Source organism: Stegostoma tigrinum, chromosome 1 (assembly GCF_030684315.1).
Source record: "Stegostoma tigrinum isolate sSteTig4 chromosome 1, sSteTig4.hap1, whole genome shotgun sequence".
In the NCBI taxonomy this organism is placed as follows: Eukaryota; Metazoa; Chordata; class Chondrichthyes; order Orectolobiformes; family Stegostomatidae; genus Stegostoma; species Stegostoma tigrinum.
Window position 1 is genome coordinate 3,095,439 of NC_081354.1, and position 72,089 is coordinate 3,167,527.

At 44.9% G+C, this 72,089-nt stretch overlaps 1 protein-coding gene across 5 annotated transcripts; it reads left to right on the forward strand.

Annotated features, from left to right (window-relative positions):
- The first annotated feature begins 6,579 nt into the window (after positions 1-6,579).
- Positions 6,580-52,902, forward strand: LOC125455437 (probetacellulin-like). Of its 5 annotated transcripts, none has more exons than XR_007248250.2 (6): positions 6,580-6,889; positions 24,445-24,546; positions 39,657-39,774; positions 43,141-43,292; positions 47,909-48,038; positions 52,792-52,902. XR_007248250.2 is itself a non-coding variant. In XM_048537430.2 (6 exons), exons 1-5 carry the CDS (start codon positions 6,850-6,852, stop codon positions 48,036-48,038), a joined length of 537 nt encoding a protein of 178 aa, XP_048393387.1. In that variant the 5' UTR covers positions 6,583-6,849; the 3' UTR covers positions 52,792-52,902. The 5 variants fall into 5 exon arrangements, 3 of the variants coding, with proteins under 3 accessions (XP_048393387.1, XP_048393404.1, XP_048393376.1); XR_007248248.2 differs by lacking the exon at positions 52,792-52,902 and adding an exon at positions 51,005-51,957 and having other exon boundaries at positions 6,583-6,889; XM_048537430.2 differs by having other exon boundaries at positions 6,583-6,889; positions 43,141-43,287.
- Positions 52,903-72,089: the final 19,187 nt, after the last annotated feature.

A 72,089-nucleotide genomic window follows, 5' to 3' on the forward strand; every position in this document is an offset into this window, starting at 1 on the left:
TCTCTCCGGAAAGCAGACAAGGGTGGGGATGGAAAAATGTCTTGGATGGTGGGGTCGGATTGTAGATGGCGGAAGTGTCGGAGGATGATGTGTTGTATCCGGAGGTTGGTGGGGTGGTGTGTGAGAACAAGGGGGATCCTCTTTGGGCCGTTGTGGTGGGGGCGGGGTGTGAGGGATGTGTAGCGGGAAATGTGGGAGACGCAGTCAAGGGTGTTCTCGACCACTGTGGGGGGAAAGTTGCGGTCCTTGAAGAACTTGGACATCTGGGATGTGCGGGAGTGGAATGTCTTATTGTGGGAGCAGATGTGGCGGAGGCGGAGGAATTAGGAATAGGGGATGGAATTTTTACAGGAGGGTAGGTGGGAGGAGGTGTATTCTAGGTAGCTGTGGGAGTCGGTGGGCTTGAAATAGATATCAGTTACAAGCTGGTTGCCTGAGATGGAGACTGAGAGGTCCAGGATGGTGAGGGATGTGCTGGACATGGCCCAGGTGAACTGAAGGTTGGGATGGAAGGTGTTGGTGAAGTGGATGAACTGTTCGAGCTCCTCTGAGGAGCAAGAGGCGGCGCCGATACAGTCATCAATGCAACGGAGGAAGAGGTGGGGTTGACTGCACCTCCCAGTCGCGAACCATTTTAACTCCCCCTCCCATTCTTTAGATGACATGTCCATCATGGGCCTCCTGCAGTGCCACAATGATGCCACCCGAAGAATGCAGGAACAGCAACTCATATTCCGCTTGGGAACCCTGCAGCCCAATGGTATCAATGTGGACTTCACCAGTTTCAAAATCTCCCCTTCCCCCACTGCATCCCAAAACCAGCCCAGCTCTTCCCCTCCCCCCACTGCACCACACAACCAGCCCAGCTCTTCCCCTCCCCCCACTGCATCCCAAAACCAGTCCAGCCTGTCTCTGCTTCCCTAACCTGCTCTTACTCTCACCCATCCCTTCCTCCCACCCCAAGCTGCACCTCCATTTCCTACCTACTAACCTCATCCCACCTCCTTGACCTGTCCGTCTTCCCTGGACTGACCTATCCCCTCCCTACCTCTCCACCTATCTTCTTTTCTCTCCATCTTCGGTCCGCCTCCCCCTCTCTCCCTATTTATTCCAGACCCCTCACCCCATCCGCCTCTCTGATGAAGGGGTTTATTATCTTGGATTCTCCAGCATCTGCAGTTCCCATTATCACTCACCCAGGACCTCCATAGCTTTGGTCCAGGGTAAGTCATGGCAGATGCAGCCCTGCAATGCCACCACCTGGCAGACAAGTGCAAATACAGCAGGACATGTTTACATAGCCAGGAACAATGAGGCATGATATAAATTTATTACACTGAAATGTGACAATAGGAAACAAGGCTTCAAACACAAGAAATGTGAACAAAGGCATGAATTTTAATATGTTAGCTAGGCTGATGGAGTTAGATAGATACAATTCAATAGGAAGAGAACTAGGTAGATGAAGTAGAAACAAAAAATAAATAACAACTTTCACTCTAATGCCGCGAAGCATTCAAAGGCACTTCACAGGGACTGTTATCAGAAAAATGCACTGATTGAGACATAGAATGAAAGTATTTTTACAACAGTTATAGAAACCTGATAAAGAGGAGAATTGTCTTTATTCTATCAAACTTTAAGACTGTAATTAAACTTTAGACAAGTACTAAAGTATCAAACTTCTACCTGCTGGAAATTGTCAAGATTTATTGTCAGTGGAACAGCGATGTCTGTTTAGAATTAAACTGTAAGATTAAACAGCTGGAGTTCTGTGCCGTTTCCTGCTGAAGCACAATATGACAATAGCAATTGTCTGTGCCCTTATTTGGGAGAGTCTTTTTGGTGTTGACCCATCACACTGATGGGAGTCTTGGCTTCCCAAACTCATTACAGCTCCAGCTTCCAGAAAGTTTGTTTTCCTCCTGTGAGAGTGGGTATATATGACAGCCTGCTGGTGAATTCGTCCCATCCAGAGAATCAAAATCTTTTATTGTGACCCCCTGGCTCTTCAATGAAGTTGCAAGATACACCCCTTGTTAGAAGAAACTGAACATTTCAGATTACGTACAGGGCCACATTATGTTGGTGGTAACATGGTACAAAACATTTGACAGTAGCATCAGTAAACAACCTTATTGACAATCCCTTGGCAAGAGATAGTTGGCCAGGAGGCCAAAAGCTTGGTCAAAGAGGTAGGCTTGCATAAGGACATCTCAAAACACCTTAACTCGGGTCTCAATCTAAAATATTGGGGTCATGATCCCAAGGCAGCTCTGACTGAATTATGACAACAGCATCCCACACTGACAAAGAAACCCACCCTCACACAGGAATACCCTCGTGCCCATGGACCTCCCTGTAATCACCCATCTCCCCCAACCCTTCACACTTCCCACTCAGCACCATTACAATTTCCATGACTCAAACTGGGCACACTTTGAGAAAAGGTTTTAGGAAACACTAGTTTAAGGACTATGTTCCAGCAGAGGGGGGACAGAGAGAGAGATATGGGAGAGGTTTAGGGAGGGAATTCTGTCCCTTAGGCTGCTGGAGCCAAGGCCGCTATGGAGTGCAGGGAGACAGACTGGGGGAGCACAGAGATCTTGGAGGGTCACTGGGCTGGGCTGGTGGAGGTTAGAGAAATAGAGAAGCTGGAATATCAACAGAGACTTAGTAAGAAGCAATAAAGTACAGAGAAACCCTCCAGCCCCTCTCCGATTTGGGACTATCCTTGGGATTTTTGATGTAAACTGCAACATAAGACCTGGATAAATGTGTAAGTTAAGCTTGTGCTGATTTTTTTGCTGTGGTTATGGTGCTGATGGACAGTAAGCCTGGTGTGTGAACAATCTAGGACATACCTAATTAATGCATTTGGGAGAAAAATATGCTTTTACATAACTCTTCCTCAACCCTCAGAAATAACAAAACTCATTTAATCATAGTCCATATTTTATCATATCATGACAATCAATTTTTTGCTTCATCATCTGATTTTAATACCCAGGGCCTTCATGAACTGAACTGGTTTCAAAGAGGAAGAAGAAATCACAGAGTGAAAAATGCTGCAGGTGATCTCTTGACCACAGATTGAGCCAAGTCACATGAAACCGTCAATGACCAAGATCCAGGCTGAAACAAAAGAAAGATTTTTTATCTGTTATCAGAAAAGGCTGAAAACAGTCAACCAGATGTGTACCTCCTGCTTGATTTACACTTTACTGGAAGAGCACATGTTGGAGATTTTAAAAATCACCCATGATTAACCAGATTGAAGACCAATAAACCGAGAATCCATGAATAAGCAGTATTTTAGGCAATTGCTTTTGGCAGAAACAGAAGAGATAGATTTATACATGGAACTGGAGAGGTTTCTCTTTCTCTGACTGCAGTCCCTCAGCTTCTACTCACTCACATCACCAGCTCTCCTGCTTCTTCATTGCCCACTAACTGCTCTGCTATCCACTTCCAGCAAAATCAATCCCCCTCTCTGCAAGATTGCAAGAAAATTTGGCCCATTCCCCAGACTAGTGCCTCAACAGCACCTCAACTGACCTACCTGAAATCCCTGGGCTGACCTGATCAGGCCCAATCCCTAGGCTGCAAGGACACATACCCTGGATTCTGGTAGGACCAAGCAGCTGATTGACCATGGTCATCTACTGGACTGGAATGGAACCGAGTCCTGGGACTGACCGGTGGTGCCCTCTGACTGACTGTATTCACCCTTGGCCCCACTAAGGAGTGTGTTTGCTTTGCAAGTCAGTGGTACATCGTGTTGGTGTGAAACTGACAGCACAGTGCCGTGCAAGCATGTACAAGTACTGATCCCTGTGGTTCCCTACTCATCACCACCTTCCACTCTGAAAATGACCCATTTATTTGTACCCTCTGTTTCCTGCCCACCAACTGATTCTCAGCCTACACCTCTGGGCTTTGGTGTTCCACTTCTTCCGTAAGACTTTAGCAAAAGTTTTCTGAAAATCTTAATACACCACATCCACTGGTTCTCCCTTGTCTGTTTCATGGTTCTACAACATTATAGCCTTCTGGAACATTGCTATGAGCCTTGAACTTGGGAACAAACATTCCCGCAGTAAAAAAGAAGTTAACTTTGGAAAGAACAAAAAAATTGCCTTTCTAAAGCATTTTTCACAACCACTGGATGAACCAAATCCTGCAGAGTAAGTTTTGAAATATAGTCACAGATATGATTCAGTAACAATTCTGTGGTTCTTTGTGCAGCAAATACAGCAGCTGGTTTGCACACAGCAAGCTTCCACATACAGTGAGATGGTAACCAACTGATAATGTGCAACAGAAACAGGAATTGCTGGAGAAACTCAGCAGATCTGATGTATCTGTGGAGAGAGAAACAGAGTTAACATTTGAGCCCAGTGACCCTTTATCAAAACTGCAATATAATCCGTTTTTGGTGAGGTTGTTTGGAGGATGCCAGGGAGAAATGTCCAAACTTCCCTTAGGGACAAGGTAGATAATGGAACATGAGATAACAAGACGTACAGCTGGATGAACTTGGCAGGCCAAGCAGCACCAGAGGAGCAGGAAGGGTCTAGGCCCGAAACGTTAGCTTACCTGCTCCTCTGATGCTGCTTGGCCTGCTGTGTTCATCCAGCTCTACACCTTGTTATCTCAGATTCTCCAGCATCGACAGTTCCTACTATCTCAGATAATGGAACAATTTGTCTTTGTTATTCAGTGGAATCAGAGAAGCAAGCAAGAGAGAGAGAGAGAGAGTGTGTGTGTGGGAGTGGCAGAATCTAAGTGAAAACATTCCAATGTTGGTACACTGTCTTCATTCTCATGCAAGCCAGGGACTTTCAAATCTTTGACTTTGCTTTATTTGGCTACACAGAACATCACATATTGCCAACATTTTGAGTGATTGAGTGTCTTGTGAAAATGTCAAGGTGGATGTGACCTTAACTCAGCACATACAAATAACCAAGTACTTCTAGGCTTGTTTTGGTGTGATCAATGACAGGCCCCTCTTCAGGATTCTTTCTGCGCCCAGTAACAGCAGTCATCGAAATACGAACCCAAAGCTTACACAGCCCACCATCACTGTGAGCAGTTCCCTGTTTTAGAGCAAACAGGAAGTTGTTCAGTCCTGTGAACCTTCCTAGCTGGACTGACATAGGTCAAACATTGTTTCAGAGATAGTAGGAACTGCGGATGCTGGAGAATCCGAGATAACAAGGTACAGAGCTGGATGAACACAGCAGGCCAAGCAGCATTTTAGGAGCAGGAAGGCTGACCTTTCGAGCTTAGACCCTTCCCGAAACGTTAGCTTTCCTGCTCCTATGATGCTACTTGGCCTGCCGTGTTCATCCAGCTCCACACCATGTTATCTTAGGTCGAACATCACCAATTTTTTTCTGGTTGGCTGGGATAGATATAATGGATGTGCCAGGAGAACAATGGTGAGAGGGAGGACCGGCAAATGTCATGTGATGAGACCTCAATATTGGCCAATCAGAGCCATTGGTAACAATTTTGAGATGAGTTGGAATTTGTCCCTGTGGATTACACAGAGTCGGCGTAATGGTGTAAGTGAAGGAACTGAGGGGAATGTTAATCCAAGTGGCAAAATCCCCAGGATTGCTGGGACACCAGTCTTATGTCATGGAGAAAATGACTCAGGGAGCTGGTGATAGAAACGTGCACTCACCCCCTCCTCCAGCTGGTTCGATCTATGATGACGCCAATACCCCTAACATACCACTTCCCCCTCTACCATTCTTCCCAGCACAACAGCTATGAGGATAGATTGAAGAAACTGGGATTGCTTTCTTCAGAGAGGATGCTGAGAGGTGATTTCACAGGAGGCTTCAAAATCATGTGTGGCCTGAGCAGAGTAGACAGGGAGAAGCTGTTCCTGCTCGTAAAAGATTTAAAGTGGTGTGCAAATGAAGCAAGGTTGAAGTGAGGAAAAACTTTATTCTGCATTGCGTGCTTAGGGCCTGTTAATGTACTGCCTGGAAATATTTTGGAGGCAGATTCGATTGAGGCATTCAAGAGAAGATTGGGTAGTTATTTTGATAGAAATGATGTGCAGGGAAGAGGCAGGAGACTGGCACTCGGGGATAGTGGGCCGAATGACCTTCCTGTAATTCTGATGCTGTGAAACCTAATGTCGCTGAACTTCGACCCCACATCAACCTGTGCTGTCAGCTCGGTGTTTGTACTTCTCCCAGCCCAACTAACCCTGAAAATCCTTCACAAACACCACGGTTTGAGAAACAATGCAACAAGAATTCACTAAGTCAACAACTGGAAGAAGCTGTGTTTAACACGAGACAGAAAACATTGATTTAAATAGCCTGCCATTCCAGTGGGAGCTCAAACTCTCCGGGGTGCAGCAGCTATTCTACTAAGGGGCGAAATCCCCTTCACTGTGTTCGCGAAAGTGACAAAAGACCTTCCTGCGGGGCTGGAACTGTGTTAACCCCAGTACCTGATCCTTTAATGGGGCAGCTTTCTGGCAAGATTGCTACCTCATGCTGAGCAATGTCACCTCCCCTCGCTGTGCCATTACACAGTAACACTGCGTTGCTGGGAGCAGACTGATTTATTGATTTATTTATAAACTCTGTGAGATAACCCAGCTCCGTCTCCCTGGTTTAAAAAAAAAGCACGGAGGGACGCATGCGCCCAGCCTGTTTGTTTGGGAATGAAATGGTGTGAGTGAGAAGTAGGGAGCTGCAGTGGGATCTTGCTGTGCGGAGGGAGGCCGGCGGCTCGCACTCGCACGGAGCCAGAGGGAGAGCTGGTCAGGGACTCCGCGCTGCCGATCCAACTCAGTCCCGTCTCCAGGCTGACAGCATGCGGCTGTGCTCCCTGAGTGCTCTCCTGCTGGCTACAGGTAGGGGAGGGAATGCTGTAACTGAGTGAGGAAGGGAAGGAGTGAATGAGGGAAGGACTGCTGTGACGGACGGACGGACGGGAGTGAGGGAATGCTGTAACTGAGTGAGGAAGGGAAGGAGTGAGGGAATGCTGTAACTGAGTGAGGAAGGGAAGGAGTGAGGGAATGCTGTAACTGAGTGAGGAAGGGAAGGAGTGAATGAGGGAGTGAGGGAAGGAGTGCTGTGACACAGTGAGAAAGGAAGGAAGGAAGGGAGGGAGGGAGGGAGAGAGTGAGGGAGGGAATATTGTAACTGAGTGAGGAAGGAATGGAGAGAGAGGGTGAGGGAAGGAGTGCTGTAACAGTGAGGAAGGAAGAGAGAGAGAGTGTTAATGTTAGTGAGGCAGAGAGTGAGGGAATGCTGTAACTGAGTGAGGAAGGGAAGGAGTGAATGAGGGAGTGCAGGAGGGAGGTGAGGGAAGGAGTGCTGTGACACTGAGGAAGGGAGGTAAAGAGTGAGGGAGGGAATATTGTGACAGGAAGGAATGGAGAGAGGGTGAGGGGAGGAGTGCTGTAACACAGTGAGGAAGGAAAGGAGGGTGAGAGTGAGTGAGGGAGGGAGGGAATATTGTAACTGAGTGAGGAAGGGAAGGGGTGAGGAAAGGAGTGCTGTGACACAGTGAGGAAGGAAGAGAGAGTTAGTGTTAGTGAGGGAGAGAGACAGTGAGAGAATGCTGTAACTGAATGAGGAAGGGAAGGAGTGAATGGAGGAGGGAGGGAGTTGAGGAAAGGAGTGCTGTAACACAGTGAGGAAGGAAGGAAGGGAGGGTGAGAGTGCGGGAGGGAGGGAATATTGTAACTGAGTGAAAAAGGGAAGGAGAGAGGGAGAGAGGGAATGAGGGAGGTGAGGGAAGGTGTGCTGTGACACAGGAAGGAAGGGAGACAGTGTGTGAGGGAATACTGTAACTGGGTGAGGGAGGGAGAGAGTGAGTGAGGGAGGCAATGCTGTAATTGAGTGAGGAGGGAGGCAGTGAGGGAGGGATGGAGGGAGGGAATGCTGTGACACTGAGGGAGGGATGGGGGTGACAGAGGGAGGGAATGCTGTGACACAGTGAGGGAGGGATGGGGGTGACAGAGGGAGGGAATGCTGTGACACAGTGAGGGAGGGATGGGGGTGACAGAGGGAGGGAATGCTGTGACACAGTGAGGGAGGGATGGGGGTGACAGAGGGAGGGAATGCTGTGACACAGTGAGGGAGGGATGGGGGTGACAGAGGGAGGGAATGCTGTGACACAGTGAGGGAGGGATGGGGGTGACAGAGGGAGGGAATGCTGTGACACAGTGAGGGAGGGATGGGGGTGACAGAGGGAGGGAATGCTGTGACACAGTGAGGGAGGGATGGGGGTGACAGAGGGAGGGAATGCTGTGACACAGTGAGGGAGGGATGGGGGTGACAGAGGGAGGGAATGCTGTGACACGGAAATACTGTTTAAATATACGCTGGTGGGGTGGGCGTTCAAGTCAGCTCAGGCTCTAAGCTGCTCCATCACTGTTATTCCAGTGAAATTCAGCATCGAAGACATTGTAGGGCAAATTACTGGATGTCGTTTTTGTTTATTAGAACAGTACAACACAGGAACAGGCCCATCAGCCCACCAATTCTGTGCCGACTATGATGCCATTCTAAATTAATCCTATCTGCCTGCACATAGTCCATATCCCTCTGTTCTGTGCCTGTCCATGTGTCTGTTTAAATGCCTCTTATACGTCGCAATTATATCTGCTTCCACCCCCTCCCCTGGCAGCACATTCCAAGCACCTACCACCATCTGTGTTTAAAAACACGCGAGGCTCACACATCTCCTTTAAACTTTCCCCCCTCACCTTAAATCTATGCCCCCTAGTGTAATCCAATAATCTGAACTAAGCAAAATAGTGGCAGTAAAATGAGAATGTGATGTGTTTTGTGTGTACTATGGACTCTCTTAATTCAGCAAATTTGACTTCAAATGAATTGTATAATTTTTTGGAACATAGGACGACTCGATCTAGCCAACTGATGAAACTGGAGTAATTTTCAAACGCTCTGTTTGCAACAAACAACTACACCTCCCGGTCGCGAACCATTTCAATTCCCACCACCCCCCCAACTCCTCAGACGACATCCTGGGCCTCCTGCAGTGCCACATTGACGTCACCCGAAAGATGCAGGAACAGCGTCTCATATTTTGCTTGGGAACTCTGCACCCCTCAGTGTGGACTTCACAAGCTTCAGAATCTGCCCACCCCGACCACATGCCAAACCCAGCCCAGCTAGTCCCCACCTCCCTAACTATGCCTCCCACCTCAAACCCCACCCCCACCCCCTACCCACTTCCCTCCTCCCGCACCCCCCCGACATGCCCATCCTCCCTGGACCTATTCCACCCCCCCCAACTCCCCACTTACGTTCACCTTCACTGGCTCTAACCCCGTCTCTTTGACCTGTCTGTCTCTTCTCCACCTATCTTCTCCTCTACCCATCTTCTATCCACCTCCCCCTCTCTCCCTATTTATTTCAGAATGCCCTTCCCCTCCCCCATTTCTGAATAAGGGTCCAGACCCGAAACGTCAAGCTTTCCTGCTCCTCTGATGCTGCTTGGCCCGCTGTGTTCATCCAGCTTCACACCGTGTTATCTCTAATTTTCAAATGAGTAGCATAAATGAGTTTGCATAAATTTTTAAAGAAGTATTTTTAATACTTAGAGAGTGGTTAGTCGGCAGCCCCTTGGGGGACTTGCTGTTGGTATGGGGAGAAAGAATGAAGTATTCTGTGATCAGTGTTTCACCTGTTTCTGTGCTTCTGTTTGATTTAGCAAGGTTCTGAAATGTAACATTAACCTCCGAGGCAAATACTCTGACACAGCTCCTTACAGGCCCAGGCAGGAGCCATTGATGGATTATGAAGAAAGATAATGCTGTGTACTCAGCGACTGCAATGTTTCCACATCGCAGATGACCATTTGTTAGTGATGTACATTTCTAACCTATTTGTGGGTCAGCTATACTTCAATGGGTAGCACTTGACTCGGAATTGCAAGGTTCTGCATTTGATTCTGGTCTGATGCTGCAGGCCTGAGGGAGTGCTACCCTGTTGGAGGTACCGTCTTAAAGATGAAACATTAGCCAGAGGCTCACTCAGGTGGGTGTCGGTGATCCTATGGCGCGGTGTCGTTGAGGAGAAGGTCAGTTCCCCCAGCGACTGGGCTACACTTTGTTTATCCATCAGTTAGCATCACAGGAGCAAATCATCAGCTCATGTTCACATTGCTATTTGTAGGAGCTAGCTCTGCCCTTCCTGTCTTACTTCCAAAAATACTTCATTGGCTGTAAACTGCTGAATCATGTCATGATTGTGACAGGCACTGAATAATTACAAGGTTCTGCTGGTATTTGTAAAAAACATGTGGATTTCAGTTTGTGTTTTAAAAGCATCAATGGTGGGTAAGTTGTTTGAGGTGATTGTGAAAGACAGGATTTACGTGCGTTTTGAGAAGCAAGGATTGTTTAGGGATAGTCAGCGTGGTTTTGTGCAAGGGAAATTGTGTCTCACAAACTTGTTTGATGTTTTAATGAAGTTGCCAGAAAGATTGATGAGGGGAGACCAGTTGACATTGATTACTTGGACTTCAGTAATGCCTTTGAGAAGGTTCCATAGTGTAGACTAATTAGTAAAGTTAGATCACGTGGGATTTAGGATGAGCTTGCCAGTTGGATATAAAATTGGTTTGATGGTAGGAATGATGGTAGAGCATTGTTTTTCACACTGGAGGACTGAGATCAACAGTGTTCTATAGGGATCAGTTCCAGGTCCACTTTGGGTTAGAATGTCGGAGGCATTTGAAACTCTTCAGACAACACCAAAGTTGATGCAATAGCGGACAATGAAGAAGGTTATGTAAGATTACAAGATCTTGATCAATTGTGTCAATGGGCTGAGGAATGGCAGCTGGAGTTTAATTTGGATAAATGTGAGGTATTGCATTTTGGTAACACAACAAGAGCAGGACTTATACAATTCATGGTAGATCCTGGGTAATTGTTGTAGAACAGAGAGACCTAGGGATTCAGGTACATAATTCTCTGAAATTTGCATCACAGGTAGACAGGGTCGTTGAAAAAGCTTTTAGCATGCTTGTCTTCATTGCTTAGACCATTGAGTAAAGGAGTTGAGATGTCGTGTTGAGATTGTACAGTATGTTGGTGAGGCCTTTTATGGAGTACAGAGTGCAGTCCTGATCACCCTATAATAGGAAGGAGATTATTAAATTGGAGAGAGCTCAGAAAAGATTAACCAGGATGTTGCCAGAAATGGAGGCTTTGGGATATAAAAATAGATTGGAAAATCTAGGAGGAACACAGCAGGACAAAGGAGCAGGAATGTTGATGTTTCAGGTTGGAGCCTTTCTTGGAAAAAATAGGACTTTTTCACTGGAGTGTAGGAGTTTGAGAGAGGTTTATAAAATCATGAGGGTTACAGATAAGGTGAGTGACGGAGTTCAAAACTAGGGGGCATAGTTTTAAGCTGAGAGGCAAAAGATTTAAAATGTACTTGAGAGGCAACTTGTTGACACGGAGAGTGGTTCGTGTGTAGAATGAACTTCCAGAGGAAGTGATAGACGCAGGTACAGTTACAATGTTTAACATACATTTGGATAAGTGAACAGGGAAGGTTTGGAGGGACATGGGCCAAGTGCAGGCAGGTGGGACTGATTTAGTTTGGGAATATGGTCTGCTGGGACCGAAGGGTCTGTTTCCATGCTGTATCACTATGAGTCTACAAGTTGCAAAGGAAGTTCTGATATCTGGAGTATCTGGACAATGCCTGGAGAAGGCACTGCAGTGTTGAGGGGTCAGTGACCTACAGCCCTGATCCTGTCTCTTCTCTTTGCAACAGGCGGTTAATGACCCTGTAACTCACTGCCTGCGGAAACCGAAACAACAGATTTTAAAAAGAGATAGATGGTCCCTCAATGGAAATAAAGCAGCAGAGCTGTTGCAGAAGAGCGAGAGGGACAAATAGGTTTGACATAAATTCAGAGAGATGGACTGAATGGCCTCCTGTTCTGTGTATAACCTGTTGCCTTGATTTAAAAAGTAGGAAAAGACAGAAGATTTATGTTTGATACAATTCCTTATAACCTAAGGATCTCAAATAATTTTGCAGCCGATAAAGGCATCTTTGAACTGTTGTAAGAAATATAGCAGTCCATCCGCATGCAATAAGATCCTACAAAGCAGATCAACTGTTGTTAGTATTATTGGCTGGGATATTAATTTTTGTTCAGGATATTGGCAAGAACTCAGCTGCTTGTAGTACTGCAAGAAATTTACCAAAGATCCTCAGACAGCACCTTCCAAACCCTTGACCACTGCCATCTAGAAGGACAAGGGCAGCAGGTACATGGGGACACCACCCCCTGCAAGTTCCCCTCCAAGCCACTCACCCTCCTGACTTGGAAATATATCACTGCTCCTTCACTGTCACTGGGTCAATTTCCAGGAACTCCCTCCATAAGGGCATTGTGGGTCAACCTATGGCACATGGACTGCAGCATTCAAGAGGGCGGCTCACCCCCACCTTCTCAAGGGGCAACTAGGGATGGGCAATAAATGCTGCCCGGCCTGTGATCCCCACATCACGCGAGTAAATAATAGTAGAATAGATCTTGTACATTATTTGAACAAGCATTGGGATCTCAGTTTTACATCCCATCCACAGGCTGCAACTCTGTGTGCAGCACTCCCTCTGGCACTGTGGTTTATTTTGCTGATTGAGAGGAATCTGACAGAATGGCTTGTCCCACTTTTTGTGTTTCGGGAATACCTGAGCAGTTTTCCGCAATGCCAGGTCATACTCGAACAGCTCAACTCAGGGTGGCAAGTGCTGGAGCACAAGTCTTCAGTAGAATTGTCAGACTGTTGTCAGGTTCAGGGTCTGTGCTGTATCTGTGCTTTCTTGATATCACGTGGAGTGAATCGAATTGGCTGAAGACTAGCCTCTGCGGTGCTGGAGAAGGCTGGGATGAAACATCAACTTAGCATTTATGGCTTAAAATAGTTCCAGAGAGTTTTCACACTGATGTTCTGGGGTCCTCCAGCATTGAGGACGATGATTGTAAAACCACCATCTCTCATTAATTGCTCCTATCATTTATATTTGTATGTAGCAGATCTAGTGTGCAGTTTTATTGGTTATAGGATTGCTAGCACTGTCCCTTTCATTCTGACGTACCATTTAGCATGTGCTATGTTATAGTTCCACTCCTGTGGAGTGGATTTTTAACGTGATTTGGGGAATGTGGGCTTTGCTGCACTGGGAACACGCATATTTACGCATAATGAGAATTGAAAAATGGATGTTAAGCCATGACTGAGTTTCAGAGGATTTATCATATGATTGACTTTGTAATTTCAATCAAACATATAAAAGAGCCTGCAGTCTATTAACTTGTTTACAAAAAAACGCAAGTAATTTTGGAAGGCAGTGTTCGAAGAAGTTTTAGACTGAGATAAAGGTGATGTTTTATTGATTTTAATTGTTGCGCTAACAGTCCTGTAAAGATGGGCCTATGTTGCCATCACCTAGCAACAGCCTCTGGACTGAAATAATGGGTGTTTTGGCAGTAATGAAGTTGTGGGCAGTTGCTGAAGAACTTTGCAAGCATGTTGTCTCTCTCTAAGAGTCTAGGCTTTGATCTGAAAGCAGTGTTCCTGATATCTCTCTCTGTAGAATAGTTTGGACAAACCCTTACTAAGTTTCAAATACCAGGATTCCTAACCATTTCTAAACCAAATCTGAAAGCTGCTCTGAAAATTTCCCATCATTCTGTGACTGACAGCAACCTGAACTCATCAAGAAGAAACTGAGAAATCGTCTGATTTTTACCTTTTCACTTCATATCTTGATCCATGGGGTTTTCCTGTATTTCTGTGTGTAATTGCTCTGCAAAGTTTTGTTGTTTATATTCTTGTCCCACTTCTATCAGAAGGTCCTTGTTCTGCCGTAGGGAGACCCAAAATGTCATTAGGGAGGGAATTCCAGGATTTTGACCCAGTGACACTGAGGGAGCGATAATATATTTCCATGTCAGGAGGGTGAGTGGCTTGGAGGGGAACTTGCAGGGGGTGGTGTTCCCATGTATCCACTGTCCTTGCTGTTCTAGATGAAAGTGGTCGTGGGTTTGGAAGGTGCTGCCTGAGGATCTTTGGTGAATTTCTGCAGTGCATCCTGTAGATAGTACACACTGCTGCTACTGAGCTTCGGTGGTGGAGGGAGTGGGATGTTTGTGGATGTGGTGCCAGGCAAGCGGCTGCTTTGTCCTGGACTGAATCGAGGTTATTGAGCTTGAGCTGTTGTTGGAGTTTCCCCCATCCAGGCAAGTGGGGAGTATTCCATCCCACTCCTGACTTGTAGATAGTGGAACAGGCTTTGGGGAGTCAGGAGGTGAGTTATTTGTTAGGATATTGCTCGTCTCTGACTTGCTGTTGTAGTCACTGTATTTGTTTCTGAGTCCAGTTCAGTTTCTGAATAATAGATCCATAACAGGATGTTGGTGTTGGGGGATTCCGTAATTATAATGACATTAAATGTCAGGGACAATGGTAAGATTCTTTCTTGTTTGGGTTGGTCATTGCTTGGCATTTGTATGGTGTAAATGTTACTTGTCATCCCAAGCCTGGGATATTGTCCAGATCTTGTTGCATTTGGACGTGGACTGCTTCAGTATCTGAGGAGTCATGAATGGAGCTGAACATTGTGTCATTGTCCGTGAACATCCGCATTTCTGACCTTATTGGGGGTGGGGGGAAGGTCATTGGTGAAGCAGCTGAAGATGGTTGGGTCTAGGACATTACCCTGAGGAACTCCTGCAGAGATGTCCTGGAGCTGAGATGACTGAACTCCTGTAACCACAGCTTTCTTCCTATGTGCCAGCTGTTGTGTAGCACTGGTACAGTAGGACTTGATTCCCCATCTGTTGTTTGTGGAGCCATCACAAAAGTTAAAGATTTTTAACAGTGCGCTTCATTTTCAGACTCAGGTTGACAGAAAATGTGGGCTAAGCTTCTATACTGATCAAGAATTGATATTTATTACAAATTGAGAAAGTTAACTACAGATAATTGTGAACTGAGGACATTCATCTGTATTGGTTAAAACTCTCTTATAAAACAGTCCCTACACAGGCAGGCAAGATAATAAAATGTGAGGCTGGATGAACACAGCAGGCCAAGCAGCATCTCAGGAGCACAAAAGCTGACGTTTCGGGCCTAGACCCTTCATCAGAGAGGGGGATGGGGGGAGGGAACTGGAATAAATAGGGAGAGAGGGGGAGGCGGACCGAAGATGGAGAGTAAAGAAGATAGGTGGAGAAGGTGTGGGTGGGGAGGTAGGGAGGGGATAGGTCAGTCCAGGGAAGACGGACAGGTCAAGGAGGTGGGATGAGGTTAGTAGGTAGCTGGGGGTGCGGCTTGGGGTGGGAGGAAGGGATGGGTGAGAGGAAGAACCGGTTAGGGAGGCAGAGACAGGTTGGACTGGTTTTGGGATGCAGTGGGTGGCATTTGTATGGTGTAAATGTTACTTGTCATCCCAAGCCTGGGATATTGTCCAGATCTTGTTGCATTTGGACGTGGACTGCTTCAGTATCTGAGGAGTCATGAATGGAGCTGAACATTGTGTCATTTCCCCTCTCTCCCTATTTATTCCAGTTCCCTCCCCCCATCCCCCTCTCTGATGAAGGGTCTAGGCCCGAAACGTCAGCTTTTGTGCTCCTGAGATGCTGCTTGGCCTGCTGTGTTCATCCAGCCTCACATTTTATTATCTTGGAATCTCCAGCATCTGCAGTTCCCATTATCTCTCCTACACAGGCAGGCAGGCAGGCAGGTAGGAAAACGTGAATGTCACAGGCAGACGGAAGGATTGGGAATGCTGTTTGGTGTTCCCTGTTCACAGGGTCACTGAGATGATCCTTTTTGATTTATCAGGACTTGCTGCTCCTTGATTCTCCTCTCTAAATACTTTCGACTTGCTTGTAGAAAGCACAAGGTGGCTGGTTCACACTTTACAAAGTCTCAGGCTTAAATTTACAACGATAACAGAGGAAAAAATAAACTGCCTTTCTTCAGCCTTAAGCTGGTGCAAAGATCAGAGGTAGCTCTTGCTCCTACAGAGACCCAATGGTTTCTGCTTCAGGGGAGCCAATCCCATACTTGTTGATAGGCAGAGACCTTTGTCATTGATTGATTGGTCTGTGGACCAGTGACCAGTTCATCAACGACTAGTTTCCAGCCAAAGCTTCATTCTTGTACAGTGTCTGTCTCCAGCCTGAGTGTAACTAGGCTTCTCCCAGTGCTTGAACAAGCAGCTTTGTAAACAGTACTTCCTATGAGAGTCAGCTTACTTGCTTTTAAAACGTGTAGCAAGCCTCCAGCAACCATTGGTTTGATATATTATTGTCATATGTGAAGTGTATTGATTTACGTGCTGTCCAGATAATTAAATCTTACATCGGGGCATTAGAACAAAGTGCAGAATATTGTGTTACAGCTATAGAGAGGGCCCAGAGAAAAATCAACTCTCGTATGAGAGGTCTGTTAATAAAAAGAGGGGAAAAAGCTGCAGTTACATCTTCTGCAGGATGGAAAAGGTGGTAGAGAGTATAACTGGGAGGGGTCTCTGATTATAGAGCCACAGAGTAATACAGACTGGAAACAGGCCCTTTGGCCCAAACTGGTCAAGGCTGACCATAGTGCCCGCTCAGCTAGTTCCCATTGCCTGCATTTGGTCCATATCCCTCTGGACCCTTCCCATCCATGTACCTGTCCAAATGGTTTTTTAAATGTTGCCATTGTACCTGCCTCAACCACTTTCTCTGGCAATGCATTCCATATACACGTCACTCTCTACGTGAAAATGTAACCCCTCACGTACTTCTTAACTCTATCCTCTCTCGCGTTAAACCTATGCCCTCTGGTTTTCAATTCCCCATCCCTGGGAAGAATACTATTCACATTCATCCTATCCCTGCCCCTCATGATTTTATATGCCTCAATACGGTCACCCCTCATTCTCCTATGTTACAAGGAATGACATCCCACTCTGGCCAACCTCTCCCTGTAACTCAGGCCTGTTTGTCCTGGCAACATCCTCATAAATCTTCTTTGTACACTTTTCAGTTTAACAATGCCTTTCCTATAACGGGGTGGCCAAAACTCTACACAATACTCCAAGTGCGGTCTCACCAATGATTTATACAACTGTAACATAATGTCCCAACTCCTATACTCAATGCCTCAACCAATGAAATCCAGCATGCTAAATGCCTTCTTCACCACCCTGTCCACCTGTGACACCGCTTTCAGCGAACTATGTACTTGTACTTCTAGGTCCTTCTTATGTTCCACGACACTGCCCAGGACCTCACCATTTACTGTATAAGTCCTACCTGGGTTTGACTTTCCAAAGTGCGACACCTCACACTTACCTGTATTGAATTACATTTGCCTATCCTCAGCTCACTTACCCATCTGGTCAAGATGCCTCTGTAATTTTTGATAACCTTCTTCACTGTCAATGATACCTCCTAACTTTGTATCATCCACAAACTTACTAACCATGCCTTGTACGTTTACATCCAGGTCATTTATGTAAATAACAAGTAACAAAGGCCCCATCACTGATCCCTGTGGTACAGGCCTCCAATCTGAGAAACAACCTTCAACCATCACCCTCTGCTTCCTACCATTGAGCTTATTTTGAATTCAATTAACCAGCTCTCCCTGGATCCCATGCAACCAAAATTTCATGACTAACCTAACTTAATAAAGTCCATATAGACAACTTCCACTGCCCTATCTTCATCTATCCTCTTGGTTACCTTTTCAAAAAACTCAAAACGATTTGTCAGTCATGACTTCTGTGCACAAATCCATGCTGACTATCCCTAATCAGACCTTGACTATCCAAACGTTGGCTGAATCTGTCCCTCAGTATCCTCTCCAATAACTTGCTTACCACTGATGTCAGGCTCACTGGCCTGTAGTTCCCTGGCTTGTCTTTGCTACCTTTCTTAAACAATGGAACAATGTTAGCCACCCTCCAGTCTTCCAGAACTTCACCAGTGGCTAAAGATGAAGTAAAAATCTCTGCAAGAGTCTCTGTACTTTCGTCCTTAGCCTCCCACATCATCAGATGATGGACTTGATCAGGCCCAGGGAATTTATCCACCTTTAACACGATCTAAGGCTGCAAACACCAACTCTCTAGTAATACGTACGCGGCCCAAAACATTCCCACTTGTTTCCCTTATTTCCTTAGCATCCATTATTCTCTCCTCAGTCAACACAGACGGCTATGCTGATCTTTAAGGGGACCTATTCTCTCCCTAGCCTCCCTTTCATGCATAATACAGCTATAGAACTTCTTGGGATTATCTTTAACCTTATCTGCCAGATCCATCTCGTACCCTCTTTTTGCTCTTCTGATTTCTCTCTTAACTGTGCTCCTAAACTTTTTATAGTCATCTAGGGATTCGCTTGAGCCCATTAGCTTAAACCCAGTGTATGTCACGTTCTTTTTCCTGACCAGAGCCTCGTCAGCCAGAGATCCCTGAACCTGCCACCTTTTCCCTTCACCCTAACGGGGTCAAACTGTCCCTGGACTCTAGATATCCCAGTTTTAAAAGCCTCCCATTTGCCAGTCGTTCCGTTTCCTTCGAGTAGACTCGCCCAGTCGACCTCTGCTAGATCTTGCCCAATGTCCCCAAATTTGGCCCTGCTCCTGTTCAGCACCTTAACCCGTGGACCTGCCCTATGATTCTCCATAAATATGTTAAAACTCAGAGAGTTATGGTCACTGGAGCCAAAGTGCTTTCTGACTGACACTTCAGCTTCGTTTCCTAAGAGGAGGTCCAGTGTTGCACCCTCCCGGGTAGGGCCCTCTACGAATTGATTTAAGAAACTTTCTTGGACACATTTGACAAATTCCACGTTGTCTGGGTGGCCATGTCAATACAGGGGAAGTTAAAATCCCTAAGCAATACTGCTCTATTATTACTACAGGTATCTGCAATCTCTCTAACATGTCTGCTTCTCTGCTACCTGTTGGCTATTTGTGGGCCTGTAATACAATCCCAACAGAGTGACCACTCCCTTCTTGTGTCTAGGTTCTAACCATATGGCCTCATTTGATGACCTGTCAACAATATTCTCTCTAAACACTTGTCATGTCCTCCCTTACCAAAGGGTAACACCCCCTCCTCGCTTGCTTGTACTTCTGTCGTTATGTTGGTTGCTCTGCTGAGGCAGTGGGAAGTACAGATGGAGTCGATGGATGGCAGACTGGTCTGTGTGATACACTGGGCTGCGTTCACATCTCTCTGTAATTTCCTGTGGTCTTGGGCACTGCAGTTGCCGTACCAACTGCTGTGCATGTGCAAAGGATGCAAGATGCTAAAATAACTAATGGTATGATTCTAACCAGTGGAGACTGTTCCTCCTGATTCCCATTGACTCTAGTTTTGCTTTGAGCTCCTTGATACCATATTCAGCCACTTGCTGTTTCAATGCCAAGGGCAGTCACTGTCACCTAATCTCAGGAATTCAGCTCTTCAGATGCTGATGAAGGCACATTTTGTCTTCCTGTGCTATCAACTCTGTCCTAAGCTTGCTGTAGAACTCTAACAAAGCCTAACACAATTGGAAAGAACCTCACTTTTCCATTTCGGTTCTTCAAAACCTTCTGGGCTTAATATCGAGTTCAACAACTTCAGACGGTGAGCACTGACCTCCATTTTGATTACCCAGTAGTTTTTGTGTATTTGTTTGCCCTCAGATGATCTGTGCTACTTTCTACTATTAATGCCTACTCTGTTTCTTAATTTCTCCCTTACCACCATTAATACTCACTTTGTATTTTACTCTGGGAACCCTCACAATCTTTTCCACATGTTCCCCCTTCTTCCCCTTTATTAACAGCAAAACAAAACAGATTCCAGCCCTGTCAGTTCTGAAGAAGACTCATTGAAATATGAACTCTGTTTCTCTCTGCACAGAACTGTTGAGTTTCTCCAGCACTTTCTGTTTCTATTCCTGACAGTAGCTAGAAAGGGCAGGTAATGAGGAAATGTTGCATCTGCTGGACTGTAGAGGAGTAAGAGGTGACTTGGTTAAAACATAGAAGACCCTGAGGTGTCTTGACAGATGTGGAGGAGGTGTTCTCTCTTATGGGAGAATCTTGAACCAGGAAGCACAGTTTTAAATAGGTAACCTCTTGTTCTTAGACAGATGAGGACCACATTTTTCTCAAAGTCTTGAGTTTTTGGTACTCTGTTCCTCAAAAGGTGGGGAAAGCAGAACCTTTGAATGTCTTTAAGGCAGAAGTTGATAGATTGCTGATGAGCGAAGGAGTTAGGAGATAATATGGAGCAATCTTAGGAACTCCTCAAGCCTGTTCCACCGTGAGATGAGATCAGCCACGATTGAGTTGAGTGATAGAGCTGGTTTCTCGAGAGTAAGTTTCCTTGTCCATGTTCGATCTGATGCCATGAGACCTCAGGGATGTGGAGTCAGTGTTGAGAGCTCCTAGGGTACCTTGCTGCTGACTGTGTTGTTAGTCGTTGGCTAGCGATGATGTTGAAGCAGTTTTGGATGTTAGCCGATGTGTATGTTTTGAAACATCACTGAGTCAGGCTGCTTGCAACATGAGCCGGTCCAACTGCTGTCCTAACTTTGGCACGTGATGACAATGGGGAAGTCTAGGGCTGTTGTGACACAGTGGTAGTGTCCCTCCCTCTGAGTTAGGCATGCGTTCAAGTCCCACCTGCTTCAGAGGTGTACTGTGATATGTTTGGGCATGTTAGTTAGATAATATCTAATGAAGAGGGCTTGGCAAGACCGCCCAGACTCTATCTGCATTCACCCGGTTCAAATACACCTGACTGGCCTTCACACTCCACCCAGGCCTCCTCTTATATCAAACATTACTCATCCAGGGAATGGCCTAGTGGTTTTATTGCTGGACTGTTAACCTAGAAACCCAGATAATGTTCTGCGGTCCTGGGTTTGAATCCTGCCGGGGCAGATGGTGGAATTAGAATTCAATCAAAATCTGGAATTAAGAATCTAATGAATACCATGAATCCATGAGTTGTCGATTGTCAGGAAAATCCCATCTGGCTCACTAATTTCCTTTAGGGAAGGAAACTGCCATCCGTACCTGGTCTGGCCTACATGTGACTCCAGACCCACAGCAATGTGGTTGGCTCTGAACTATCGTCTGAAACAGCCCAGCATAACAATCCGTTGTGTCTAACTACCAAACACCTTTAAAAACAAGGTATCATTCTCTCTCTCTCTCTCTGTCTCTCTCCTCTTGCTGTTCTTTGGAGCAGTTTGACCTGAAAGAAGAGGTTTGCTAGGCTACTTTGGAAGTTAGTCATTGGTGACCCTTGTGGCTGATTTTAGAATGAGTCAGTCTCACAAGTGATTGTTTGTGGATTTGGATGGTGTGCCAAATGCAACGTGCAGTTAAAGCAAAGATGTTCCAATTACCACTTAGCAACTGGATCACCTTTCAAAAGCAGGTTCTGTCATTTCATCTGGTCACTTACATCGTAATGGATTTGTTTCTCAAAATAGTAATTTAAATTAGAGATAGTAAGAACTGCAGGTGCTGGAGTCAGAGATAACCCTGTGTGGAGCTGGAGGAACACAGCAGGCCAGGCAGGGTCCTGACCCGAAACGTCAGCTTTCCTGCTCCTCTGCTGCCTGGCCTGCTATGTTCTTCCAGCTCCACACTGTTATCTTAGTAATTTAATTTGTTTGTCAAAATATATTGTTACATATGCAGTGAATGTTTAAGATAGAAACTTGATTTCTTGAGGAAGTGTTATTGATAATGGGAGACTTCTCATTTTGAGAGCTATCACAGCAAGAGGATGTAGAGGAATATTCATGAAGGAAGATTGGAACAAGGTGTCCTCTCTCCAGTGACAGTCCTAACTAAATGTATGACTTTGAAGTACACAAGCTTTGTAACCCAGAACAAATAAATTCATACTTATCCAAAACTCTGCTATTCAATTTCCTAATTTTTTATTGTACAGTTCACCGGTCAGCCCTGCACACGCTGACTGATGTTGGCTTCCAATTAAGCAAAAATTTAACTTCAAAACTCACTTGATCTTGCCAGTGATGCGCTCACAAGCAATAGCAAGTCATCGAGTGTCTTTAAGGCAGAAATAGATTCTTGATTGGTAAGTGGATATGAGTGTTGGAAAAGTGAAGTCTTGCTTCAATTCTGTAGGAATAATTGCAAAATACTGCAGATGCTGGAAACACAGAGAATGCTGGAGAAACTTGGTGGGTCTGGCAGCATCTATAGAGAGAGAAGAAAAACAGTTAATGTTTCATGTGCAATTACTCCAGTTCAGAAGAACAGCTATACCAGACTTGAAATGTTAACTCTGTTTCTCTGTCTGTGGATGCTGCCAGACCTGCTGAGTTTCTCCAGCATTCTGTGTTTGTTTCTAATTATTATTCATTGAGTCATAGTGTTGACATTAAGTAGAGTAGACCCACTATGTCCAATGCATTAAAGGTTATCTCTGATGGTATGAATCAATACTGATATTTGGCTGTGACACCAAGTACCTTCGAGAGTGAGAACAGTCGACAGACCTGTAGGGAGTGAAAGAGAAAGTGATGTGATTAATGTTTCAGCTTTGATCTTATGCCAGAACTGGGGGGAGTTAGATATTTGACAGTTGATAAGTATGACCAAGGCCTGGAAATAGGCAGGGTAGGGTTTGTGGAGGAATGAATTAAAGGAAGCAGACTTGATTGGCCCGTTCGATGCCATTGTGACTCTGAGTCTGCAAATGTCTCTGATAGGGCAGATTTAATGTTGAAACAACTGTGGGTTTAATTTATAGCACGTTTCAACAGAACCAAATGTGCCAAACAACCTCTCATGTGGGCTGTGGTGCAAACCACAAGGGATATTAAAACAAATGGCCAACAGTTTGGACAAAGAGTTACGTGTTAAGAAGCATCTTTGAAAGAGAGACTAAGAGATATAGATAGGGTGTTCCAGAACTTGGAGTTCAGGCAGCTGAAGGCTCAGCTGCTAATGATGGGGACAGTGACTATCTGTTAAATTCAAGAGGCCAGACAGGGCATACGGAGATCTAGGGACTGCTAGAGATTACGCCAATAAGGATTGGTCATGGAAGGAGTTGAAAATGAGAATTTCAAAATTGAGTTGATGTTGAGAGACCAGGCATCAAGTGAGATCAATTTACAGTGATCTAATATGTGAACGGAACTGCATCACCTGTGGTGTTGTAAGCAGATGAGAAGGGGGAGCTAGCTCCCATCTTTTTAACCACCTCTCAGCCCATCACAACAAATTTATATAGAAATTGCTTTTTAAGCAAGTGGCTATCACACCTCCATTAAAGTGTTTGAGATAACAAAGTGTGGAGCTGGATGAACACAGCAGGCCAGGCAGCACCAGAGGAGCAGGAAAGCTGATGTTCCAGCCTAGACCCTTCTTCAGAAGACCCGCTTTGCTTTTTTATCAGGCACTGTATTCCAAGACGATGAGAGGAACTGGCAGAGAGAGAGAATTCCCGCTGTTGTTGTCACAAATTCATTTTTCCTTCTCTCTGCTCTGCTGTTGAAATATAATTCAGTGTAAGTTCTGGTGTGTAGCCTTGTTGTTTGTCTTTCAAAGCTAGTGAGCATTTCATCTCCCAGTATGTGAAATGATGAGATACATGTGAATTTATGCAGGAGTTGCAAATTTCTTGACACTGACTCAGCTGCCTGATTTTGATACCTTTAGGTAAAAATGGTCATTTCAGCACAAATGGTTTTAATTATTCCATACCTCTTGTGTCAGTCTGTCTTCAGGTGACCATCGCAGGTCTATGTTTTCTCATTTTTTTTAAAAAAAATTTTAATCCATTTAAAGGTCTCAGGAATAAGAATGAGCTGATGGAAATTAAAATTTGATTGTGCGTCTTTGCCAGAATTATAACAGCGACCACTGCAATTAGACAGCCTCAAGTTTAGAAAGGGTTCAGACATGGGAAGGCAGCTAACTGTCTTTAGAATAGTCGAGACGAGAGGTAACTAGAACATGAATAAGTTTTCCCCAGCGGATGATCTGAGGTAGGCGCAGAGTCAGACAGCTAGCCTGAGGTGAAGCAGGCAGTGTTGGTAATGATGCTGATAGGTGGCTAAAATATTCATTCCAGGGTCGCTGACACTGGAAAAACGTGATTCAGCTTTGGACAGTTCCCAGGAGAAGGATGGGGCCAGTGGCTAGGGAATGCAGTTTGTAGTGGGGCCAAAAGCAATGGTGAGGGCTTTGCTAATAATTTGAAGAAAGACCCTCATGCGAAGCAATCAAAACTGGCGTGGATCAGTTGGGCTGAATGAACTAGTTCTCAGCTGAACCTGCCTTGCAATCTTACCCAAACATGAAGATTTGTTTGGAGCTGAAAACTAAAGCCTGTTTTTAACTTGTTTAGGTTGGGCATGGTGCAACCAAACGGCTTCTGATGTGAATTCTACTCTAACAATAGAAGCAGAGAAACATTTATGTGCATCTGGAAGGCAAATGAACTGCACAGGTATGAGAGCACAGTCTGTGGTATTAATAATCCCATGGTGTTAATGTGTATGATCTGTTCACATCACACAAGACCATAAGGATGTTCCTAAATCCCTCGAGTTCGGATGTTTTATAGGGATATCTAGTTGAGGCCCTAATTTCGGGGGTTAATGGGATAGATTGAGAGGAACTATGAGCTCAGGGGTGTGGGGTTTGAATGATGTCAGAAAGCACTTCCTCACACAATGAGAGGTGGAAATCAGGAACTCTGTCTCCCAGATCACTGTGGAGCGTGGAAGTGAAACATGTATATCAAAACCGAGATTGCTGGGATTTTATTGTACATTTGTTAAGGGTAACAGAACCAAGATGACTGGATAAAGTTAGGACACAGATAAATTACAAACTAATTGCATTTTGCACCAGGCTAGAAGGCTAAATGGTCTCCTCTTGCGCCTACTTTTCCTGCTAGCAGTGCTGTGGAGTGACCCGAAGATGTGAAAGGTGCTATAAAAATGCAATATTTTTCCCCATGCAAATTTGAGATGACTGGAAGACTGCCTTTGACATGGACTAATCCTAACCTGGTTCACTTGATTTCTAAAACTGCCAATGGAAACCTACTGATGCAACACTGACATCACTCAGATCAGACATGCCAAAAATGGAAAACGTGTTTTGGAATCTCCTGCTCAAACCTTTTTTGAGATTATGATCATCTCTAGAATTGCTGTCTTGTAATTGTTACTCAAATATTTGACTCTTTTGGTGATGGAGTTCAGTGAGGCAGTCACAGAGAAGACATTCCCTTTCTGTGATGAAGACTAGATCTCTGCTCTTTATTTTATTAATTTTCCCACTTTGTGGGGTGTGTGTATCGCTGGCTGGGTCCAATATTTATTACCTGTCCCTAGTTGCCCCTTGAGAGGGTTGGGGTGAGCTGCTGTAGATTAACCCACAATGTCCTTAGGGAGTGAGTTCTTTTTCTTTCTCTCTCTTCCTCTATACTCCCCTCCTTCAGGTATCACACCTTAACACAGCATTGATGTGCTGTGTTCCGTGAACCTCCAGCCACTGGTCCATGATTTCTCTTGGAAAGGTGTCAGCATGGCTTGCCATTGCCCCCTCTGAACAAGGAACTCCTGCCTCCTCCCTGCCTGCCTGAGGGGTAACCAGAAACATTCACGGGTGGACACCCTACATATTGACATTATTGACCAATATATCCTGGAGTTGGATTCAAAGCTGGAGTGTCTGGTTTAGAAGTAGCAATTCTACACTCTGTGCCACAAAACTTCCTCCAGGCCATACGAGGATCACTAAATTAGAAGGTAGGGGGGTTGTCAGAGCTGGTGATGGCCTTGTGGTATTATCACTGGGCTGGTAATCCACAATTGGGTAATGTTCTGGGGACCTGGGTTCAAATCCTGCCACGACAGATAGGGGAATTTAAATTCAATACCCATCTGGAATTAAGAGTCTCGTGATGACTGTGAACATTGGGGGAAAAACCCATCTGATTCACTAATGTTCTTCAGGGAAGGAAATCTGCCACCCTTACCTGGTCTGGCCTACACGTGACTCCAGACCCACAGCAACGTGGTTGACTCTTAGTTCTAGGCAATTAGGAATGGGCACTAAGCGCTGGTGACCCTCATCCAGTGAATGAATTACTACCAATTATTAAAAATAAGATAATCATTGAAGAAAGCAACAGGAATTCAGGAGAAACCCTCTACCTAGAGAGTGGGGAAAAGGAGTGGTTGTGGAGAATGGATTTTAAGGAGCAATTGCTTTTTAAAATAAAAAATTGAGAAAGGAATGGAAGGAGATGTTGGGCGGAGGTTTATGTGAAGCAGACACTCCAACCTGGCCTGTTTCTGGACATTGAATTTGACACAGCTCTTTTCTCCTTACCTGCACTGTTATTTATAATATACATTCTGAGATTGTCAGAATTACTGATTTCTGTGTGAGTGCATGGTTATGTAAATGTGCTGGCTTTGCACGAGCAGCTCTGAAGCTTCCAGTCATAAATCCCAATTCTACCGTCTGGAAAACTGTGGAACGATCTGAGTACCAGTGGAACCTGTGGATGGATGGTGGGTCTGATTTAGAACCCTTAGCCCTGCCCCTCCCCTGATACACACACAGACACCAACCTCTAGAGGAGAACTCTACATCTGTACCTTGTCTAATTGCCAATGTCAGGCTGCTCAGTCCTCTACTCAATCCTGACGTAAACAGACTCAACAACTCTTGAACAATGGAAATTCTTTATTTGTTGATGCTGAGGATGTGGGCACCCCTGGTTGGCAATGGCATTTATTGCCCATTCTCAGCTGCCCTTGAGAAGGGGGTAGTGAGCTGCGCCTTTGAACTGTTGCTGAGTTGAGAAATTTCTTACCTCAGAGGGTTGAGAGTATTTGGAACTCCTTGTCACAGAAAGCTGTGGGGGCAGAGCCCTTGTGTATATTTAAGGCTGAGATAGATTTTTGATCAGTCGGGGAATCGAGGGTTACGGGGAAAGGGCAGGAAAGTGGGTCTTAGGGACGTCTGATTAGCCGTGATCCTCCTGAACAAGTTTGAGGGGCCAAATGTTCTTATTTCTTACTTGCTGTAGATTGACTCACAATGCCATTAGGGAGGGACTTCCAAGATTTTGACCCAGCAACACTGAAGGAACAACAATGAAAAGTCTTAGAGATAGTAAGAACTGCTGATGCTTGAGAATCTGAGATAACAAGGTGTGGAGCTGGATGAACATGGCAGGCCAAGCAGCACCAGAGGAGCAGGAAAGCTGATGTTTCGGGTCTGGACCCTTCTTCATTTTTCCGAAGAAGTGTTCAGACCCATCTAATAAAAGTCTTAGACCTGAAGCATTATCTCAGTTCTTCTCTCCACGTATACTACCAGACTTCCTGTGTTTCTCCAATATATATTTGTCTCTTATTGCATGTTTCTAACTTTGTCATCTTTTGCGTTTATAATCCTTCCTTTAAATGGTTTGGTTTCATACTTTATGTTATCATGCTGCTGAGAAGCATTTTGAGACATTTTGTTACTTTAAATGTGCTACATAAACATAGGTTATTGCTATATTGTTGCTTTCAGTAATTTGCATAAAATATGTGCCTGCTAAATCTTCCACATGTGGATTAGTGGTGAGAAAATGGACAAAAATTGAGAATGTGTGGAAAAGAGAGTGGGAATGTATAACATAGAGTTTGACGGAGCCATCTGTCTTCTGCATCATCTCAGGGGTCAGTGTGAGTGTGATGGGTAGAATGGACTCCACCTGAGCTGTAAAATCTTGTGATTAGAAAATCCACCACAGCCTTTTTCGTCTTCTGTCCAATCTAGCAGTCTGAGATTTTAGAATACATTTTAAATTTTGTCCTGAGCTCTGGTTTTCAAGTTATGTGCGTTCTCAGAATGGCATCACCTTGGTATTTAGATGCCAAAAATAGACTTCAAAGTACACAGAAAGCTTTGTTCTTGTGTTTACGATGTTATTTGAACTCTTAGATTGTTGCTTTGTAGTTGTTCTGAGGCTTCTATGAATCTTTTACGACTTTAATTAATTTTCAACAACCTCCACAAGTGACTTTCATTCTTTTCAAAGCTGGCAGATTCCTGCCTTCGGTTTGTCTCCTGGTTCACGGGGAACTGAGTGCGGGCCAGCTGCTGGTCATTTTCTGATAATAAAATGTGAGGCTGGATGAACACAGCAGGCCCAGCAGCATCTCAGGAGCACAAAAGCTGACGTTTCGGGCTTAGACCCTTCATCAGAGAGGGGGATGGGGTGAGGGTTCTGGAATAAATAGGGAGTGAGGGGGAGGCGGACCAAAGATGGAGAGAAAAGAAGATAGGTGGAGAGGAGAGTATAGGTGGGGAGGTAGGGAGGGGATAGGTCAGTCCAGGGAAGACGGACAGGTCAAGGAGGTGGGATGAGGTTAGTAGGTAGGAAATGGAGGTGCGGCTTGGGGTGGGAGGGAAGGGATGGGTGAGAGGAAGAACAGGTTAGGGAGGCAGAGACAGGCTGGGCTGGTTTTGGGATGCAGTGGGTGGAGGGGAAGAGCTGGGCTGGTTGTGTGGTGCAGTGGGGGGAGGGGACGAACTGGGCTGGTTTTGGGATGCGGTGGGGGAAGGGGAGATTTTGAAGCTGGTGAAGTCCATATTGATACCATTGGGCTGCAGAGTTCCCAAGCGGAATATGAGTTGCTGTTCCTGCATCCTTCGGGTGGCGTCATTGTGGCACTGCAGGAGGCCCATGATGGACATATCATCTTCCGCTTGGGAACCCTGCAGCCTAATGCTATCAATGTGGACTTCACTAGCTTCAAAATCTCCCCTTCCCCTTCCGCATCCCAAAACCAGCCCAGTTCGTCCCCTCCCCCCATTGCACGACACAACCAGCCCAGCTCTTCCCCTCCACCCACTGCGCCCCAAAACCAGTCCAGCCTGTCTCTGCCTCCCTAACCTGTTCTTCCTCTCACCCATCGCTTCCTCCCACCCCAAGCCGCACCTCCATCTCCTACCTACTAACCTCATCCCACCTCCTTGACCTGTCCGTCTTCCCTGGACTGACCTATCCCCTCCCTACCTCCCCACCTATACTCTCCTCTCCACCTATCTTCTTTTCTCTCCATCTTCGGTCCGCCTCCCCCTCTCTCCCTATTTATTCCAGAACCCTCACCCCATCCCCCTCTCTGATGAAGGGTCTAGGCCCGAAACGTCAGTTTTTGCGCTCCTGAGATGCTACTTGGCCTGCTGTGTTCATCCAGCTTCACACTTTATTATCTTGGATTCTCCAGCATCTGCAGTTCCCATTATCATTGGTCATTTTCTGCTGTTGTGCTGATATCTCCCAGGTGATCAGATGCTAGCCTGGCTCTCACTCGAGGGATACTGACGCTATTTTTAAAAAAAAGTTTATTTTTTCACTTTTTTGTTTGTAAACTCGAGCTTCTGTGAGAAGCTTTGTCCTTGGTGTGGACGGTGAAGCTCAATAGCAGTGAAGAAGCCAGTCGGAGAGGCTGATGCCATGCTGATGTGTAACTCTTCACTGACCCCCTGGAACCCTCCCCACAGCCATCCCTGACAAATTGATTCTTCCATTGTGTTCCTGCCCATAAAAGGAGCAAGAACGTGAGGGGCACAAGGTTAAAATGTGCAAACGAAGCAAAGATTAACGTGAGAAACAATTTCACCATACAGCGAGTAATTGGGGTCTGGAATGAACTGCCTGGAGATTTGGTGGAGGCAGGCTCCTTCCAGAGGGTATTGGGCTTTGCTTTGGATGGTAATCGTGTGCAGTTATACAGGGGCAATGCAGGAGATTGGCACTGGGTAATGATGCTCATATGATGAGTGAGTGCAGGCACGATGGGCTGATTGGCCTCCACCCTGTGCTTACCAATTTTGAGATTCTATGTGCTTTGGGTTTTAGGCAGACTAGTTGAAGTGAAGGCAAAATTTACAACTGTCTTTGAGCTTAAAGTCACAATTTATTGCACGTTAATATGAACCCGTTCTCCAATGTACCGCTGAAGGAAGCCAGATCCATCTGTACTGCATCACTATAGCGTAGTGATCTAGACCCACTAGCGTTGTATAAATCAGAATGCTGAACTTCTGAACTCAGCTGCGCCCATTCCTGAGTTAATGTTTAATGACAACATGTATGCACAAGGGAGCCCCTGTAGGCCCGGTTCTCACAAATATCTTTGTTGGATTCCATGCATTTTTGGTGCAATGATACCTAACCTGCTCCTCCTGCTGTATTTCCAAACTGTAGACGTACATTTCTTATCTTTGAATCTGCAGCTGTATTTCAGAATGACCTTTCATCACCCTGGCCGCAAATTCATCTGTTGAAATGGGTCAGTCATGGGTCTGCCTCCCCTTTATGTCCCAGTTCAGAAATTGGCCAGGGCTTCTCAATTACAATTTACCGCACACTGACCTTCACTGGTCACTGTACACGTTGGATTCCTACAGTTGCATACAGTATACAATTGGCCTTATTGGTAATATCTTAAATAGGGTCTGAGTCATTTATTCACTGCACAATTTGTGACACAGAATTGTGCCCCATCCAAGTCATTCTGTGGGATATTGGCGACTCTGACCAGATCATTTCTCACTGGGCATCCTGCAAACTGGAGGGTGGAGAAAGTGCATAGTCCCCCTCCCATTGGATAAGGTTTGGGCACCTCCTTGAGGTGAGAGGCGAGACAAGACTTTGGCTTTTGTCTGATCCGACCAGCTGCATCTTTAACTGTGCAGCACTCCACCGGCCTGGCACCAGGAGGGTGGGCTTGGATTCACTGTCTGTGTCACTGATGTGAGAATGGAAGTCATGACCTTCTGACTCAGAGGAGAGTATGCTACCCACTGCCGTACATGTTCAAAGTGATAAGGATCTCATCAGCCAGTCTGTCCATCATGTTCAGATGCCGAGTGCTTGGTTGAGATTTGATTCAACACGAACACAAGCTGGGAATGATATGGAGCATTAGTGTATAAAAGGACCATCACCATCTCTCCCCATTAGGGAGGGACAGTTGGTCATAGAATACTGAACAGTACAGCACAGGAATTGGCCCTTCGACCAGGTTCTGCCAAACATGATATCAAATGAAACTACTCCTTTCTGCCTGCCCTTGGTCTGTATCCCTCCATTCCTTACTTATTTGTGTCCTTATCTAAAAGTCCCTTACATGCCCCGAACATATCTTCCTCCTCCAACACCCATGGCAGTGTGCTCCAGACTCCCACCACTCTGTTTTTTAAAAGAAATTGCCCCACACATCTCCTTTGAACTTTGGCCCTCTCACCTGAAGTGCATGACCTGTGGTATTAGATTATGTGTGATTAAGGGGAATGCCGCAGAAGTGTGGGGTAAGGTGAGGTGGCAAGCTCACCATGAAATATCATAGCTAGTACATAGAATGATCCCACATTGTTGGCTTTAATCTTCACCCACACTTTGACTATCTACCCAATGGTTGACTAACTGATCAGAGAGACTGTCAGCATCACTGATTAATAGTTGTAAGCACTTCTCAGTAAGTCATCTTTTCGTGTCTGTGATTAATTTCATTGAATACCACGCTAAATCTGTCTTGATCTTGCTTGCTTACTTTCTTGCTTTCTTCCTTTCACCCTAATTCTCTTATTTTTGCTCTCCCTATGTCTCCCCCTCTCACTTTGCCCTTGCATAAACCACTTCCCCTCGATTTCTCGGCCACCTCGACCCCTCTCCCCCCCCCCCCCTTGACCCACCCCCACCCCTTTCTCCCCACCTCTGTGTTTCTCTCTGCCTGTTTCCCCTCCCCCCCACCCAAACACCTCTCTCCAACCAGCCACCGCCCCCCCCCCCCCCCCCACCCCACCATTACCTGGGTCACTGTTGTATCTTTGATTGGGTTTGCTGTTAAGAAGTGGCAGAGTTTTATGATACAGGAGAAAGGATTTGTGATGAATAATAAGTCTATTCATTTTAAATATGGGCCTGGTTGAATTGCCAGTCCATTGCATTGAATTGCCAATCCATGGCCTGGAAGCATAGTGAGATAACAAGGTGTGGAGCTGGATGAACACAGCAGGCGGAGGAGCAGGAAAGCTGATGTTTCGGGCCTAGACCCTTCTTCAGATTGCTTGTATCAAAACACAATGTGAGTTTATACCACGAGCGTATCCCTGATCACTGGAAGATTCATGTCTCAATTTAAGCCATGAATTTGGGTCTGAGTCTGAGAAACACAAGGTTGAGATGAGGCCATTCATACCCCTGGTGCTAGCTGTTTGACTTCTCGTGTTCTTTGCTCATAACCATGACAGTTACTTTTTTAACTTTTCAAATCTTTATTAAATTCTCTTTATAAAACTAATCACCAAATGCTTATAGCACTGAGGCCATTCAGCCTGCTGTGTTGGTGCTGACCTTCTCGAGGATCAATTCGCTCGATGCCACTCCCTCTCTGTGCCTTTGTAGCCCTGCATGTTCTTCCTTTCCCATTGAAGCTCCACTTCCCTTTTGATTGAAACTGCCTACCCCACAATCTCGGGCAGCACATTCCACCTCTTGACCCTCTGTTGCCTGGACACCTTCCCCCTCATGTCTCTGTAGCACCTTTTGACAATAATAAAACTGTGCCCTCTGATTCTCGATCCCCTCGCTGACTGGGAGCAGGGTCTCCCTTCCTGCTCTGTCCCGGCTCTTCGTGGTTTGCAACCGTCTGACCAAACCTCCTCTCTCTCCTTCACTTTTCTGCTCTGCAAGGGAACAGTCTCAATTTTTCATCTGTACATGTCACTGAAAACCATCCCACTTTGAACCGTTTTTGTGAATCTTTTCTGCATCCTCTCTGATTTTTCTTTCTTCCCAGAGAGCGATGCCCTGCTGCTGCACTCCAGCTGACCCAGTGGTTCATTCCTGTTGTGTCTCCACAACACCTTCAGGCAACACTCCAGATCTGCATTACTTGCTACGTGAAAAAATCACGTCCTCATCTTCCCTTTTCTCATCAATCACCTTAAATCTGAAGAGCCATACCGGATTTGAAATGTTAGCTCGTCTCTTTCTCTCCCTACAGATGCTGCCAGACCTGCTGAGTTTCTCCAGCAATTTCTGTCTTTTTTCTTTGTTTCAGATTTCCAGTATCTGCAGTATTTTGCCTTTATCCCTCAAACCCATCTCCTTCAGTAACTGACCCATCTGTCAGTAGAAATAGACTCTCCCTACCTCTCAAAGCTGTGAACAAACCTATTAGAAGTCCCCTGAACATTCTGAATGCTAACAAGAACAATCCCAGCTTCTGGAGATAACTGAAGACCCTGCTTCCATGTGCCATTCCAGTTAATCTGCAGTGCATTGTCTCCCCAGCCCTGCCGTCCTTCCTCAGTGGCAGGCTCCTGCTGCAGCAAAGCGCCTTGTTTGAAAAGGTTCAGCATAACGGCCCTGCCTTTGTGCCTTTTCAGTCAGAGGAAACCCACAGGTAATCCATCCAACCGTTCACTTCAGGGGAGTTAGGAGGAGGTTGTAGAATGTTGTTTACAAGCTAGAAGTTGTAAGCTTCAATCATAGTAAATAACTTTATAGTTCAATGACAGTCCATAAAAGCAATATTTATTCAAGAGTGGTTACAACACAGCACGGGCACTTCGGACAAAACTGTGCAGTCATCAGGTTTCCTAATGATATCTAAGAGCTAGATATTTAGAGTCTCTGACAGTAAAAACAAAATTCTCCAACTCCTGCAGGATACCACAAAGTTCAGTGCTCAGTCCCCAGCTTTTCATGCTATGTACAAATGACCTGAATGAGAGCGAAGCAAATGCAACGATCCTGTTTTGTAGATGACAATCTGGGTGGGATTATTGGTGGGGTGGGGGGTGCAGGGGATGCAAGGAGGAGTTAAGTAAGTTTGAGAGAAGTTGAGTACGTGGGCAAACTCCTGGTAGGTGCGCTGCAAAGTGGCTAAACGTGAAGTGGCAGACTCCAGTGTGGAAAACAGCGAGGCAGAGTATTGTTGAAATGGTGATGTAACGGAAGGTGTGGATGCACAAAGGGACCTGGGTGGCCTGGTACACCAGGCAGGTGCAGTGAGCATTTAGGAAAGTACCTGGTGCACTAGTCTTCATTGCAAGAGGATGAGAGTTTGGAAGTAGGGGTGTCTCACTGCAGTTACACAGGGCCTTGGTGAGGCCGCTCCTTGAGTACTGTGTGCAGTTTTGGTCTCTCTAACTAAGAGAGGTTATACTTGCCACAGAGGCAGTGCAGTGGAGATTCTCTAAGCAGGGATGGCAGGACTGTCCAGAGGGGAGACTGGTTAGATTGGACTGACATTCATTAGTGAGTTTCGAAGGAAATGAGGGGACCTGACTGAACTTGTAAACTTAGAACAGGGCTGGGCAGACAGAGAGGATGTTCCCCTGCTTGGGGAGTCTAGTGCCAGGGACGCAGTCTCAGGGTGCAGGGGAGACCACTTCAGTCTGAGATCGGGCAAGTGTAGTGAACCTATGGAGAATTCTGTAACAAACGAGGCTGTAGAGACCAAGCCACTGAATATATTCAAGAAAGAGATAGATATATTTTTATATTTTGGAGGGTATGGAGAGAAGTGGGTACAGGGAACTGAGTTGGATGATCATATTGAATGATGGAGCAGGCTTGAAGGGCTGAATGGCCTTCAGTTCCTATCTCCTATGTTTCTTTCAAGTTGTGCCTAAGTTTAGTCTCCTTTCAATTAAGTACATTTTAAATCAGTCACTGTTTTCATTGTAGGAAACCCAGCAATGGATTTGTACATAGCACGCTCCCATGAACAGCACTAAGATGTTGACCAGGAAACTGCCTTGTGGTACTGAGATAACAAAGTGTGGAGCTGGATGAACACAGCAGGCCAAGCAGCATCTCAGGAGCACAAAAGCTGACGTTTCAGGCCTAGACCCTTCATCAGAAAAGGGGGATGGGGAGAGGGTTCTGAAATAAATAGGGAGAGAGGGGAAGATGGACCGAAGATGGATAGAGGAGAAGATAGGTGGGGAGGTGGGGAGGGGATAGGTCAGATGACTCCACACTTTGCTATCTCGGATTCTCCACCATCTGCAGCTCCCATTATCACTGTTACAGTTTTAACCTCACTGCAAAGCCTCTTCCAGGGATGCCTAACCTGAAGAAGTTACCCTCCTCCCTCCGGACCAACCTCAGGGAATCTCTCTCCCATTGCAACTCTCTTGTATTCCAGAACCCTCACCCCTTCCCCCTCTCTGATGAAGGGTCTAGGCCCAAAACGTCAGCTTTTGTGCTCCTGAGATGCTGCTTGGCCTGCTGTGTTCACCCAGCCTCACATTTTATTATCTTGGAATTCTCCAGCATCTGCAGTTCCCATTATCTCTGATACTACTTAACGGAGGCTGAGTGGGTAGAGCACCAAGTCTAGGGATATAGTTTGCTGCATTATTCGCTGTTCTTATCTATCCAACCTTCCCAATCCTTAAACCCTCTCCCTCCCCATATTCCAGAAGACAGCACGATCCGACTGTTGAGTAATTGTGAAAAGGGATGAGCGCCCTTTGTCTCTGTTTCACAGTTCCTATGAGGCCACTGTTGTGATGCAAGAAACATAGCAGCCACTTGTACACAGATACGTTCCCACAAATAGCAAAGAAGTGATGACCTCATAATCTGTGTTAGTGAGGGATCAATGTTTGCCCAAGGACACAGGGGGAAAAAATGCTGGAAAAATGTTCAAGAAAGTGATGCCGTGTTATTATGGAGAGCGTGATTACACCAACATCTCTTTCAGAAAAAGCTAAATTATTATTGGGAACTGGGTGTCGCTGGCTGGGCCCAGCATTTATTGCCCGTCCCTAGCTGCCCCTTGAGAAGGTGGGGGTGAGCTGCCTTCTTGAGCCGCTGCAGTCAATGTGCTGTGGGTTGACCCACAATGGCATTAGGGAGGGAATTCCAGGATTTTGACCCAGCGACAAGGAACGGCGATATATTTCCAAGTCAGGAGGGTGAGTGGCTTGGAGGGGAACTTACAGGGGCTGGTGTTCCTATGTATCTGCTGCCCTTGGCCTTCTAGATGGTAATGGTTATGGGTTTGGAAGGTGGTATCTGGGGAGCCTTGGTATGTTGCTGTAGCACGTCTTGTAGATGGTTCACATTGCTGCCATTGTGTTTTGGTTGTGGAGGGAGTGAGATGCTTGAGGATGTGGTGCCAATCAAGCGGCTGCTTTGTCCTGGATGGTGTGGAGCTTCTTGAGTGTTGTTGGGGCTGCACCCATCCAGGCAAGTGGGGAGCATTCCATCACAATCCTGACTTGTGCCTTGTAGGTGGTGGACAGGATTTGGGGAGTCAGGAGGTGAGGTACTCGCTGCAGGATTCCCAGTCTTTTGTCGCTACACATTTATATAGCTGTCCCCAGATACTTGTCACCGGTGGGTCCCAGGATGATTTTTGTCAGTGTCAGCAGCCAAAACTAGTGTGTAAATCACATCATGAGGAAATTGTTCCGTCAATATCAAGTCGATTTCTATAAAATTGACCTGTCTCGAGTGAGAGAAACAGAAACTCAGCAGGTTTGGCGGCATCTCTGGAAAGAGAAACTGTTAACGTTTTGGATCCTGTGACCTTTTCTTCCACCCTGAGTAAGGCTGGACTGAACCAGGTTTGCCTTTTGGCGGGAGGAACGTACTTCCATTCACCGACTGTGAAAGAATTCAGCAAGGTGCTGTAGAGATTCAAAATATGTTGGGTGTAGCACCAAACAAATGCAGCTGGATTTGTTCTTCTGGAAGTTGTTGAAGATTGAGGGTTTTGCTGCACCTTTGTGTGAAAGCTAACTATTTTGTTTCGACTGTTATTACTGGACATTGTTGGAGCAAACAAAAACAAATTCAACAGCCTTTTGATGTGTTATGCAATGCTAACGAAATGTGGTGACATTAAGAATTTATTGTGGGTGTGGTTGAAACTAGATTAACTTGTCAGTCGAGAGAGAGAGAGAGAGAGAGAGAGTCAGCAGTGTGTGTAGGCCCCTCCTATTGTCAATTTGTAAGCATGCCAGCGATATGACATAGAGGAATTTACCTCTTAGCCAAATCTGCAGAGTAGTTTGTAGTGATGAAACAGGTTACAAAGGACAGGTCATGTGCAAATTTTATCGATTTCAACCATTAAAATCTTATGAAAATCTGGGTTTCTGTGCACGAGAGAGACTGTGAATACAAGAATGAAATGACTACTCTATAAAAGAAGATGAATAGGTGGATGGTTGATAATAAAGAATATGAGTTTAGTGATTACCAACTGAGTGAAAGATGCTCTCTCTTTTGACTTGGCTGGGACTTGCTGGTCGAACAGTGCGAGCGGTTGACCTCCCTCTCTGTTTGTGAGCAAGGACCTCAAGCCTGGGGCATCCTCCACGGAGACAGGTTGAGGGAAGGTGGCCTTTGAGCCACCGTACAGTGAGGAGCTAGAAACTGAGATTGCTGAGCTGTCAGCCCGACAGGAATGTACACTGTGTATACTCATAGTACAGAGGCACATCAGTGGAACATGGACTTGGTATAGCTTTCAGGATATATGAATAAATAGGCGGAAAATTCACAGAAACAGAGACTGAGCAGGAGTAGGCCAATCGGATGTTGCCAGGGTTGGAGGGCTTGAGTTATAGAGAGGGGCTGAATAGACTCAGACTGGTTTCCCTGGAGCATGGTGGCTGAAGGGTGACCCTTTGAGGCTTTTGCAATCATAAAGGGTGTGGATAGGTTGAATAGCCAAGGTCTTTTCTCCACGGTAGGGGAGTCCAAAACTAGAGGACGTAGGTTTGAGGTGAGAGGGGAAAGATTGTAAAGGTGGTGCGTGTATGGAATGAGCTGCCAGACGAAATGGTGGAAGCTGGTACAATTGTTTTAAAGGCATCTGGATGGGTATATGGATAAGGAGGAATTTAGAGAGAAAAGGGCCAAATGCTGATAAATGGGAGTGGATGACAGCGACTTGGCTGCATGGATTCAGATTTGGGTTGCCCATGGAAAGTAAAGGGTGCACTCTATAAATTTGGTAGTCATGTGCTGAGTTTTTCAGGCGATTGGAAATTCCACAACTGGCCCCTGATCCCTGCTGAGTGGATCATACATCTGCTGTCTCCTCCTCTTCCTCCATTGAGCATCGTCAGTCACTGAAAGTTTGCGGGGCCATGGTCAATGCTGTGATATTGCTTTGGGACAGATTGAACGTGCAGCTGGCATTAAACCCCACACTGCTGGAGTTACTGTGAACCCCAGACAAACGATCCAGCCAACCGAGCTAACAGCCCATGTTCCTCACTTAGAGCAGCTTTGGTCCTGCGGTGAATGTATCAGGCTAATTTTTGACCTGAACTCTTGGAGTGAGATTGGAACCTACGAGCTCTGTCTTCGGGGCAAGAGAATTATTTTAATAATTGTTAATAGGCTGAAGGTGCTGCAGACTAAGGTGGAATTTCATTACCCATCTTAACTGGACTGAGGGATGTGATTAGTAATGGAGATTAAATGCTGTCCTTGCCAGTAACATCCACATGCTCCTGTTGTGGTCCCAGCTGATGGTAACCTGGACAAGGCAGATCCCAGAGTGACAGCTTGCTTGATAGATCAAAAAAGGCTGAAGGTCCATAAATAGTGGTATTCTACAGGGATCCGTACTGGGACCTCTGCTTATGATACAAAGATCAGTGAAGATTGGAGGTTGTCAATCAGAGGGATGTAGATCAGTTGCTGATAAGGGCGGAGGAATGGCAGATGGAGTTTAATCCAGGTAAGTGTGAGGTTCTGCACTTTGGGAGATCAAATGTTAAGAAAATGTATGCAGTTAATGACAGGACCTTGTACAGCATTGATGTATATTGAAAGTAGCAATGCAAGTGGAAAAATAAGGCATATGGTATGCTTGCTTTTATTGGTCAGAGAATTGAGTACAAGAGTTATGTTTCAGTTTTATAAGATTTTGGTTAGGCCACACTTAGAGTATTGTGTTCAGTTCTGGTCACCACATTACAGGAAGGACATGGAGGCTTTGGGGCGAGTGCAGAAGAAGTTTACCGGAACACTGCCTGGATTAGAGAGAATGAGCTGTAAGGAGAGGCTAGAAAAACTTGGGATGTTTTCTCTTGAGCAGTGCAGGCTGAGGGGAGACTTGCTACAAGTCTATAAAATTATGAGATGCATAGATAGGGTTGACAGTTACAATCTTTTTCCCGGAGCCTGAAATGCACTGCCAAGGGGGGGTGGAGGTGGGGGCAGATATGCTAAAGGTATTTAAGGGACTTTTAGTTGAGCACATGAATTTACAAGGAATGGAAGGATATGGACCAAGGGTAGGCAGAAAGGGTTAGTTTTTTTTGGCATCATGTTCAACACAATGCAGTGGGCTGAAGGGCCTGTCCCTGTTCGGTGTTCTATTACTTTAGGATATCTGGTCAGCATGGACAGGTTGGACCGAAGGGTCTGTTTCTGTGCTGTACACCTCTATGACTCTGGTCAAAGTTCAACATGATCAGAATGGTCTCTTTGTGAGGTTGAACTAATCCTTACAAAATTAATACAAATGTGTTTATTTTTCTGTTCAGCTTCTCTTACAGAAAGTCCCCCAACAGGACACTTCACCACATGCCCAAAGGAGTTGATGAGTTACTGTATAGAAGGAGAATGTCGGTTTATACAGTCTGAAAATAAGCCTTCGTGTGTGTAAGTTACCAATCAAAATGTCTCCAGCTCTTTCCTGCAGTCATTCCTTCACTTGTAGTTTTGTTCCTTGGAATTTCCAGGTAACTCCTTTTTCACAATGAGTATAGATGGGAGGCCACGGCCTAGTGGTATTATCACTGGACCGTCAATCCAGAGACCCAGATGACGTTTTGGGGACGTCGGTTCGAATCCTGCCACAACAGATGCTGGAATTTGAATTCAATAAATATCTGGAGTTAAGAATCTCATGATGACTGTGAATTCATTGTTGATTGTCGGGGGAAAAACCCACCTGGTTCACTAATGCCCTTGAGGGAAGGAAACTGCCATCCTTACCTGGTCTGGCCTACATGTGACTCCAGACCCACAGCAATGTGGTTGACTCTTAACTGCCCTCTGGGCAATTAGGGATGGGCAATAAATGCTGCCTGGCCGGCAATAACCTCATCTTGTGAATGAATTTTAAAAAAACGAAGAATTTGCATCTCTATAGTGTGTTTCACAACCTTAGGGCTTCCCACCCAATGACCTACCTTTTGAAATACAGACATTCCACAGTACTGGTATCTATTAAAGGGGCCTGGATGAAATAGTCAAACTTTTTTTGGCGTGTGTTCAGAACCTACAGTGAGGGAGGTGGTGGTGTAACAGCTATGTCACTGGAAATCCAGAAGCACGGGCTAATGCAGTAGGGCCATGGGTTCAAATCCCAGCATGGTAACTGGTTCAGTTTAACTTCAATTAGTTAGTCTCAACAAGTGCAGTCATGAAAGATACCTTTTGAGGGAAGCAAATCTGCAGTCCTTACGTAACCTACATGTGAGTCCAGCCAGGAATGGGCAACAAGTTGCCAAAAAGGCACCCTTCTTGGCTCCGGGACCCCTCTGCAGGAGTTCCTCAGGGTAATGTCCTCGACCCAACCATCTTCAGCTGCTTCACCAATGAAAGTCAGAAGTGGGTGTGTTCACTAATGAGTGCACACAATGTTCAGCACCGTGTGTGACTCCTCAGATACTGAAGCAGACCCTGTTCAAATGCAGCACATTTGGATAATATCCATACGTGGGCAGAAAAATGGCAAGTAACCGTCTCTATATTTGTTCATGGGATGTGGGTGTGTCTGGCCAGAACTGCATTGATCACCTGTCCCTAATTCCTCAGAATTCCTTAAGCACCAATCACAGTGCCTGTGGGTCTGGAGTTACATATTGGCCAGACCAGGTAAGGAAGTTTCCATCCCTAAATGGCATCGATGAACCTGGTGGGTTCATTACGATTCGAACCTGCACCCCCAGAATATGCCCTGGGTATCTGGATTAGCCAGCTGATGATGATACCACCAGGCCATTGCCTTCCCATTTGTGCACAAGTGTCATGTAATGACCATTTCCAACAAGAGAGAATCCAACCATCTCAACATTTTAAAGTCTTTACCATCGTTGATCCCCCACTATCAACATCTGGAAGGTTACTATTGACCAGATACAGAACTGGATGGCTACAAGAGCAAGTCAAAGGCTGGCAATCCTGCAGGAACTCACCTCCTGATTCCCCAAAGCCTGGCCACCATCTACAAGGCACAAGCCAGGATTGTGTTGGAATTCACCAGCTCCAGCATTCACTCCCTCCACAATCGAGGCTCAATAGCAGCCACGTGTGCCATTTGCAAGATGCACTGCAACAGCTCACCGAGCCTCCTTCCACAGCATCTTCCAAATCTGTGACCACTTCCATCTCGAAGGACATGGGAACACCACGCCCTGTAAGTTCCCCTCCAAGCCACTCACCGTCCTGACTTGGAAATATGTCGCTGTTCCTTCGGTGTCACTGGGTCACAATCCTGGAATTCCCTCCCTAAGGGCATTGTAGATGCCCCTACACTACAACAGCCACAGACTTTCAAGAAGGCAGCTCATGGCCATTTCTCTAGGCCACCTAGGGATAAGCAGTTAATTCTGGGCTTGCCTTTTCCCATATATCTATTGCCCTTGTTCTTCTAGGGAGTAAATGTTGTGGGTTTGGAAGATGCTGTCAGAATTTCTGTTGAATTTGTGCAATGCATCTTGAAGAGAATACATACTGCAGCTACTGGTGAGGAGCATGAACAATGAATGTGTTTCCGTTCAGGTGGGCTGCTTTGTCCTGGATGGTGTTGAGTTTGTTAAGTGGTGTTGGAGCTGCTGTTATCAGGACAAGTGCAGAGAGGGTTCTATCACAGCCCTGACATGTGCCTTGTAGATGATAGACATGTTTTAGTGAGTCAGGGGATGAGTTCCTCACCACCGAGTCCCTAGCCGCTGATCTGCTCATGGTCATCGTGCTTATATGGCATGCCAGTTAAGTATCTGGTCGATGGTGTTGATATTGGGGGATTCAGTGATACCGTTGAATGACAAGGAGAGATGACAAGGCAGCACGGTGGCTCGGTGGTTAGCAATGCCTCACAGCACCAGGGATCCTAGTTCGATTCTACCCTCAGTCGATTATCTGTGTGGAGTTTACACATTGTCCCCGTGCCTGCGTGGGTTTCCTCCAGGTACTCCGGTTTCCTCCCACAGTCCAAAGGTGTGCAGGTTAGGGTGGCTTAGCCATGCTAAATTGCCCATAGTTTTCAGGGATGTGTGGATTCAGGGAATGGGTCTGGGTGGGATGCTCTGAGGGTCAGTGTGGTCTTGTTGGGCAAAGGTTCTGTTTCCACGCTGCAGGGATTCTATGATTGCTATTAAATGTCAATGCAGTACATGTGTAGCATGAATATTACTTGCCACTTACCAAGCTGAGTGTTAAACAGGTCTCACTGAATGTGGGAATGAATTGGTTCTTTACTGAGGAACGCCAGCAGACATCCTGCTTCTGGCCCCATGATTAAAGAAAAGTTATTAATACAGAACCTGATGATAACAGTGGATGTATGCTACAGAGCTGCAGGGAATGAAATGACAAAGTAAGGATATTTATTCGCATTCCTTTATACTGTTGGCCAGAAATAATAAACTGGCCACTAATTATAAAGGTATGATTTAAAGTTAACAAAGTGTAGAGCTGGATGAGCACAGCAGGAGCTCCTAAGGTGCTGCTTGGCCTGCTGTGTTCATCCAGCTCCACACTTTGTGACCTCGGATTCTCCAGCATCTGCAGTTTGCATTATCTCTGATTTAAAGTTCTTCGTCTGGGTACAAGTGACAGAATACTGGAGATTCTTAGCAAGTCAGTCGAAAAAGTAACTGAGGACTTTGCTTTGTTCCAGTTGGTGCGATATTAAATCTTTAGATTATAAATTTATACAGTTCTATGACCCCAACCCTATTAAAATATTTAATAACCATCTGATTGTTTGTTTTAACGATTCGCTCTTGTCTTTAACAGGTGTAAATTTGGCTACATCGGCTCCCGATGTGAATTTCTGGATATGTTCTATCTAACTGGAAGGCGGGACAAGTTTATCGTTGTGGGGCTGGTTCTGGCCATTCTGCTGCTCATGACTGCAATAATAATCACATGTTTTTGTGTGCAGTTAGGTATACTTTAACCCATCTCTTGTTGAATCTTGAGGAATTACCTAATAGTTGCTCATTTATAAAAAGACGTGTGTTGTTGATCAGTACAGCACAGCGGGAGTCTCTTCGGCCCATCGTCCACCTGTATGCCTCTGTGCAATTCCAATTATGAGAACATAAGTGGAGAAAAAGGCACAGTCTCAGAATAAAGGGTGCTAATTTAAGACTGAGATGAGGAGGAATTTCTTCTGTGTTGCAAGTCTTTGGAATGCCTTGCTGCAGAGAGTTGGGATGTGGGGGAGCACAGTCCTTCTGTCTTTTTTTTAAAAGCTGAGACAGATTGTGGATCAGTCGGCAAATCAAGGTTTAAGGGAAAGGGCAGGAAAGTGGACGTGAGTGTTGGATCAGCCAGAATCCTGTTGAATGGCAGAACAGGATTGAGGGGCCAAATAGCCTATTCCTGTTACTATTTCTTATGGTCTTGAAGGAGCAGGGTTGAGCCATATGGAGATAATGGGAACTGCAGATGCTGGAGAATTCCAAGATAATAAAATGTGAGGCTGGATGAACACAGCAGGCCAAGCAGCATCTCAGGAGCACAAAAGCTGACGTTTCGGGCCTAGACCCTTCATCAGAGAAGGGTCTAGGCCCGAAACGTCAGCTTTTGTGCTCCTGAGATGCTGCTTGGCCTGCTGTGTTCATCCAGCCTCACATTTTATTATCTTGAGCCATATGGAACCTGATTCTATCAAGTCCAATGCTCCATCATCTCTGTCTAGAACCTACTCAATGTCTGGGTCTCAGTGTCCAACCACTTCTGGAGCTGAGAATTCTAAAGATTCTCAATAGCCATGAGTGAAGAAATTGGCTTCATCCCTGTCCTAATCAGCTAGCCCATTTCTAAAAATATACCCAACCAGGGGCAAGAACACCTGTAATCATTGGCCCTGTCAAACCCTCTCAGAATCTCTTGTTTCAATGGTCTTTGAAACTGTGGTGATTGTAATGAGGTTGGCCAAGTGGATCTCATTGGGGCTGTTAATCTGGTCCAATCAGGGAGCCCTGGTTGACAGATATAAACAGAAGTGCCAGGGTGCTGCTCACTCTGAGCTGGCTCTGAGGGAGCTGGATCAGTGTCAAGGACTCTCCACGTGTAAATAAAGGGTGACCTGGTGACAGGATGCCACCCTCTGTGGAGTTATTTCAGAAGTGGCAGAGATTTCAGGCTCATATGACTCAACATCTTGATAATCAATCCAGAGTTTCTGTTTCTGCTCCTGCTCCTTCCCCATTGCCCAGGAAACCTTTCCCCTCCGAGTACTTAGCACATTTCCTTTTTGAAAGTTGTGACTGAGTCAATGTTTTTGGCCCCTTTTAGGCAGTAGATTTGAAATGCTTTTATTTCTGGAATCCCCATTACCTGGCAATGTTTGAAGATCTCCTTATTTGTGATTATCATTAACAGAGATAGTTGGTTATTTTAAGGTGATTTTCTAAAACCCTACAGCTTAATGAACTGAATGTGAAGGGATCACGTGAGGACTGTTTAATGTTTCAAAACCTTCCTTTGTTTGTTTTATGGGGGTGAGCAGTAAGATGTGTTTTACAATGTTAAGATCAAGTATAAGAGGATGTTATTGCGATACCTAAATTACCAAGAGAATCTTGAATGAGAATGTATCAATTTTAAATGGATTCCAGTCACTCACTGGGAGGAAGTTGTAGGATTGCAGGGGTGGGCAGAGAAGTGAGACTAATTGGACGGGCCCTTTAAAGAGCTAGCAGAGGCAGAGTGGGCCAAGTGATCACCACTTGTGCTGCATGTTTCTAGTTATGGCTCACCCGAGCTGTTTTTATCAGTAACTTAATTTGGGCGTGACCTCTGTAGAGGAGGCAGTTGTGTGAATGAGTGGTCAAATCCTGCAACACATGTGGTACACAGTCATTACTCCAGTTTCCAAGCTCTGAAGGTAATGGGGAGCGAAAGTAGAGTAGTGGCCTTTTATTTCAAAGGGAATGGGTTATAAAAGTGGGGAGGTTCTGCTAAAACTATACAAGGCCACCAGTCAGACCACATCTGAAATACTGTGAACAGTTTTGGACCCTTCATCGAAGGAAAGCTCTATAAGTATGGGAGACAGTCCAGAGGAGGTTTGTTGGCTGATCCTGGGGATGGAGGACCTGTCTTATGAGGAGAGGTTGAGTAAATTGGATGTGTAATTGTTGGAGTTTAGAAGAATGAGTAATGTCCTTATTGAAACGTACAAGATGCTTAGGGAACTTGACAGGGGAGGTGAAGAGAGGTTGTTTCCTCTTGTGAGAGTGTCTCGGACCAGATGGCATCCTCTCAGGATAAGGGGGGGGTTGCAATTAAGACACCGATGAGGAATTTCTTCTCTGAAGGGATGATTCTTTACTGCTGAGGGCTATATCAAGGTTGTGACATTAAGTAAGTATATTCAAGGCTGAAATAGACAGCTTTTTAATCTGAGGGAAACTGAGGTTTTCTTTTTAATTGGAAGAGGCACGAAAGTGGAGTTGAGGATTCATGACCTCATTGAATGGCAGAGCAGGCTTGATGGGCTGAATGGCCTACTTCTGCTCCTATATTATTGTCATCAAAGCTGACCAGTGTGTGATCCAGTGAAGATGCCATTATCTGCTTCTGAGTGTTTGAAATATCATTATTTATAGGAAGTGTGTGATGTAATGTGTGCCCCAGGTACATTTGTCAGTGCCGATGGGTGTTCTCTCAATAATACCAATATGGAAAAGCCACCAGAAGCAGGATTGTACCTCCTGGCTTCCTGTTCCCGATGTGCAGTTCTCTTTCCACGTCTCTGAAGGCTGAGATGACCCTCGGATTCCACACTCCAGTTCTTGACCCTGAGTTTTATTAACATGGGGACGAGGGCTTCCTGTCCTGACGATAGCCTGGTGAAGCTGGAGTTGTTTTCCTTCCAGCAAGATGGATACTGGAGAGTTCATCAAGTTAACTGAGGAGAGATTTGAAGATGTTAAACCGTGAAAGGATTGGAGAGACAAAGATGTATTTCCATTGGTGGAAGGAATGGTTGCGAGAGGTGTTATGAGAGAAGTTTGCTTGCACATGAATGGATAGGATTTGGAAGCCTGAAAGGGCAAGAAAATAGAGATTCAATAATAGCCTTCAAATGGGGATTGAATCCATGCTTCCAGGGAAGAGCAGGGGAAAGGAACAAACTGGATTGTTCTTGTAAAAAGACATAAATAAAGAAGTGCAGATACTGGAAATCAGAAATTGTTGGAAAAGCTCAGCAGGTCTGGCAGCATCTGTGGACAGAAAGCAGAGTTAACATTTTGGGTCCTGCGATCCTTCTCCGGAACAGACATTTTTCTTCAGATGCAGCCAGACCTGCTGAGCTTTTCCGACAATTTCTGATTTTGTTCTCAAAGAGCTGTTACAGTAACAATGGGCTGAAGGTACTGCGGTGCTGTCCTACTGAGAGTAAATAGCTTGATGCTGTCTCTATTTAGTATCCTGCTATGATACAAAACAGGATTAAGGAAGTCGTTATACTGTCACTGAACTAGTCATTCATGCTATTGCTTTGGGTACACCAGTTCGAATTCCACAATGATAGTTGGTGAAATGTTAATTCAACAGATATCTGGAATTAACAAGATAGCCTAATCATCAATTAGTGAACCCGATGGGTTTTTACAATAATGACCTTCAGGAAGGGAAATCTACCATTCTTACCCAGTCTGGCCTCGATGTGACTCCAGACCCACAGTAATGTAGTTGACCCTGAACTAACTCCCTCAAATGATCCTAGCAAGCCACTCAGATCAAAGGGCAAATAGAGATGGGCAATAAATTCTGACACCCACATCCCATGCACAAAATATGAAAAAGTTGAAACAAATGAAATAGGAGTGAGGAATAGAATTTGAATCATTGAACCTATCCCAGCATTCGGTCTGATCATGGATTATCTATGCTGACTGGATCCTGTCTCCCTATTTGTACATCTGTACATTTTCTCCGTACCCAATAAATCTTACAACTCAGTTTTAAATAGATTCATCTCTGAGCATCTACACAGAGAATCCCAATGGTTGATAACTGTTTGTTTGTGGAGATTTCGCCTCAATCCTAAATGACCAACTCCTTCTATGAGACTGTAATCATTAATCTAGACATTCCAACCAGAAGAAAAGTATCTGGGCAACCACACTTCAAAACTTTATATGTTTGAATTAGAATACCTCAAGTTATTTTAAACTCCACAAAATACAAGCACTTTCTGTTGAATCTCTCTTTGTAGGACTGCTGTCTCAATCTTAGGAATCAGCCTGGTGAACATTTTGTTGCTTCCCCTTTTTAAGAAGTATATGCTGAGGATGGAAACCGAAAGGGCACACAGCACTCCAGATGTGGTCTCACCAAAGACTAATCTAATTACCCTGTAACTCCAAATACTGTTGCGCATTGCAACAAGGCCGAATGTGCTGTTTGTCTTCCTGCTTGCTTCCTCTTCAAATGGTTCTTTCGAAATCGAACAACATTATTCAAGAATGTCAGAACTGATGAGTTATAGGCAAGAAGTATGTTAGTAACATCTTCACTTTCTCCAAACTTTATTTTTCCACAGCCGGTTCCGCAGGAAGCACAAAGCTAGGAAAAACAGTCATGAAGAAGCTGAAGTTCTGAGCTCCAAGCCTATGGATGGGAAGGGCTCGCGAGCTGAAGATGAAGACACTGCAATGACCACTCTAGCCTGAGTAAGTACCAACATATTGGCTGATCAGGTTGACCCATTTCCAAGGAAAATATTTTGAAGGTGGGATGTCAAGGACCAATTTTACGACAGAAACAAGATGTAGAACCCAATTCCAAGGATTAGACAAAAGCGAAGGGATTATGAAGAACACTGGTTCTAGAGACCTTAGTTGGCATTATTTGGAAATATTGATCACTGGTTTTGGTATGTTTTTCAAAAACGAAATCCTTTAGATAAAGTGCCAGAATCCAGGGGAGATGGTAGTGAAGTAGAACAGTTACTGGGTGAGTAACTGAAAGGCTCAGGCTCATGTTGTGAAGCTGGTGAAATGTGAATTCACTTAACCAATCTGAATAGTAAAACTAGACCCTGCCATGGTGACTGTAAAATCATCATCGGTTGTTTTAAATAAAAATCTAGTTCACGAATGCCCTTTGGCGATGGAAGTTTGTTGCCATTGCTGGGTCTGGCCTACACATGATTCTAGACCCACAGCAATGTCGTTGACTTTTTTAACTGCCATCTGAAATGAATAAGCAAGACACTTGTATCAAGGGCACTTAGGGATGGGCAACAAATTCTGTCCTAGCCAGTGACACCTACATCCTGTGAACAAAATACAAAAGTTGAACACAAACAATATTTGTGCCAAATGACCCATTCTACTGGCTACGCTCTACTCAAGGTGGGGAAGGGGCAAGAGATCAGAACTTGGTAATGAGGCTGATTTGAAGGCCCAGTGCAGGGCCATTGAGCTTCTGCCCAGTAACAATTCTGTGATCCTGGAAATTCTTGTCCCATCTTGGGGTCACCCCATCAGCATCTCCCTCGAATACGTCCCCCGTCAAGTGCATATGTTTGACATTATAGCAGGGTTTTATTGCAAAGAACAGTTCTGTTGTAGATTGAGGAAGCTTTGGATGTTCGCCTTTGATAAATAACAAGAGATTTGGTAGAGGCTTTCAAAATTCACAAGTGGGTTTCAGGACAGAGTAAAATGTTCCTGTTTGTGAAAGGATTGAGAACAGGAGTACACCAACATTTGTCTGTGTGTCATTTGTAGAATAATACTGTGCAGAAAATGACCATTCATGCCATCTAGCCTGTGCTAACTCAGTGGAAGGGCCTCCTTCTACTCTGCTCCCTCAGAGCCCTGTAACTTTTCCACTTCAAATTCCATTTCTCTTGAAGCAACTTGATGGATGAATAATAATAAAGCTGGAGTAGAATTAGTTACTTGGTATCATGTCTGGCATGGACTGGTTGGACTGAAGGGTCTGTTTCCATACTGTATGACTCTATAAATTTGGTAGTCATGTGCTGAGTTTTTTGTGGAAATTCCACAACTGGCCCCTGATCTTTGCTGAGTTGATACGTTGCAGCCAGAACAGAGTTGGGGATCATACATCTGCTGTCTCCTCCTCTTCCTCCATTGAGCATCGTCAGTCACTGAAAGTTTGCGGGGCCATGGTCAATGCTGTGATATTGCTTTGGGACAGACTGAACGTGCAGCTGGCATTAAACCCCACACTGCTGGAGTTACTGTGAACCCCAGACAAACGATCCAGCCAACCGAGCTAACAGCCCATGTTCCTCACTTAGAGCAGCTTTGGTCCTGCGGTGAATGTATCAGGCTAATTTTTGACCTGAACTCTTGGAGTGAGATTGGAACCTACGAGCTCTGTCTTCGAGGCAAGAGAATTATTTTAATAATTGTTAATAGGCTGAAGGTGCTGCAGACTCGGGTGGAATTTCATTGTCCATCCCAACTGGACTGAGGGATGTGATTAATAATGGAGATTAAATGCTGTCCTCGCCAGTGACATCCACATGCTCCTGTTGTGGTCCCAGCTGATGGTAACCTGGACAAGGCAGATCCCAGAGTGACAGCTTGCTTGATAGATCATGTTTGGTTTTGCAATTTAGTTACTTATCACTCGCTCCCTCTTTATCAAAAGAACACAAGTCTATTAGTCCAAGGAAGAACAATCTTAAAATAAACATCAAAAAGAATTATTTGTGCTCTTTTCCTTTAAGGGACAGTCAATCTCAGTGAAGTATTACTCCTGTCTTCACTTTAAGATTTCTAGCTTAAATGACTCTTTTCAGTTCTGAAGCCTGGAGACTTTTACAAACTGACCTTCTTCTAGGATGTTTTCTGAACTCCACCCACTAGCTGCTCTGGCTATCTGTTTTAAATGTCATAAAAGTTCAACTTCATAAACACTACAGCATTAAATTCCCAGGTAGCTAATCAAGTCTCTTATCACAAGTCTGATGCTTTCTTAGAAAAGGTGTTTGAACTCACTGTTCAAAAATGATTTTCTGACCTTTCTCTTTTCTTAACATAACAGATCATAACAGAAATGAAGCCAGTTCAATTTTCCCCTGCTTTAAAATCCAAATTTACAAAACATGCCATGAACAAATTAGATGTGTCATATCATTAAGAATGTTGAACAGAAGGGTGGAAATAGCATTGATGAAGCTAAGGAGAAGCTGGATAAATACTCGAGGGAGAAAAGAATAGAAGGGCATGCTGTTAGAGTGAGGTAATGTAGGAGCAGGCCTACTTCTGGAGTATAAAAAAAAGCCCAGAGCAGTTGGGCTGAAAACAGCCCTTTCTACACTATGAAATTTGCAACTGGATGTAGTGACTCTGATCTAGGGAGAAGGTGATAGAATCGGAGTCAGTCTCCTAGCTATTAATCTGGCACATGCTGCCAAATGTGGGATGTTGACTGTAAAGGGAACGTGATGATGTTAGTTATAGTGCCTTTCATATTTAAATAACGCTGTTTAGCATCCCATGCCAAGCTCAAATTCTCAAAGTGGACAGGAGGTGGGGTGCAAGGGAGGCATCTTCAGGAGTGAAGACTGAAAGGAAGAGGGAATGACTTTGAGGTAAATGAATAACGCTTTGCCCTGTTTTAAGAATGAATTTTCTGTTTTATTCCCTCTCCGCAGAACCGACTTGGGTAGGTTTGAGGTACCTGCAGGCAGGATTTACCTTCAGAGACTCCTCAAAACATGCCAGCTTCCTGCTGAAGCAGCAGGCTTTAATCTGAAAGGACGGTGGATTAAATTTAGGAAAAAGAATGAAAATGTTACTCACTATACTTTAACTAAAATAACAATCATCGACAATTTGTCCAAGACCGGCACAACTGCATTGTGTTTTCGAAATGGTGCCGAAAAGACACTGCATCACAAACTGGGAAATTTAGCATGTAAGCTGGGCACACCCTGACGGGCTAACTCACAGTTCTAGAATATTCTTCAAACAGACTTGCAGTTTGAGACCCCTTTGCCAAGAGCACTTCATCTGTTCTTACCTTGTGTACAAGTGTGGAATCTACTCAAGAAAAAGTAAAGTATAATGTTACTTACAAGACATGGCACGCATGGGGATACTGAAGTGTTTCCCTGCCTTTCAGCAAAGAGGAGAAAATAGATCATACTGAGAAAGCAAAATTTTACAGCCATCACAAGTCTTTGGGTTTTAATTTCATTTAAGAAGAAACATATTTCTGATCCAGGATGAAAATTGTGGATTGTGATGAACTTTGTTCCGAGAGCACACAAAGATACACTGTTGCAAACATAAGTCGAGGTATCACTTTCCTTTCATAAAATGAATCACTTTATTTTGTTAATGTTGTTATTTATGAATGCTGCTTTAAAAAAAATAGTGTTACTGATGTAGAAGGTGTGACCAAGGGGAGGTTGGCTGGTTCAGTGTTCTGTGATCACTGTATCAAAGCTGAGCAAAATACTAACACAGTGTATGAGTATAAAAGTGGTTGTACTTTCTTCCTTACTGTCTTTGCAGCAATGATTTGGCATTCTGAAAATGAAATGGATGTGTTATTTGGGGATGTTGCATTATTTGTTATTTAATAAATGTACTCTTATTGTCATTTCCTCTTATTGTCTTCCCAATATTTTAACTCCCTATTATCTGTCCGTACAAGTAAAACCATGTAAAATGAGAAAAATAAAAAGTGCTAGAAACATTCATTAAGTCAGGCAGCATCCTTTAGGGAAGGAAATCTGCCATCCTTACCTGGTCTGGCCTACATGTGACTCCAGACCCACAGCAATGTGGGTGACTATTAACTGCTGTCTGGGCAATTAGGGACGGGCAATAAATGCTGCCTGGCCCGTGACACCCACAACCCAGGAATGAATGTAAAAACCTATGGAGAGAGAAACAGTTCATCCATCCCAAATTCCTGACAATATGTCCCTTTGACCTATTTTCTCTTCTTACGCGTTCAGATTTCAGCTTTGCACCTTTCTGCAATTCCGGTGAGCTGTTGCCATGATATGAATGATTTTAAAAGTTAATCTAGGCTGCAGATTGATGCTAATGCAAGGGAGATTTATGAAGATGAATTAGGAGCCGATCTAGGCCATTCAGCCCCTCAAACCTGTTCTGGCATTCACTAAGATATGTTCCAATTGTGACCTCAACTTTCCTTTCCTGCAAAATCCTGGTACCTTTTAGAATCTTGACCAACAGGGCAGTCAGTCTGTCTCTGCTATAAAGGTATTCAAGGGCCAAAGGCCAGAGAGTTGTGATCACTGGGAGAGTTTAAAGAGGAAGTAGGTAGATTTTTGAAATCCTGAGGAGTGGAGGGCTATGAACAGCCCAAAAAAGTGGTTAAGACCTCAGGTAGATCAACTGTGATCTTGGTGAATGGTGAGACAGGTATGATGGGCTGAATGGTTGATTTATGCTTGTATTTCAGGGACTCACTGGATAGTACTTGAAAAGGAAATACTTACAGGAGAGAAGGGAACGGGCTTTGGGACTAAGCTGCTACCGTGACCATCTGATTGATTGACTTGACTGCTTCCGGTAATTTCCCAGGACCTGTAGATGTGATCACTGTAACCTCTAAAGATTACACATTCTAATTTTAATTTCTGCTGCATTATACAGTTCTGGCATTGTTGAAGACAGAACTGTGCAGTTAGCACTGGATCATTTTACTTGATACCTACAGCTACAGCCCCTGCAGTGAAACCTGTTAGTGAATTTTAAGTTTCGAGAGTCGTAGCGTAAATTGCAACTTACTCCAGAATGTATCTGAATGCTCTCAGCTACTTCTTTTACAGCAAAGCCTGAATCAGTGGGGTCTACAGTAAAACTAAAACAGATGTGCAGAATCCTGTTATCAGATCCAGCCTGCTGATTGGTGCGGATTCAAACAGTACACAGAAACCTCACTGACACTAACACACTGACCCCAATTTCTGGTTTCACTTGGTTACTCCCACAGTGATCTCATTGGATGAATTTCTCCAATGAAAGCTGAATACAATGCTCAAAGGATTACCGTAAATGAGCTTCATTACTTCAGTAAGAACTCATGTGGGCTATTGAATTACAGTTACAAATTCAACTCTGCTGCCGCTGCAAAGAACTTTAATATATAGTGACTGAAATGATGTATTAAGGACATAGCTTGTGATATTACAGTGAACCAACAGAAGCGAAACAGGCTGTTTGGCCCAGCTACACTCTGCTGGTGTTTCTGCTCTACCCAAGCTTCTTCCCACACTCTCTTTATCTCACACGATCAACATTTCTTTCTGCTTCCCATGTTTATCCAGCTTCCTCCTAACCGGATTGATTTGATTCGTCTTGACCACTTCCCATGGGAATGAGTTCCAAATTCTTCCCACTGTCGGGAGGAAAAATGTTACCTGTGGCACCTAGTGTACTTAGTGTTTCAATATTATATTCTGCAAGTGCTGTGTAAAGCATGCAGCAGGGAATTAGGCCATTCAGCCCAATGGGTCTATGTTGATGTTTTATTCAATAAAATTTGCAGTGGGGGTTTGGAACACCCCCACCATCCTTCTGACTCAAGAATACAACTCACTGAAATGTATTTAACATGATGTTCCAATCTTGTTAGAAATGTGCTGTGATTCACTGGGAGCTCCTTGTTTCTACAACCGCTGTGTAAACATTGCTTTTACAGTCAGTAAAGATGTAGGAATGGAATATGCACAAGATGTGTCACAAGGTCAGGTTAATGGATAATTTCCTTCAAAGGAAAATATTTCAGTAAAAGGCTCACATGGAAACTTTTCATTAATCAGCCTTTTGCAAACAGAAAACAGAACCTTCAAATTGTGTGTGTGTGTGCGTGTCTCTGTGGCTGTGTGTGTCTGTGTCTCTGTGAATGTGTGTGTGTGTGTGTGTGTGTGTGTGTGTGCAGAGGCAGTGAATGTTTCAGAAAGGGATGAGACTTTAAACAGATTTCTCAGCTTGATACATCTTGTGTAAAGCCATTGAAAACACCTTGATCAAACCTCACCCCCGTGGTTGTAAATCCATTTTAATCTTGCGTGAAATCTGAAAGAACTGCAGGCGCTGGGAATCTGAAACACAAACAGAAATTGCTGGTAAGGCTCAGCAGGTCTGGCAGCATCTATGGACAGAAATCAGAGTTAACGTTTCAGGTCCGGTGACGTTTCCTCAGAATTTGTCTTGATTGCTAGTTTAATGCTGTAGCAATCTCTGACATAGGGGGAGGCAATGGCCCAGTGGTATTATTGCTGGACTGTTAACCCAGACACCCGAGTAATATTCCAGGGACCTGGGTCGGCAGATGGTGGAATTTGAATTCAATAAATACCTGGAATTAACAGTCTAATGACGACCATGATTCATTGTCAATTGTTGGGGGGGAGCGGTGGGGAGAGGGAAAGAATCCATCTGTTTCACTAATATCCTTTTAGGGAAGGAAACTGCCATCCTTACCTGGTCTGGCCTACATGTGACTCCAGGCCCACAGCAATGTGGGTAACTCAGAACTGCACTCCCTGGGCAATAAATGCTGGTATAGCCAGCGATGCCCTCTTCCCATAAATAAGCAAAGAACTATGATGCTTTTTGGATGCAACCCTTAATACTTTTTTTTCTGAAATCATGGCTTAAATTTTTATAAACATGGACAAACCTTATGAAACAAGGAGCAGGAGAAGGAAATTCAGGCCCTTAAAGCTGTTCCACCTTTGAATCAGGTCATTGGTCGTCTGATGGTAATCTCAATTCCACATTCCATCCAACCCTTGATACAGAAGAGGCCCTTTGGCCCATCAAATCTTTCAGCCCTTTTGCTTACCACTACCTCCCCTAGAGGAGGATACAGGGGCAGGTTAGACATGTACGAAAGAGGAGAAAGAGCATTCCTAAATCTGTCACAAAATCAACTTTATTTAAAGGCACAATCCTTGGAATCCAAAAGAGAAACACAAGTGCAAATTTGACCACATCAGTTGCAGGGAGTTTGCTGCTTTACTTAAATGGGTAAGTGCTTCCTAGTTTCTAATTTAAACAATGTGGTATGTCGTTTCTTTTTGCAGAACTGGCCCATTCATATCAGATTGGGATTGTGTCTCTTTACATTCTTACTGAAGGAGGAGGCCATTCATTCGGCCCATCAAATCCACTCCACCATTTAAATCATGGCTGATGGGCGTTCCAACTCCACTTCCCTGCACTCTCCCCGTAGCCCTTGATTCCTTCTGAGATCAAGAATTTGTTGACCTCTGCCTTGAAGGCATCTAATGTCCCGGCCTCCGCTACACTCCGTGGCAATGAATTCCACAGGCCCACCACTCTCTGGCTGAAGAAATGTCGTCTCATTTCCGTTTTAAATTTGCTCCCTCTAATTCTAAGGCTGTGCCCACGGGTCCTAGTCTCCCTGCCTAACGGAAACAACTTCCTAGCGTCCACCCTTTCTAAGCCATACATTATCTTGTAAGTTTCTATTGGATCTCCCCTCAACCTTCTAAACTCTAATGAGTACAATCCCAGGATCCTTAGCTGTTCATCATACGTTAAACCTACCATTCCAGAGATCATCCGTGTGAATCTCCGCTGGACACGCTCCAGTGCCAGTATGTCCTTCCTGAGGTGTGGGGCCCAAAATTGGACACAGTATTCTAAATGGGGCCTAACTAGAGCCTTATAAAGTCTCAGAAGCACATCGCTGCTTTTATATTCCAACCCTCTTGAGATAAACGACAACATTACATTCGCTTTCTTAATTACGGACTCTACCTGCAAGTTAACCTTTAGAGAATCCTGGACCAACACTCCTAGATCCCTTTGTACTTCTGCTTTACGAATTTTCTCAACGTTTAGAAAATAGTCCATGCCTGTATTCTTTTTTCCAAAGTGCAAAACCTCACATTTGCTCACATTGAATTTCATCAGTCATTTCCTGGACTGCTCTCCTAAACTGTCTAAATCCTTCTGCAGCTTCCCCACCTCCTCAGTACTACCTGCCTGTCCACCTATCTTCGTATCATCGGCAAACTTCGCCAGAATGCCCCCAGTCTCTTCATCCAGATCATTAATATATAAAGGGAACAGCTGTGGCCCCAACACTGAACCCTGTGGGACACCACTTGTCACCGGTTGCCATTCTGAAAAAGAGCCTTTTATCCCAACTCTCTGCCTTCTGTCAGACAGCCAATCCTCAATCCAAGCCAGTAGCTCACCTTGAACACCATTGGCCCTCACCTTACTTAGCAGCCTCCCGTGAGGCACCTTATCAAAGGCCTTTTGGAAGTCTAGATAGATAGACATGTTCAGTTAGTGGCTCAGTGACAGATAAAGCATGACAATGGATCTAATCCGAGTTGTAGACTTGCTTCATTTGAGTGGATTTCCCCTAATGTCTATTATTTATATCCCACATGATCGTAATGCTTTAAGATCTTCATTACTGCCATGTCATTGGGCTCTCAGTTCTGTTTGTGGTCGTGAAGTCTGTATTTTTCCATCAAACTGCCTCAATTTTACTTTCAAGGGCTTCATTTTGGGGGTCACATCTTGAGTGCTTTCACAAAAGCCTCGGAAACCCACGATGTTGGTTAGACCCCCACTTGGAGTACAGTGAGCAGAGCTGGACATGCCTTAGAAAGGACAGATTGGTCTGAGAGGGAATATAATGTAGAATGATATCTGGACTTCAGTGGTTATGTTATGAGGAGAGGTTATAGAAATTTGGCCTGTTTTCTTTAAAATTTAGAAGGTTAAGGATGATTGGATCAAATTCTTCAAGATATTAACAGGAAAAATTGGGTGGATAAAGATGAACTGTCTCTAATGGTTCTAATCTAGAACTAGGGACTTAGTCTGAGAATGGGGCCAGACCATTCAGGAAGCACTTCTACGTATGCAGAATGGGAGAGGTTTGGAGCTCTCTTCCACAAAGGATGCAGGATCAGTCATTAATTTTAAATCTGAGATAGATAATTTTTTTATAAAACAAGGAAATATGGATGCTGGCAACCTCAAACAAAAATAGAAATTGCTGGTGAAACTCAACATGTCTGGCAGCAGCTGTGGGAAGAAAGCAAAGTTAATATTTCAAGTCTGGTGACTCTTCATGAGGACTGGATAAATTAGATAAATTTTTGTGAAGCAAAGGTACTGAGGGATATGGGCCAAAGGGCAGGTACATGAAGTTGCGCCACAGATCAGCCATGGAATGGGCTCAAGGGGCTGAATGGTCTACTTCTGTTCTATAATGCAAGAAGCACACTGTCTATCTGACACTTTGTTCTCTTGATGTTCTCATTCTGCAGTTATCATGCTGACAGCAAAAAATCATTTCTTACCTTGAGACATGACAGCCCGTTTTGTGGTGGTGAGTGATTTACCAGAATCACTGGTTGACCGCTCCCCCGCACCCATCACTCTTGGCTTGTTTCCCTTCTTTCCAACTAAGCTCATGGATGGTCTTTGATTTTCTGTAATTTCCTCCCCAGTATCTATATTCTGTCCCCTGCTCATTTTTCTGCAAATATTCCTTCCCTTTCTCAAAATATGTCGTTCTCATTTGGCCTGGGCTGTCTCTGTCAGCATAATGCAAAAGCTCATCTGTTCCTGCCATAAATATGGTCCAGGTGATGACTGTCAATCTTAGAGCTTGTGCTTGTGTTCATAGCTTTCTTGTGAGCACATCTCTCCTTTCTTAGCAGATGTGCTCTCACATCAGGATCTCTTAAGCCTAAGACAAAGCTGATCACATCAAAAATAGCAATCGTCAGCCCAAACTCTCAGGATGTATTTAGATGTGTCAGTGTGATGACACACTGATCAATAGATGCCCTTTCCCCTTGAGCTCCAATGTTGAACGCATGCAATTTATAATTAACATTAATATAATGATCAAAGTTTTCAAAATCTCTCCAGTCTGGCTTTTCTGTTTCTTGGAGAGATCTAGGTTGCCGGACAGATTATATTATTCTTTCCCTAGCACTGATAACAGTTTGCTCAGGTTTTCAATTTATGTCTGTTGCAATTCTGTGGTTTTGCCGCTGAGAGTAGAAAATAGCCATTTTTTTCCCTCTTGTGACTCCTTACATTTCTACAGCACCAAGAGGAGGAAAATGCACAACCTTTTTGACTCGCTCAATGATTCAAAGCTGCAGACTTTTGTTTGTAATTTCTAAATGTTTCATTCACTGGCTGGCTCTCTTACCATTCTGACAATCCATACCTTTTCAGCTGCACCATGTTTCATGTTACATCTGATTAACAGCTGGTACGGACTGCACACCCAAGCACTTCCATCAGAGGGGTGGCCACATTACAACAGCAAGCCAACCAAGATACGATGGTACAGCTGCATTTCTCCAAAAGGATAGCCTGTGTCAGTTAGAGATCTGATACAAGTTGAGAGCAGAATTTTGAATGGCCTCATGTTCATGGAGGTTAGAATGTGACAGGCTGGCCAGGATTGTGTTTGTTAACTTTCTAAGAGCAAGAGTAATTTAGCTTTCTCTTTCTACCTCCCGTGTACTTAAAGAAAAATTCTGCACCTCATTTTGTGGGTCAGTCACGAATCGGCAGTTGACCCTGAGGTGAGACAGTCAATAGATGATAAAAATATCACAGTGGAAGCACAGTTTCTAATCAGTACAATGTGAAATCTTTGCAAGAAAATCCAGCGTATAGTTTATGGAGTTATTAACTGATAGACCAGCTAATGTCCAATGTTTTGATTCAAATTCAATAAAATCACATACCTCTTCTGGGTTCAAGTAGGTGCAGCCCCAGTTTCTTTCTGTTTGCCAAGAGTAAAGTTCAAAAATCTGATCAAACAATGTAGAAGTGAATAGAAGCAATCAAACAGTCTGGTTTCCACAAACTGTGTGCCACAGTAGCATTATCTTACACAACCATTGACAGGGTTTGACTGCTAGTGAAAAGCCATGAGCAGGATGGTGAAAGGGATCGAGACTGAAGCACCTGGACCACATAGCCATCAGATGGAGGTTTTGTCTCTGAGTGGGTGGTTGGATGAATGGGGCCAGGGGTGAGCTTTATTTCTCTCGTTCACAAGATGTGGGTGTCACGGGATCAGCAGGGCATCTGTTGCCCATCCTGAAATACCCACAGGGCGGAACGGTGGCTCAGTGGTTAGCACTGCAGCCTCACAGTGCCAGGGACCCGGGTTCGATTCCTGCCTCGGGTGACTGCCTGTGTGGAGTTTGCACATTCTCCCTCTGTCTGCGTGGGTTTCCTCCGGGTGCTCCAGTTTCCTCCCACAGTCCAAAGATGTGCAGGTTAGGTGGATTGGCCATGCTAAATTGCCCGTAGTGTTCAGGGATGGGTCTGGGTGGGATGCTTCAAGAGGCGGTGTGGACTTGTTGGGCCGAAGGACCTGTTTCCACACTGTAGGGAATCTAATCTAACTGAGAATTGCTTTGGGTCTGGAGTCACATGTAAGTCAGACTGGGTAAGAAGGACAGATTTCCTTCCCTAAAGGGCACGAGTGAACCAGACGGGTTTTTCAACAACCAGCAACAGTTTTGTGGTTATCATTATGACTCTTAATTCCATATTTTTTATTGAATTCAAATTCCACCATCTGCCATGGCGAGATTTGAACTGGGGGCCCCAGAGCATTACCTGGGTCTCTGACTTGACAGCCTAGTGATAATACCACTGGGCCGTCACTGTTAAAAGATGGCAGAGAGTCAGATGGGCTGAAGGTGACAGAGGATGCAAAGTAAGATCGATCCAGGATAATATTGTTTGGAGGGAAGAAAGACATAGCCGATGAGCTGAGAGCAGCTGGAAACTTGGGATAATACCGCCAGTGGGAATAGACGCCTTCAGAGAAGGGAATGGGAATGTGGCCTGGAGTTCATCACAGGGTCATTTCACTCTGAGGCCACAAAACCTGTGGTTCAGCATTAGGGAGTTGCTAGAAAGAGGGATGGATTTGTTGGCTTGGGATCAAAGACACGTCTGATTCTGGTCATTTAAAAGTCTCTCTTTTTATTTTTGGAGAATGTTCCTGTTTGTCCCGTTGCAGGTGGCCATCAGGCAGGCAATGAAGGAGGTGACTGAGGTGGAAGTGAATGTCATTCTGTGTACATGTGAAGATTTACACTCTGTTTTTGGATGATGCCAGCAACATGGAGAGAAACAGGAGGGTCTGAGGAAAGCACACCGTGGGGGAGGTATCAGTACTGGAGCAGATTCTCATTTTGAGGTAAGACTGGAATCAGTTGAGAGCTGTCTTGTTCAGAAGGAGAAAGGATTCAGGAATTTTCCACTGGAGAATACTATCTAACACAATCACAAAACAGTTCCAGCACATAAACAGCCACTGGGTCCATTGTATCTGTACTGGCTCTCTGAAAGAGACATTCACCTTGTGATGTTCCTTCTCCATCAGACCATATGTCAGAGGAGCAGAAATTAGGCCATTCAACCCATCGAGTTCGCTCTGCCACTCAATCATGGCTGAAAAGTTCCTCAACCCCATTCTCCCACTTTCTCCCTGTAACCCCAGATCCCTTTGACAATCAAGACCCTATCTATCTCAGCCTTAATTATACTCAATACGCTGGTCTCCACAGCTTTCTGTGGCAGTGAATTCCATAGATTCACTGCTCTCTGGCTTAAAAATGTTCCCCTCGTCTCCATTCTAAAGGGTCTTCCCTTTACTCTAAGGATATAACCTCGGGTCTTGGTCTAAACCTTCTAATGGAAACATCTTCCCAACAGCCACACTGGCTGGGCCTCTCAGTATTCTGTAGGTTTCAGCTAGATCGCCAAAACCCTGCATGTTCTTCCTTTCTTGGGAAAAATAATCCAAGTTCCTCTTCAAAGCCTTGACTGGAGTGTTGCGACGCTCACTCAGGCAGTGTATTCCGGATATCAACAGGCTCTGGGCGAAAATGTTTCTTTGGTTCTTGCCATTTTTGCCAATCAGCTTAACTCGATGGCCTGTCATTTTCAGTCTCTCTGCCAGGAATGGAGAACCACTTTGAACAGCCTCCTCTCTCACTCTGCTTCCATCAAATGCTCACAACCTCTTATCGAAGGGAGGTAGCTCCGGACTCTCCAGAGGATCCACATCGCTGAACATCCTTGTTCCTGCAAACCCACTCACCAGCCTTTCTTACACCTTACATATCCTCGCATTCTCTGTAAAATGCGTTCCCAGAGCTGGATAGTATTGCAGATTGCTCCAAGGTGGGATCCACTTCGGCAGCAATAAAAACAGAAGGTGCTGGAAATAGTCCGTGGGTCTGGCAGGATCTGCAGAGAGGGACAAACAGCATTAAAGCCTTGAGACCAATGGGTTTGTGTGTGTGAAATCCTGTCTCTCAAACTTGATCGAGTTTTTTGAGGACATAAACAAAAAAGGTGGATGAGGACAAAGCGGTAGATATTGTTTACTTGGACTTTGGTAAAGCCTTTGACAAGATTCCACATGGTAGACTAATTCGTAAAGTTAGGTCACATGGGATTCAAGGTGAGCTTGCCAATTGGGATACGAAATTGGCTTAATGGTGGGAGACAGAGAGCGATGGAGGAGGGCTAATTTTCAGACTGGAGGCCTGTGACCAATGGTGTGCCACAAGGATCAGTGCTGAGCCCACTTTTGTTTGTCATGTATATAAATAATTAGGATATGGATGTAAGAGGCATGGTTCGTAAGTTTGCAGATGACACCAAAGTTGATGGTATAGTGGACCTTGAAGAAGATTATCTAATATTACAATGGGATCTTGCTCAATGGGTTGAGGAGTGGCAGATGGAGTTTAATTTGGACAAATGTGAGACATTGCATTTTAGTAATACAAACAATGGCATGTGAGGTAATGCTGTAGAACAGAGAGAGACCTAGGGGTTCAGGTATATAGAATAGACTCCCTACAGTGTGAAAACAGGCCCTTTGGTCCAACCCTAACAGCATGCCACTCAGACCCATCCACCTAATCGATACATCCCTGGACACTACGGGCAAATTAGTATGACCAATCCACCCTAGCCTGCACATCTTTGGACTGTGGGAGGAAACTGGAGCACCCGGAGGAAACCCACGCAGACACGGGGAGAATGTACAAACCCCTCACAAGACAGTCGCCCGAGGGTGGAATCAAACCTGGGTCCCTGGCGCTGTGAGGCTGCAGTGCTAACCACTGAGCCACCGTGCTGCCCCAAATATAGCTCTTCGAAATTTGCATCAGAGGTCGACAGGGTGGTTAAGAAGGGAAGGAGGGTTTGAGTGATAAGGATAAACTGAGATTTTTTTCACTGGTGCGTAGGATTGTGAGGGATGGCCTTACAGAGGTTTATAAAATCATGAGGGCCACAGATAAGATGAAAAGCAAAGCCTTTTCCCCTAGTGTATGGGGGTTCAGAACCAGAGTGCATAATTGTAAGGTGAGAGGAGAAAGATTTACAAGTGTCCTGAGGGGTAGCGTTTTTCACACAGAGAATGGTACGCGTATGGAATGAGCTGCCAGAGGAAGTGGCAGGTACAGCTGCAGTTACAACATTTAAAAGACATTTGGACAGGTACATGGATAGGAAAGGTTTCGAGAGATACGGGCCAAATGCAGGCAGCTGGGACTAGCTTAGTTTGGGAAACATGGTTGCCATGGATTAGTTGAACCGAAGGATCCGTTCCTGTGCTGTATCACTCAATAATTGCAGGATCTTCAACAGTGAGAACCTGTTGGGGTTTAAGTGCTGAAGGACAGACAGTTGCAACCCAATCATAACCAAGCTCTATCCTAGTGAGAAATTTAGCACTTTGAGGAGGGAAGGGAAGGGACAAACTTCAAATTGTAGTAAATTTGGAAGAGTTCTGAAGAAGTGTCACGGAATCCAGAATGTTAATTCTGACCTTTTTTCCTTCGATGCTGCCAGACTTGAGTATTTCCAGCAATTTCTGTTTTTGTTTGAATTTATAGTAGATCTTCACAGATTTCCAGACACCCCCAGATAATAAAATGTGAGGCTGGATGAACACAGCAGGCCAAGCAGCATCTTGTGCTCCTGAGATGCTGCTTGGCCTGCTGTGTTCATCCAGCCTCACATTTTATTATCTTGGAATTCTCCAGCATCTGCAGTTCCCATTATCTCCAGACACCCCCAAGTGGGCCGTGGGCATGTTTCTGACAGGCTGCCAGACTCGGCACGCTGTTCTCCAGGCGAGGAATTAGATGCATAGATATTTCTTAGAAATACTGATATCCGCACTTGCAATTTTGCAAAGTTAACTAGAAAGCTCTGACCAGAAGCCACTGGGGGGCAGCGATGAAGTATTCATGAGGAATCTGTAAACAGTTAAGATGGTAAAGTTTCCCCAGTAACTTCATAACGAGGTGGGGACTCAAAATCCCACAGGGATGTGAAAACCGTATTGGTGTTGCCAGCTTTGGAGCTCACCTAAACAGCACAACGCAGTGACCTCACCACTGAACATTAAGCCATTGTTTGCAGGAATGTCATGGACCTCATCTCCTCTGGAGATCTCCCCACTCCTGCTCTCCATCTCAGGCTCTCCCGATTCCAAACAGCTGCCTGTTACCTCCTTCCCAAATCCTACTGACTCGACTTTGTTTTCTCACTTTGTCCGGTCTCTTCCCCAACCTATAGGAAAGTGGACGTGAGGAGTGTTGGATCCTATAGAATGGTGGAGCAGGCTCGAGGGGCAGAATGGCCTACTTTTATTCCTGCTTTTTAATGGTCTTACATTTTTTCATTCTTCAGCTGCCTGACATTGCCAGAGTTCTAACCCTGACTGTCTCCTGTTCATCACGGATGTCTGATCCATCTACACTTGCATTCACCATTAGGACACTCTGACATTACGGTCCATTGAGCCGCATCCAAACAGTCATCATCTACCCACTCAGCCAAACAAGTTTTCTCATTAAATTATTTTTCTGTCAACTTGTTTCTCTTTGAGATCTAGGGAAGAGTCATACTGAACTCAACACATTAACACGCTGCTTTCTCTCCACGGAGCCTGCCAGCCTGCTGGGTTTCTTCAACAAACTCTGATTTTGTATATTCGCCCAGTGCTTTGATATATTATCTCCCAGCCGACATCATCAAAGCAGCCACTCAGCTTACAGTCAATAAAAATGTGGAGCTGGAGGAACACAGTGGATCAGACAGCACCAGAGGAGCAGGAAAGTTTCCCTTTCTGCTCAAGATCCTTCATCAGGACTGGGGGGAGGAGAATAGTAGCTGGTAAATAAACAGGGGGCAGGGGGTGGTGGGGCTGGGGGGGTAGGTAAGTGGGATGGTGATAGTTGGATGCAGGTTGGGGTTTGTACGGATTGGTCAATGGGAAGGGTGGGGTGGATAGGTGAGAAGGAAGGTGGATAGGCGGTATCAGGTCAAGGAGGCAGGCTGAGAGAGAAGGTTGGATATGGGATGAGGCCAGGGGTGGTGGGAAGATTTTGAAGCTGGTGAGTTCAATGTTGAGGCCATTGGGTTGTAAGCTCCTGAGGCAGAATACGAGGTGTAGTTCCTCCACTTTACGTTTGACCTCATTGCAACAGTGGAGGAGGCCCAGGACAGACATGTCACCCAGGGAGTGGAAGGGGGAGTTGAAATGGCTGGCAACCAGAAGGCTGTGTTGACTTGAGCATACAGAGCACAGATGCTCTGCAAATCAGTCACTGAGTCTGCACTTGGTCTCGCTGTTATGGAGAAGACCACATCAGGAGCAATGGATGCAATGGAACAGGGGAGATGACCTGCAGGTGAATCTCTGCCGATTTGGAATGATTGTTGGGGGCCTTGGGCAGAGGTGAGAGAGGCGATCTAGGGGTAGGTGTTGGGGCAGGTGTAGCACTTTCTGCGGTTGCAGGGAAAGGTGCTGGGTGTGGTGGAAGGGTTGGTGGGGAGTGTGGAGAGGATGAGGGAGTCGTGGATTGAGCAGTCCCTGTGGAAAGCAGATGGGGAAAAGGAAGGAAATATCCTTTTGCAGGTGGAGTCTGAATGCAGGTGACTTAAACCTGCTTCCCTGATTGATTTGAATGAGAATGCATTGTAGACATAAGATGGCAGCATTCCCCAATAATTACCTGAAAACTGCCTGTGAGCATTTTAAAATAAGAGGTAACAAGGTGTAGAGCTGGATGAACACAGCAGGCCAAGCAGCATCAGAGGAGCAGGAAAGCTGATGTTTCGGGTCGAGACCCTTCTTCAGAAATGTGGGAGGAGAAGGGGATTCTGAAATGAATAGGGAGAGAGGTGGAGGTGGATAGAAGATGAATAGAGGAGAGGGTAGATGGAGAGTAGACAGACAGGTCAAAGAGGCGGGGATGGAGCCAGTAAAGGTGAGTATAGGTGGAGAGTTGGGGAGGGGAGAGGTCAGTCCAGGGAAGATGGACAGGTCAAGAGGGTGGGGATGAGCTGGGCTGGTTTTGGGATGCGGTAGGGGGAGGAGAGATTTTGAAGCTTGTGAAGTCCACACTGATATCAGGTATCAATTCTTTTCAATGTGGACTTCACAAGCTTCAAATTCTCCCTTCCCCTGCCGTATCCCAAAACCAGCTCAGCTTGTCCCCGCCTGCCTAACCTGTTCTTCCTCTCACCTATCCCCTCCTCCCACCTCAAGCCCATCCTACCCCATCTCCTACCTACTAACCTCATCCCGTCCCCTTGACCTGCCTGTCCTCCCTGAACCGACCTAACCCCTCCCTACCTTCCCACCTACACTCACCTTAACTGGCTCCATCCCCGCCTCTTTGACCTGTCTGTCTCCTCTCCACCTATCTTCTCCTCTATCCATCTTCTATCCACCTCCCAATCTCCCTATTTATTTCAGAATCCCCTTCCTCTCCCCCATTTCTGAAGAAGGGTCTAGACCTGAAACGTCAGCTTTCCTGCTCCTCTGATGCTGCTCGGCCTGCTGTGTTCATCCAGCTCCACACCTTGTTATCTCGGATTCTCCAGCATGTCCTATTACCTTGGAATGTAGGCAGTTAGCTGTTTGCCTTTAGTTATTTGTATTAAGCAAAATTAACAATAGGATGCATTTCCCAGAGCCATGCAGCATGTTCCAGAGGTCACTGAACTAGAGTTTTGTGAATTTGCCACAAAATGTCCTTATTTCATACTCTGGCCCTCCTGTTATAAAGGCATAAATTCCATCTGATGATTCTATTCTTCAGTGAAAGTGTGTTTTTGTGTGTATTATTATGTTGTAAACACAATGTGAATGTCAGCCACAGCCCTACCATAGCATTATATTATAATCTGGATGAACACCAGAGTCTGGGCTGGAGGAGGTCTAAACTAAACTGAATAAAGTCTTTGGAAGGTACCGTCAGAGTGGACCAGCAACGGGTTTGAGTCTTCCTGAGTGTCTCTCACCTGCTGAGTGAGGAAAACAGCTCGCCAACATGCTGGGAGCTCCTGGAAATATTTGTTCTGGCTGTAAATGGTGGTGGGCTTCCACCTTCCTCAGGTTCTGCTGACAAGCTGGGAGATGTTGAGGTTTTTTTGGAAAATGTGTCGGGGGGACCACAAGACTAAGAACTACATCTTAATTCTCGAGTAGGGAAAAGATTTGCGATTCTATGCATTGTGCTAAAGCGCTCCTAAAGGTAATAGCCCTGCCCTAAAGGCAGTAGAACCGAGCTATCCCATTCCCAGCACACAGACTGTTTACTTCCAACACACTGGTCACTCAGCCAGAAACTCTTTGAATAGGGCGAGGCCATTCAGCCCATTAAGCCCTTTCTTCCATTGAATTAGATGATGATTGTGATTGTTCTCTCACTTAGTTCTACTAACCTGCATTGGATCCTAATTCCTTGCAACCTTGAGCTAACAAAAATCTAATAACCTTGATTTCAAACATTGTAGGTGAACTCCCCCGCCAGCCTCAACAGTATTCCTTTTATGGGAAGAGAGAGGGTTTCAGATTTAAACACCTGTGTGACCAAATGTTTCCTGACATCATCATTGGAGGCCTTGACTCAAATGCTTTTAATTTGGCCCATTCACAGGATGAGGGCATCACGGCCAGGCCAACATTTATTGCCCATCCCTAATTGCCCAGAGGGCAGTTTAAGCGTCAACCCCATTGCTGTGGGTCTGGAGTCACATGTAGGGCAAACTGGATGACGATACCAGTTTCCTTCCCTAAAGGGCATTAGTGAACGAGATGGTTTACTGACCATCAGCAATGGATTCATGGTCATCATTCGAATCTTAATTCCAGATATATTTTGTTGAATTCAGTTTCAAATGGAGAGATTTGAACCTGAATCCTCAGAACTTTCCTGGGTCTCTGATTTAATAGTCTAGTATTAAAGCCACTAGGCCATCACCTCTGAACAGCCCCTCCCAGTTACTCCCTTGTTCTCGATTCCCCCCTTCCATCAAAGCAAATAGTTACTCCAATCTACACAGATGAACTTGCTCCTGTGCACTGCTCTTAGAAATGCTTAAATGTCCTGAATGAGACATCTCTATTCTGCCTTGTCCTTTGTTTTCATATGATAATTGCTTTTAAAAATTTGCTCTAGGGAGTATTGTGGAAGAGGTAATGTTTGACTGATATTTCGTTGATCCTTATCTGTTAGCTTCATTCACACACGCGGCCAATTCTCCAAGCAGCGCTATCCAGAGCAATGAGCAATTCCCACACTCGCATCTCCATTATTCCACTCCCTTGTCTGACTACTGCTTCAGGGAGATTCCACTAATTCTCAGTTCCCACGCTCACAGAGATCTCAGTAAAACAGGAATGGTTCGGAAGTACAAACACGCAAACCATTAAAAGGAGCGACAGAGGTTCACATAGGCCCTAACAAACCAAAACACTGACTACATAGGAACAGGAGTAGGCCTTTCAGCCCTTCAAGCCTGCTCCACCATCTAATGAGATCATGGCTGATCTGCAGCCTAACTGCATATCCCTTTGCCTAACAAAAATTTATCTATCTCCGATTTAAAACTAATCAAGTATAAATTGCTCTTTATGGAAGAGAGTTCCAAATCTCTCATACCCTTTGTGTGTAGAAATGCTTCCTAACATCTGCCCTGAACGGTCTGGCCCTCATTCTCAGACTGTACCCCCAGTTGTAGAATCCCCACCCAGTGAGAATATTTTATCTTTACCTATCCTGTCTTTTCTGTTAATACCTGGACTGATCAGTTCATTCCTTAACCTATCAGATTCTAGAAAAAACAGGACTAATTGTATAATTTCTCCTCATCATTTAACGCCTGACGTCTGTTCTTGTAAACCTATTTCTTTTTTTTGCTTCCTCCGAGGTCAGGCTATCCTTAAATCACAAAACCAGACACTTTTCATCGACAGCTACAAGCTATCTGAAAGAGAAACAGAAAAAGGATGGAGATTCTCAGTAGGTTTGTGGCGAGAGAAACCAAGCCGATCTTTGAGATGGATGATGGGTCTAGGCCCGAAACGTCAGCTTTTGTGCTCCTGAGATGCTGCTTGGCCTGCTGTGTTCATCCAGCTCCACACTTTGTTATCTTTGAGGTGGATGACCATTTATCAGAGCCGGGAAAAGTCTAAAATGGAGGAGGTTTTGAGCCGGGGGATGGTGGTGATTGAGACAAGGACAAAAGATTTTTTAACCTTTTACACATGTTTATGTTGCCAGATTATGACACCTACTTCTGGCAAACCTTTGTTTTTTTGTTTTCTTGCCCCATCATCAGTGTCTTTGGCCCTGGAGGACAAATTCAGTCACTCCATCTCTCCGGTCTTTTGCCTTTCCCAGACTGTCCAAAAGCCCAGTCCCTCGGGGCACACCCTCAACTGTTTGGTGTGGGCAATATAGCATCAGAGTTAGCAGGCTGATCAATAATCTCAGGGGCCTGCTAATTATTTTTAAAGAAAGATTTTCACTTTACTTAGGTACATGTGACGACAATAAATCAAATCAAATCAAATCAGAATGTTGGAATGGCCTGTCAGTTTTAGTCCCTATTTGCAAAGGTGACAACAACATAAGAACTAGAAAAAAGAGCAGGCCCAGCGAGCCTGCTCCACTAACTGACATGGTCCTGGCTGATCACATCTTGGCATTAACTCCACTTTCATGCCAGCTCTTCACAACCCTTCAACCTGTTACTAGTTAAAAATCTGCCCAGTTTCTCCCATATACTCAATATCCCATCAGCCACCATCCTCTGGCATAGTGGATGACCCTTTGATAGTTGCCTAGTGATTCCGTGGCAGGTTAAATTTTTGAGTTTAAAGAAATATTCTGGTCACATGGCAAAGTTAGAATTCAGCATTAGTTTAGATTCAATTCCCTACAATGTGGAAACACGCCCTTCGGCCCAACAAGTCCACACTGCCCCTCGGAGCATCCCACTCAGACCCATCTCCCTGTGACCTACACACCCCGAACACAATTTAGAATGGCCGATCTACCTAGCCTGCACATCTTTGGACTGCGGGAGGAAACCAGAGCACCCGGAGGAAACCCACGCAGACACGGGGAGAATGTGCAAACTCCACGCAGACAGTTGCCTGAGGCTGGAATTGAACCCGGGTCCCTGGCACTGTGAGGCAGCAGTGCTAAGCACAGAGCCACTGTGCCGCCCCATACCACAAATCCAAACTTGTATTTTATAAAGTCGGCATTGCTGTCTAGGGAATTGCTGGCTGTAGCAGAAAGCAGTTGAGCATCAACTACAACACTCTGGGTCTGGAGTCACGTGTACACTAGGCCAGGTAAGAATGGTGGTTTCCTTCCCCGTAGGACATCAGAGAATTGGATTGGAATTTTCATCCGACAATCAACACATGCTCATCATTACGCGCAATTCCAGAATGTTATCAAAGACAAATTCCACCATCTGTAATAGTGGGGTTCCAAGCCATATCCCAGAACACGATCTGGGTCTCTGGATTAATAGTCTGGTGATAAAAATTACTAAACCACTATCTCCCCTCTTTCAGAAATCACTGGGAAGTGTGGCACGATTTGAACACTTTCCCTGTCCCCATCATTGTCTCAAACCTAAATACGTTTAATTTCTTTCCTGTTACAATTTCTGATTGCCACCCCCTTCCAGCCATTCAGGGCTGTGGGACTGAATCCAGAATCTGATTCACAGCAATCAATTACGCTCAGAATCAACCGAGAGATCCCACACCCACAGACAAGGCAAATGATTTCAGAAAGAGTAAAGCTTTAAGGACCAAAAACAGAAATTGTTGATGAAACTCAACACGTCTGGCAGCACCTGTGGGAAAGAAAAACAGACTCAATGTTTCAAGTCTGGTGACTCTTCATCAGAATTTGCTCGAGTCACTGGACCCAAAATGCTCACTTTGTTTCTCTGACCACAGATGCTGCCCAACCTGCTGAGTTTTGCCAACCATTTCTGTTTTTGTTTCAGATTTCCACATCCACAGCTCCTTGTTTTGTATTAAAGCATTAAGGACATTCCCAGGCCATCCTATAGTGTCAGGACAAGTTCAACAGCTGTTCCAAGAAGGGGGCTGAAAGAATTTGGGAAATCTGTTGGTGTCTTGTAAGTCAGACTTAGTGTTGAATTAACACGGATTGGATGGGCTGAGTGGTCTGCTCTCCATTTGTAAGCTCTGTACGTTATTTAGATTTATCACAAAGACATTGGTTAAACTGTTCTATCTATTTTACATCCTACCATCCATTTTTTTGAAGTCAATGTAGGGGTAACGTTCACTGGGTTAGTAATCCAGAGGCTGATACTGCAGAAGCATGAGTTCAAATCTCACCACATCAATGCATGGAACCTAACACCCAATTAATAAACCTGGAGTTAGAGATAGTGATGGTGACCAACTGACACTGTTTATCACAGAAACCCATCTGGTTCACTCATGCTGCCACACCTCCCTAAGGTAACGCACCAGAAATCGAATTCCTGGAGACATCACAGAAGTTAAACATTTTAAGTACAAAAATTTCCTTAACTGACCAGAGTTTCAGACTCAGATTGAAACTTGGACGAGGTTTCTGTACTGAACAAGAGTCCCTATTTGTTGCATGAAATTAGACTTTGGCTACAGGTGAACAGTTATAAACTATTGGCATATAATACGAAATAAAATTCTAATCCCCTTATAAACTCTCCCTTACACACGGGCACACAAACAGACAGGGATAAATAGGTTATAGTCAGAGGGGAAAACTGGAAAGAAATTCAGTCGCATTTTTCCCAGGTTCTGTTAGAAAGATGAGCTTTGTGACTCTTCTGCCGGTCAGTATGTCGTCTTAGTAAGCTTTCTCTGTATGCTTCAACTGGTCGATGAGAGACACCAGGTGACCATTCCCTTAAAAAGGTCTCTGACATATCAGTACAAGTCAGCTTACAACAACTGTTGTAGGGAACAAACTGATTTTCTTCAGGCATACTGTCAGTTTTCAACTGCTGAGAACAGAGAGACTGCTCCCAGGCAGGGAACGAACTGAACACTTCTCTGTTAACTTGTTCCAAACTCTAAGCTGTCCAGTTACCCGAGAACCAGTCTCACAACCGTTGGCAAGCAAAAAAGACCTCTGCCGTTGAGAAGTGGTCATTAGTCCATTGACAAATCAACTTGGTGCTGAAAGCAAAAGTTGCATCTGCGCACCACCTTAGCTCCAAATTCTCTACAGCTTATACCCCAATTACTGCTTCTTCACACAGTTGTTTTTAGGATGCCTGAATGAATTCAGGTTACTTGCTTTCAAAGTAACAAATAACACTGGCTTTTAGAATAGT

What these genes read in the sequence shown, in the direction of transcription:
- LOC125455437 (XM_048537430.2), top strand. Translation starts at nt 6,850, where the DNA reads ATGCGGCTGTGCTCCCTGAGTGCTCTCCTGCTGGCTACAG. An exon ending in TGCTCTCCTGCTGGCTACAG is followed by an intron (nt 6,890 to 24,444) that starts GTAGGGGAGGGA and finishes TAACTTGTTTAG; the next exon opens with GTTGGGCATGGTGCAACCAA. An exon ending in AAGGCAAATGAACTGCACAG is followed by an intron (nt 24,547 to 39,656) that starts GTATGAGAGCAC and finishes TTTTCTGTTCAG; the next exon opens with CTTCTCTTACAGAAAGTCCC.